Source organism: Wyeomyia smithii, chromosome 3, assembly GCF_029784165.1.
Source record: "Wyeomyia smithii strain HCP4-BCI-WySm-NY-G18 chromosome 3, ASM2978416v1, whole genome shotgun sequence".
Taxonomy (NCBI): Eukaryota; Metazoa; Arthropoda; class Insecta; order Diptera; family Culicidae; genus Wyeomyia; species Wyeomyia smithii.
Window position 1 is genome coordinate 80,332,803 of NC_073696.1, and position 72,089 is coordinate 80,404,891.

A 72,089-nucleotide genomic window follows, 5' to 3' on the forward strand; every position below is an offset into this window, starting at 1 on the left:
TACTTTTCGGCAAGTTTTGAACATTGGATCCTACGCTCGAAGACTCCACGTGCTTGCCGGTCGGCCTTATTCATCGACCATTGCTTGTGATCATAAAACACTACCGGGAGAATCAGCGTCTTGCATATCGCAAATTTCGCGCAGAAATGTATGCTGCGGGATCTTAGCTGACTACAAGAAGCGTAGAAGCTCCTATTGGCGGCTGCTATCCGTCTCTTTACTTCGCGTCTAAGATCGTTGTCACACATCACTAGAGTATCAAGGTACCGTTACCGTGCCTAATTCTGCGCAGTTCCTAATTCTGCGCAATTTTTGGTATACTTAGGTTTTATTGTATTTTTTGTAACTATGAGCATAATATTTTATTTTTCTTAAATAGAATTATTGATTCTGTGTCAGTGGTCACAATAATATCAAGAATACATGCGAATAAAAGAAAAAAAAAATCTGAATTGTCAATACAATCAACGTCGCAAACACCTTTGTTCGTAGTAACGAAAAGACAACGGCAGGAAATAGTTTTATTCATTTCCTCTTGAAACGAGTGCAACGATTTAAACAAACATCGTAGTTGGTAATAAAAGTTAGTTTTAGTCATGATTTAGGTAAAATGAAATATTAGCTTACGCTAAGTAGCGCATAGTACTGAAAAAGTGCAAAAAAAATAATGCGCAGATTTACGCACCAAATTTGTTTTTTGTGTTCCTAACTATGCGCAGTTTTACAGAGATGAATTCTGGCAAAATTGAGCGGAAGCACATGCAATATGATAAGAACAAAATGCTTGCGAATGTGGACAAGGTAAGAAGAGGCTTTTCCATACGACGAGCCGCAAGAAAATATGGGATTCTCGAAAGCACACTTCGTGCAAAGTTTTCAGCTGGTGTTTAGTTGAACTCTGCGACGCGTTCCGGGAGGCCAAAAGCGCTCACAACGCAAGAGGAAGGCCGGATTGTCGATTGGATTATTCAGATAGCGAGAGCTGGATTTCGGGTGAATTCTCAGAGGTTAAAGACATCTGTGGCACATTACATTACACATTGGGCGACCTAGTTTCGTTTCGTCTGCCGGCAGAAATCGTCAATAGTACTCCGGATGGTTGGTCTATTGAGAAAAATGTATCGGTGGCATGAGATTTTTTATGAATATTTAAAAAATGTTTTCCACCCATGGCTACTGCGATACAAGGTAGCTCTTCCCATTTTACTTTTCATAGATGGCCATAAATCGCACGTTTCTCTTCAGACCACTGAGTTTTGCAAGGTGAAAAGTAGCCCGTGAAACGAAAAAGCAGTTAGTACAAGAGAAGCTCCAAAAACAAACATTAACGAAGGCTTCAAATGATGGAAAAACTTCTACAGAAAATGTTTAAATTACTTTCCTTTTAAATAAACAATTTTGTTAAAACAATCAATGTTATTTTTTGGCTGCGCAAAATTAGGAACAAAACTGCGCAGAATTAGGAACATGCTCAAGCAAGTGCGCAGAATTAGGCACCAAACATAAATGCAAAATTTTCTTCTCAAACTGTTGTTTTTGGCTGTACATGTGTCTAACTTTTTTTTTCTGGGACCTATTATTTGTTACATATGGGACCTATTATTTGTTTGAATGCATGTAAAAAATCTGCGAACTAGGGTTGAACTTTTGAAATTGTCTTAACTGCGCAGAATATGGCACCTTCACGGTATACAAATTTGTCGACTACTTCATAGATGTCCCCATCTATCACAATGTCATTACCAAGAAATGCATCAAATCCACGCTCTCTACCAGCCACCATGTAATTTTTTTGGTAGAGTTGGTGGTAAGCCCAACTCTTCTGATTTTCTTTTAAACTGTACCACTACTCTGCAGTATCTACCAACGATATAAACAAATCAAGCAATACACCAAAATCATTAACTACACGAAATAGAGACATACTTTCAATTGTGTATGTAATCTTGATTACTGCCCAAAAAATGAAATTGCGACCAATCTCTCGGCGCTGTTAATACTACTGGTCGACAAAATAAAAAAATCACAGGAGGGTTGTGTGCAAAGCCACGACCGCAGGTTGAAGTAGAATACTTTTACAAGAAAGATAATGGCCGATGGTAGACATGAGTATGAAGGTCGAAATTCTGCTATTATGTCGAACTTTAACCGTCTTCTTCAAGACGTTACATCATTGTTAATGAAGTGTTGTGAATTTTCTAAAACAGACTCAGCATCGTGAGCAGAACGTGCCGAACTTTTCTGTTTGAAATCGGATTTGTTTCGTATATATCGCTTGTTAAGCACAGTATCAAGAAAACGTAATAAACATCACACTGCAGTGCATTTGCAGCAGCATCAAACCTCAGTTGCAGTTTATTAAAACCATTCATTATGCATTTCCAAAAACATTTTGTAGCCTTAAAAAGGCCGATTGCTGCAATTGCAATTTTCATTCAATTATTGCATAAATGCTTCATGGTCAGATATATCCGCTGCAACTGCTACCCTATCCGTAGCCATGCCACAGTTGTGGCCGCTATACGCTGCCATTGGTAACGCTGCCTCTGCATCAGAGCTGGCCCAGCTGCTATCGATGCCGACACTCCCGCTGCAACAGCTACGCTAACCGTAGTCATGCCACAGTTGTGGCCGCTATACGCTGCTATGGTATCCGCTGTCCCTGCATCAGAGCTGGCCCAGCTGCTATCGATGCTGAGATCCGCTGCAACTAGTGCGCTATCCATTGCTACGCCACAGCTGTGACCGCTAGGGATGGGCGATACTAGCATCGATACCAACAGTATCGATACTAGGGGTCGCAGTATCGAGTATTTTGGCATCGATACTCACCGCGAGGGATGAGCACTGGTATCGATACTTTCTAAATGATGATTTAAAAAAATTACTTGTCTGATACCGATACTATCGAAACATCGATAACCGATACCCCTTCAGCCGATACTTCGATACCTGGTATCAAAGTTCATTGAAGTATCGCGATACCAAAGTATCAATGCTTTCGTCAGTATCGCCCATCCCTAGTGGCCGTTATTCGCTATCGCTTGTATCCACTGCACTGCTACTGCTGCTGCTAAGGGATGACTGCTGTTGTCGCTGTCTAGAACTATTCTGAGCGGCATCGGCTGAAACAGGCTCTTATATAGGCAAAATAGCATATTTTCAATTGCAAGGTATATGATTCTGTCGACCGTGCTTGGGAAGCAATCATATAACGACCAATCAGAGATCGAATTTTTCGTTTTGACAAGGTTTGACTATTCTCAATAGTACAATAGTTTGAATAATAAATTATCTTCATTTGGGAAGAATCTTAGCAGATTTTCCAATCTATTGCTGCAAGAACGAAGGCAATCCATCGAATACTGATCGATTTATTAGCATTTGAAATTGAACATATGTTTCATTTTTTTCGGTTTTAGGTTTTCATTTCACATCCCTATGTAGCCGAACTTCCTGAGAGAAGTATTCTACTTCAAAAAGTGCATATCAAAAGCTCAAACCGTGAAAAAATGAAAGATTATAGCTATTCAACCATTTCTATGAACTTTGGTAGAACTTGCTCGCCGGGTTCGTCGCTTGAATGTTTGTTTACGAGGAAACTCATTTAAGTTTCTGAAAAAACGGTAATGGCTGGGGACATCAAAATTCACAGGAATGGTTGAATTGCCATAATCTTTCATTTTTTTTCTGGTTTGAGCTGTTGGAGTGTACCTGTGTTGACCAATCCTCAAAAATAACTTAGCGATTTTTACACTTCTTGAGCGTAAAACAGTTTACATTACAAAACACTACGAAACGAAGCGTTCCAAAGTTACTCCCCTGGTCCCCTGGGGAACGCCGGATGTACTCGTAAATGGTTAGTATGTATAGTATACAAATTTGACATTCAATCTTCTGTCAGTTCTGTCAATTTATTATAGTCTGTCCATTTTTTTTAATTGTTATTGTGATTAAACAATATTGATGAGTAGAGATCTTAGATAGATGCTCTTTGTTAGAAACAGCAGTTGCAGTTGGTTTCTAATCGGTGACTCATACAATTGAACAAGAGCCTCTTAATAGTGTGAATGTGAGCAGTTGACATCTTGACAGAATGTGCGAGTAATAGTAAACACGTTCTGCCATTGAATAGCTCGACCTAATTCAGAAGCCAAAAACAATTTCTAGGTATAGCCTTGGTACATTAAATCGCTAATGTGAAACCCGCGATATGTAAACTTTGAACAACTGTCAAATGTACCTACGTACACTGTAATTAAATGCCACGATTACTTCAAGTGTTTTTGCACTTGACTCGATTCGTCACGTCACACTGCAAATTGAAGTGATTTAGTGTTGATTTCACAATGATTAACACTTTCTAATGAAATGATCTTGCGTTGAAACCTGTTCAATGGAAATCACCATCATATTATAATGAATATCTCTTGAATTTGCACCACTGTTCAAATCAATTGAATTACAGCTGCGATTCCAATTGACAAACGTCAAAAACATAAAACGAAACAAAAATAGTCGCGGTGGCGAAAGGCGCATGCAGCACATTTTCCCCGGAGATTAAAAATTTGTTAGGAAGTAAGTTCTATTGAATCTTTGATATTTATAAAATAATAATAAAACAACTCTTTTACAGATCCTTAATTCGAATACACCGACACAGCGACAGTGGTCATTTTGTAATCAAATTGAAAACCTAGAATAAAATAAAATTGAAAAATCTAAAATAAACAGAAACCTTTTAAATTTATTGTGATTAGCAGATAATATCCAAATGACCAACATTTTGTATCTCAAACATAAGAATATCAAAAAAGATGAACATAACAACAGAAAATCAAGTGATTTGCTGTTGATTTCACCGTTCTTTGCATTAACATGTTTCGAAGGATTTTCTTTTCACTTTGAAATGTTCGGCAAGTAGTGCGAATTCAACAGCAAATCACTTCACTTCGACGTGAAATTTTTTTACAGTGTAAGAAAAATGCCAATGAATTTTATTCACTCACTTACTTATTATCAAGAAGCTAACCGCAATCGAGGGATTACCCAATTTCCGGGACGCTTCGATATAAATCCCAACCGGTCGAGCGTATCAGCAGCACGAAAGCGTTCCCCGCGGAACGAACATCGCGCAAACATCAATCTTCCTGTTGCTTCTGCAAAATGTGTTTGCACACTAGTGGTAGGACTCGCGATGAACACGTCAAATTGCTACGGGTACCCCGCGCGATAAAATCAACCGAACAACCCGCAAAACAAATAGCTGTAACAGAAGTAGCGGCGGCATGGTTGCTAGGAGATTTTAGGGATCGCTTCTATCATAGATAGACAATTTAAATTAATCGATGATCTGTATCATGATTGTTTTAATGACATAACTTAATTTTATAATTACCCAAATCAAAATTGATATGCGATTTTGTGGCAACACTGCTAGTTTTTATCTATCCAGTGGTGTGTTCCTAATAAACCCGGCACCGAGCATGCATTACTATCTGAGTCCAGTCGACAATTTGTTTGTCCCATTCTAGGTCCGACTTTCATTTGTTGGTGAATCGACAGGTCGAAAATACCGGTCCGTACCTTCGACATAATACGACACATGCTACGTAATCTTTAGCCTCTGGTTAAAATCCAATTCTGATGATGAAGTAGCGATGAGGGAGTGCTCAAGTGCTTCATTTCAGTGGTCTGGTCTGAAGTTACGAGTCGATCAACAGAGAAGGAGAGTTGAGAGAATCGATCAACCAGGTAGCCGCTCTCAGCTCACTTGCAGCCTGTTCTCCCTCTCTTCTGTTCTATGCGACACACGCAACAGCCGGTTGCAATCGGCAGCGATGAATGACGAAGGAGAGAGCGCTTCCGAATCGCTTCCAGGCCAAGGCGCCGCTTAAGCCAATCCAGCTAAGTTAGTTTAGTTTAAACTGCACACGTGAGTGGAAGTGTTTGTGGTTGATGCAGGCTTATTTCGAATTCACAGTGGATGAAGATGCAATGCTGACGGTAGAGTGCAACCGAGCGCGTCACTGAATACGAACCGTCAGCGTTATCCAATAGTGCAGTGGAGGAATTTTTCGCTAGAAGACGACAGTTGAGAAGAAAGTGCTGATAATACACTGTGTTTTGATTTGAGTTCGAAAAGTTATTGGAAACAGAGTGGACGAGCGGCGGCAACCTTATCAGTTGAAGTCGCGTTCCAGGGCTTGGGGATTTGAATGTAAAACTCCGCTTGTGCTGGCTATTTTTGGATTTCATGTACGTGCAATTAATGGCGAGTTTATGAGACGGAATGTGAGTGGTATAATTTAAGTCATGCACAAGTATCCGATAAGTGAGACCAACCGAGTCAAACAGTGATCGCTTATGGTATGTAAATTGTGCAGAACTATAGCGAAACAAATCAGATAAAAACGAAAAGTTTGGCTATCTAAAGGCGAGCGAGATTAATGTGCTGGATATAATCGGCTGGCTGTGGTGAAGTGAGCAAGCGAAAAAGTTGCAATCGAGGTACGTTTTTTTGTCAAAGTGTAATCACAGCGTGAATTGCATGCTTCAGATTGAGCAAAAGCCAATCACAGCTGCAACCGAGCGGAGAGGGAAACGTGCTTTTTGTGTGTTGTTTTGTTTCGCTTGGGTGTCCGAAACTGAAACGCGTTGAATGCAGCCGTCATAAAAATGATTTAATGAACAAATTGTTTCGCTGATTACTCCCGGAGCAACGTGCAGCAGCAGCAGCCTAGCGAAGCATCGCCGAATTAAGATAACCCCTCTCGGATTAAGTACACAAACAATCAGCGGACAGTGAGCCGTGACCGGGTGACTTTATCGTTCGCCCCCTTGAAGTTCTTCGCGTGAAGCTTGAAGTGTTAATTGATACAGCCTACGAAGGTGAGTAATCGGATTGGAATCGTATGACTAGATTGGTTTAACGAGCTGGCTGCGTTGTAACTGTCGTGGTAAGGTTAACTCATGCGCGAAAGATGACTCGTTAAGATTATTGGTGGATTACTTGTAACGAAAAAAAAAAACGGTACAATAAATCTGAACAGGTAGAGAAATACCTTCTAGGAATTTCACAGCAGAGGGAAGAATTTTGATTTCTACTCGCAGCTATAGCATGGTTCTCGATCCCGGTTGGAAATTTATTCGTCTGTGTAATTTATGGAAACATAATTTATTCCAACTAGTATCCAGGGTCCAAAGCATTGTTTTCATCTTCGCTTAGGTCTCTCCATTCGCTGTCGCTGCTATCCAAACTCTGGCCCTAAGCCCCCTATTCGTTGTATCCGCGCGAGAAACGCAACTACTGTTCATAATCTCCGGATGTTACGCTCTATCTCCTTCACGTTACGTCCAATGCCGCTGCTACGTGCCACAATCGTACGTACACGCTTACTTAGCTCGGAAATTCTTGATTAAGAACTTGTTCTAAATCCGCTACCCGCAGGGTTGCCATTGATTCTGTAGAGGGCCGTCGCTTGCGGGTATAGCATCTTTCGCGTGCGAAACGAGTGAAAAAGAATAGTGCTACTGCTGCTGCTGGTGCCGGTTTATTAAACCGTGGAGAATGAGGCACCGTACGGAGACGATCGATCGCCGCTTGCTTCGACGAAGGGCTTAATCATCGGCCTTCTGGTGGACGACGGGATCTGTTATTTTGCCGCTGGCAGGCCAACGCTGACGGGAGTAAATAAAGAAAAAGAGGTTTAAGACTTAATTGAGCGGTATGCAGTGCGTCCGTCACAAGGCCGGAGTCTGCGTTTTTGGGAGGGGAATGACGTTTCACAGTGGGTTGATCTCGTGCAAATGCTGAGGCATTTTGTTAAATAGCAGAAAATGTTTTACTTGTTTCTGTTTGAATACATGAGGCGCCATGAAGATCACAGCTCTGGTTGTGGAAAAGTTCTTACCCAGAAAAATGATTAAGCCATGAACTTACTCAGCATAAATAAAAAAATGACATAAACTCATTTTTGACACTTCAAAAGTATAGTCAGCGATTACCCACTGTGCGACAGTACGCTTCGTTCGGATGGATGAATGCTGTAGAAAGCGAAGCAGCTTCTGGAATAATTTCGCATTTTCGGACAGATGTAGAATTTGGGATGAAGCCAAAAAGGAACCGAAAATTTTTAAGGTCAACGGACAATTAACTTGTGAGCCGGATAAAGTTTTGTTTATTGGTCAATGACTACTATGTTTAATCTCTTGCTGAAAGCTACCAGCACAATTACGACAACGATTATCTTCTTATTATCATACACATTTCTGTTGAGAAATAGCCTAATTACCGGCAGTAATGGCTGTTTAAATCGAAAGTCATTCTCCTAAAAGCGCCCACCCAGCCGAATGCGAATCCGACAGAAAACATGTTCCTCCTATTCAAAGCAAGACTAGCACTAGCTACAATATTTGGAACTCACTTTCGCTGGCAGACATTACCAATTAATAAGAAATTACCGCAATTTGAAGCCAATTAGCCTGTACAACGACCAGCCAAGTGAACGTCACATCTCACGAGCTTTCGGTCTAAATTTCGAGACAAACCTTCTTGCTCTCAAAGGCAAATAAACCCGAGACGGGATTCGAACGAAAACAGTGTAGATACAATCTTTATCCAAAAGTAGATTTACTCCCAACACTGGTCAGCATTGAGTTTGAACTTCGATCTCGGCGTCGACTGCCACGGCCGAAGAAGCAACCAACAAAGGAATTTTTTAATAATTACCTTCGTTTTCCTCCATTTTTTCGAATAATTGATCTCCGGAGAGTTTTGATCTTGGAGGCGAAGGAACCAAAATCGCCAGCTCTGACGCAGCAGCTTCGGGCTTCGGCTCCGGCTTAGGATCGGATCAGAATTCCAATCGCGGAGGAGGTGAGCTAGATTTTCGAAAGCTAAGAACCCATAGAACCCGGCAATCGGAGCTAATAATTACACGCGCGCCTCGACCTTTCGCCATCGCTGCCGGAGCAGACCGATTTGGGTATTTGGTTTTCCGCGTTTCTTCGTTGCTGGGCATCCAAAAGGCCGGACGTTTCGGGGGCGTCCTTGTGTGGAGCAACGCACCAGAGGTTAGCTACGATAAGTGGCTTCAGCGTGGAGCGCAGTTTGCGCACCAAATTGCGATTTAATGGTTTGTGGGTCTAGTGCGTGGTGTGCTGGGCAATAATTGGAGCACAAAAGTTTGGTTTGACTATGAAAATGGTAGAGTGGTGATTTTTTGGAATACAATTTCCTTCAATAAACCACTATTTTACAAACAGAATTACGAAACTTGCGTCCCAAGATAAATCAAACTCCAAGATGTCATAACGACTGGTCTCAATTGCTGCGGCGGTAGTCGGGAGAGTGTTATTTTGGCCTACGGCTAAAGCCTCTCGGCCAGGGGTGGTTGAAACCGGGAGCCCCCGTCTAAAGTGAATAAATGTAAATTATAAATTGAAACTTCCTGTCGCTTTGCCGCTCGCTATTCGAAGTATTCGTCTCCGTTCGTCTGTTCGTTTCGTCGCTAGTGCATAATAGGACAATAGTTCGGGCGAAAGGGTCATTAGACGTGGATCGCTTCGTGTCGCTGTCGCTATGATATCTGGCCACCCGAGATGCGATGCGATGATTTTCGGTGTTGGTACGGCGATCGGTGCTATTTCTAGCAACACCACCGAAATACCACCCGGGAATCGTACGATGGCAAATCCATGGACGCAGATAGATGCAGACAGAGGAGGAAACGAATTATCGATGATGACCACGAAGAAGACGGAGAGGGATAAGCTCAAGATAAAAATGATGGTAATTATCCTATGGATCGGACTTTGCCGAATGATACGGCCTGGGCCTCGCTAGAGATGTGTAGCGGTCAGGTAGTCATTTGCCAAAAGGAATGCGGAATGACCAAGCGATTCTCAGGTTAACTTCTGATTTAATGGATCTTACAACGACGGTGTGGTGATTAGGTAGAACAATTTCTTGATTGTTTTACGATCCGCGAAGGTTTCTGTGAGTCAAAATAAATGCTAGGTTAATCGTATGACTGATTAAAAAAAACATTCGAAACATGTTACCACGTAATTCGTATTTTTTAGTGGCGTGTTGATGACTGGGTTCAGATTGATAAAAAATAGGAAGATAATCCTCGTCAAAAAAATGAACAACGCTACAATTCCGGGTGACCAAATGAAACGAATCATTATTCTTACATTTGCTACAACACCCGGTACGATTGAGGTTTGCCGCGATAAAGCAAATTTCAACCGCAAAGCCCATCCGATTCCGAACACGAGTTCGGTACATGGGCGCCCAGTGAATGGGTCTCACATTAGAAAGGTTTCACATCCATCCGCAATCTCCAGTTCGTGGAGTGTCCCATTGCGACATTATTTATGACCATTCGGTTCGCAGGTCCCAAATCGATTGTGTACCTGATCCAGACGGCAATTGAACTGGTGGCCACATCCATTGCTGACGGCTTTGCTTGGATTTTGACTGTACGGATTAAAACTTCCATCAGTAACTGAGTTATAGCGTAACATATAAAACCATTTTCGTAGAAGAACAAACATCAACAAGCATTTTCATTGAAAGTACATATTCAACAGTATCTTTGTTGATATGCAAACATAAAAAAAACTCAAACGCTACGTGATTCATTATTTTCCTCAAGCGAGCCAAGTACAATCGAGCGCTCTTCCGGTTATCGTTTGACCTAAAAAAGCACACTCAACACTGTGTCTTCTCCTTGTGGCGTCACTGCTGGGGCAAAAGTATTCCTAAGGGCATAACAGAATCATTTTAACTGCCCTATCAATTCAGACGATCCGGCTCGAAACGAATGTTTTATAATCCTCTACGCTAAGCGGATTACGCCCGCAGCAAACTCTACATCCGGGCGCTCCTCTTACACTCACTCACACACACACACACACACACACACACACACACACACACTTATCGACATAGAACAATAACATTTTTCCTTCCGTGGTGTTCGTCGTGTGCGGCAGCATCCTGTCACCGTTCTTCATCAATTATCTCGATCATCATTATTGCCACCTTCATCGTTATTCGAACGGAACCGCTTCTTCTCCCGTCCGAGAGCACATCCATCAGGATCAGCAGACCGACTGGGTGGTTGGATCATTTTTCACTTCCTCTGGAATTGAAAATTAAACGGTGGAAAATTCATGTCGGCTCTGTCGGATCATTGGACCAAACAAATGCGGCAGAAATGCTTTATGAATGCCAATTTGTTTTCGCGGAAGTACGTTCTGCTGCTACCATTCAGCTACTGGCTTTAAGTTTGAGTAAATAACTTTAAGAACAAACTTCAACCATATTTCCAGCAAGTCTTCAGCAAAATTTCAACTTTATTTTATCCAACATAAATATGGCTTAAGTTTTGTTACTGAAGACGGTCCCGAACGGAACTGGTTTGTGCACCAAGAGACATGTACACACCACCACATCCCTTCAGTGCACCGCAACCAGTTCGATTATTGTTCACTTTATCATGCCCCTGTTGAACCGCACTCCTTTCCGGTCACACCTCGGTTTTCCAAATCCAGGCAGCAGCGAGCGGCAGCTCCGTTTCAGCAGAACCAGAAGCGTTCGAAGTTGACAATGGTTTATTTCCCGATTCAATCATAATTTTACACCCTCCTCCGAAAGGATTATGTTTCCTTTTGCTGCTCGGTTTTGGTGCAGCTCCTCGGTTTGGGTGGAGTGATGATGCAACCCACGGGCTCGGTGAAGAGCAGCAAGCCGACAACAAATCATGATTTCAATTTCCGTTTATTCTTTCTTCCATGCCCGTTTTCCTAGAACAAAATACTGCCTCTCTCTGTCACATGACAAGCCCATCATCATAGAGCCAATATTTGACAAAACGAAAGGTATCTATCAGCAGTTGACAGGACGCAGGACTTGGATCCGTATCCGTTTCCTCCATACCATGGCAGTCATGCATAAAACAAACTTCGGATCCGAGATTATCCGCTTCCATCCACGCTAGGCAGGCCAAGAATGAGGGGGGATCAAACCTGTCAAAAACAATATGAGTCGTTAGCTTCCTCGGTCGCTCGGCGACAAATAAACTCTATCAAAATTTGGCACTAGTTCAAACCTCTCTGCAGGAAGAAAGAGTTAATGCTCTTGAACTAAACGGATAGCGAAAGCTGAAAGTGACAAATTGATCGTCTTTATTCGACTTAGGTCCTGAACCAACTCAACAACTGTCAAACTACCAGTCAATCTCATGGCGAATAAAGAGCGTACAGCTCAGATTTTAAGCTCTGTTTTGCATGCCATCAGAGGAGCACCGTTGTTTAGGAAGGGGAGGGGTACCTGTAAGCTTCTAAGGGGATATCCCGAAGGGTGCTTATTTCCTTTCGGCTGTAAACCGATAAGTTCAGTTACGTGCTACGTTAGATGACAACCGGAAATGGAATTTTCCCGGTTGACGTCGTCAAATGCGACAATGATGCCGTTGCGATTCATTCGAAATGGCGCGCGTCCCATGGCAACCGCTGACGGTTCTCTTGGTGGGGTGATTGTTTTAACAGTGCTTTTTCAGCAGAAAAAAAACCTGAAAAAAACAAAGCTTTTGTTTTGGCCGTTTCTGATGAGCGGGCGGTTTTTGCTTTTCGCTGGTCACCGATACGCGGACGGACGATGGTGTGTGTTTTTATTTTTGCGACTCGTTTCGGGCTTATTTTGTTCCACCGGGTGCCAAATTGGTGCTGACGGGTGTGTTGTGCGCGCCTGACGTTAATTGTTTGAGGGGTTTTCGTTAATTCATTCCAGTGGAATGGTCAGTGCAAGCTGGCGTAGGATATAACATTACGTGAAGCTTCGATGACACTAGGCGAGTTGACAAAAATCTAAAGTAGTTTCGGAAGTCTGCCACATGAAACTGACCGTTCTTCTATGGCTGCCAAACCATTTTTTTGTTAAAAGGGTCGAGCTCTTCCAAATAATGTCAACAGCAGACTCTATTTCTATATAATTGGCAGTCCTTTGCCATCGACAAAAAAAAAACGAAACAAACAAAATTAACCGTGAGGGCTAAGTGGAAAAGCAGTTAGAATCATAATTCCTTGTCCCTGTTCGCTCATTCGTACATTGTTGAACTTTTCAAATGGCTACTTTTTCCATATTCCGTTAAAATCGATGACCGAAAAACGAGCCCTGAAAGGAAAGGGGGTCCCAATTGATGTGCATTATGGAAACTTTCGGAATAGAATCGTAGAAAATAAGTATTTTTAAGCCCCCAACACCAGCACGCGATTCTTAAACTCAAGGTGGCGTCTTTTAGTTCTTGGGAGGCTGTGTGAGACTATGGAGAAAGCTGTAAAATCCTCGAACATTGTTATTTTCTGGAATCTGGATGGTGTACAGAGTCCAAATATCGATAGTCGATGCTACTTTTAAATCCATTATGGTGACTTCCGAAACTAGGAAAGCTGTTTAAATTTAGGAAAATGTTTAAATAGCCCAAAATGTTGGTGTTTTAGATCCATTTGAGGTCGTGCCTCGAACCGAAAATCAGAATACAAAATTTCAAGATGGCGTCTTTCTGTATCAGAGAAATGAAAACCGATGGTATACGGATATTCCCGGAATCGTAATGACGTTTATCGACCAAATATTGATGTTCGTCGCTATTTTTGAATTCAAGATGGCGGAGAAAAACACCACATACTCTCCAATATTGGTGTTTTCAAATGCGTTTTACGCCAAGATACCGAAAGTTGATTTCTGACACCATTTTCGTATTCAATTGACGACTTCTGATTTCTACGAAGCTGCAGATTTTTCTCGTTGCTTTCAAAGTAATAACTGAAAATTCTCCTTTCTGTAACCCACTTGTTATTTAATAACCTAAAAGACTCATCTCCAATCAAATAAGTTACTGTTGTATATTTTACACAGATTTGTTTCATTTCTAATTCATTCGGTGTACAGGTATTAGTTTGTTCGTCGTGCGCATACGAAATAGAAACAAAATGTGACAATAGCTACCAGGTATATTTCGTTCCCTCCCTCATACAGTATGCTAATGTTGCTAATTCCAAGGCCTTCATTTGCTTCGTAACTATAATCACGATTCGTAAACTGTGTTAGGGTAAAACACGAAAACAATTATTTTCTCGTAAGCGGATTCAAGCCATGTAGAAAACACAGACTCATTGCTTGATGTAAATCAAACGGTTTGGAAGTTCTGCAGATATTATATTTTATTCCTTCGCAAGATTCTCCGTAAACTTTATCCTGTTAACCACGAAAAATACTCATTTGAACCTGTTTGAAGCTCTAGTCGCAATATACAGTCCTTCCACTATTACGGATCAGTCAACGAGAAGCCTGAATGCAACAAAAAATAGATAAAAATCGGAGAAATGTTCAACCACCAATATTTTAACATCAGTTTCTTGATTATTATGTATACTTTCGATCATCTATGGGCTTCACCTCCAAATCAGTTGATATGAAGTTGAATCAAATGACATATAAAATACTATTTACATAGCAAAGGATACAATTAGGCATGGACATTCAAGATGGCGGAAGACAATAATCATCACAGCAGTTGGTTTATTGATGTACCAGAAATGATATACGATATTTTACTAAATTTCGATGCATTTTCACGCAAAAGTAACGAAAATAGTCAATTGTGCCCAATATCAATAGAAATGTCCCAATTTTGGTCACCGAACAAGATGTTTAATGTTGTAATTGTATATGAAAATTACTTGAATCGCCTAGATAAGGGCTCAGTTGTGTTATGAAAAATTACAATAAATAATGAAAATTGTTCGATTTCTTGAGAAAATGAATAATTTCGTAAAAGTGACCCATAATTGTGCCTGACCCGTATTTGAACAGCGACTATAATACTTTTTAATTTCCAATCGGTAAACAATAAATTGTTACCCTACCTTACCTAGAAGTTAGAGCCGGGTAGGATCGTACTGTATCAAGAAGTCGTCTCCAATCCCCTCGGTTCTGGGCTGTATGGCGACATGCTTCCAGGCGTCTTATTAATCGGACACGTTGTACTAACGACATGTTTGTGAAATCTTTTGGAAAAGACCCAGTGCAGTGATCTAACAAGTGTTTCTTTACCATGTTTGTAGAGCTCACCCGGCAGCCCGGTTTTGTCGGTAACTTTGTTGTTCTTCAGTCTTCCAATCTCACGCTGAATTTCGTGGAGTTCGGGAACTGATACCCGGTCATCTACTACTTGCACTCCCAGGTCCGTTCCAGTTCCACTTCTGTTTGTTGTATTGCCATCCAGATGTTCATCAACGTGCTGTTTCCATCTTTCGATCACCCCGCTTTCGTTCATGATGAGATTACCTTCTACATCCTTGCAGAGGTCGGCTCGCAGCACATAGCCTTTACGGGAATGGTTAATCTTTTCGTAGAACTTTCACGTATCATGTGAATAGCTCTCCTAGCTCTTCGAGGTCACGATTCACCTGCTGGCGCTTTCCACGTCTCAGGGTCGTGGTTGTGTCGTTCCTTGCCCGTCTGTACTTGACCAGGTTCCCTCTCGTCCTTACCCTCAGGTAATTTACTCAGGTCCGGCTTTTCTCTGTCGCTGCCTCGCATTCCCCATCATATCAGTCGTTTCTACCATTCTGCGCCTTTGTTCCTAGTGTCGTCGTCGAGGAATCCCTGATGGCCGTGCGGATCATTATCCAACCATCCTCGAGAGAAGCTGCGCCGAACTCCTCTACCGTGGGTAGTGCCGCTTGAAGCTGTTACGCGTAGACTTCGGCAGCTTGCGGGTTCCGTAGCTGCTTGATGTTGAGTCGCTGGGATTGGCTCTGTCGTGACTGACAGACAGTCGACAGTTTTGAGCGTATACAAACCGCCACTAAGTTGTGGTTCGAGTCGATGTCCGCACCTCGGCAGGTGCGTATGTTGGTGGAATCCGAGAAAACCCGCCCTTCGATGGTCAATTTGGTTTGTTGTCTGTCGGTCAGGTGATTTCTAAGTGGGTTTGGAGATGTTTTTGCGGGGGGAGAATGTACTTCGAACTACTTATCCTCAGGAAGCTGAAAGGTTTACGCATCTTAGACCGTTGTTATCCATCTGAGTGTGTAGACTTTCTGTGCATAGAAGGCTTCCTTTTCAACATCGGGTCTTACTTCATGCGGGCAGTGCACATTGATGATGGACTTATTGTAGAACCAGCCTTTAATTCTCAATACACACATCCTGTCACTGATCGGCTGTCACTTGATCATAAGACTTTGCATTCTGCCCAACACAATAAAGCCGGTACCCGGCTCATTTTTTGTTCCGCCGCTCCGGTAGTGGTCCTGCGGTCACACATCCTCCGTGCATTTCCCCGTTTCCGGCAAAGCTCCTGCAGTGCTACGATGCCGAAGTGACGGGGTTCCAGCTGATCCAGTAGGATCCTGTCGCCATCCGGGTTGTTTCCGATCTACAGTTGCATGTCCCGAGCTTCCAATCGTTGTCCTTTATTTGTCACCTAGGTCGTTGCCAATTGTTTCGATCCGTAGTTCGTAGTTAAGTTTATTATGCCATGTTACCTAATAGGGTGGCGATGGCTAGTCCTGTGACGGAGCTGCCGCCTTGGGTGTAGCTAACGAGATACCGCATTTCTTACCTCAGCCATCTGCTGTGCAGTTGTGGTGCATTATTTAAACACAGATCAAGGTTTCTTGGCAGTAGCTGTTTACAGCCCAAAGAGATTTGGTCTTTGAATCCTGGCAAGGTGATTGGCATCATAAAACATATAGTTCGACTGGAAGCGTTTCGGTGCAGGTACCTGATCTCTCAACAATATTTTGCAAGGGGACACGTATAGCAATTGACTGGGATATATTACAAAAGTTCACATCAATGGACAACGTAATTTCAATTCCCCAACAAAAAAAAGTATTATACATAAAATGTTTTTAGCATTTCATTGATGAAAAAAGATTGTACGAGATTTCGAAACATTGCTTGGTAGCAGTGCTGATAAAAACCATTTTCTCTTGCGAAATTCGTTAAAAATTAAGGCCAATTTTCAATTTTCACTATCAATGAACGTAGCCGCCATTCAGACACACTAAATTTTCATCCTTGTAACGAGCTGTCATAAAAAAGCAAAGCCTTGGTGCTACATTCCGTATCGGAGCTTGACCTTCTGTTTGTTATACACAGACTGTTTAGTGTAAGGACAATTGCGGGGCTAGCGCCACGATCCTACTGACACTAACAGTCTCTCCCGAGCCGAGGCTCAAACCTACGACGACTGGCTTGTTAGGCCAGCATCGTACCTCGAGACCATCTGGGAGACAACGAGCTGTCATACTCTGATGAAATATTTCACACGCATAATGAAACGTTTCCTTGTTATAGTAGCACAAACGTTTATGTTTGCTGTTTTTCACTTTCATGCAAAAAAAAAATTAAGAAAACTTAAGCATGTATTACACTCTTCGACCAATTGTCAAATATTTGACCTTCTGACATAATGGTCAAATTTATTTGACATCATGGTTGTTGTTTGCCCTATGTAAAAATTGGGGAGTGACAAACAATTATCTTTGACCAAATCTGTCAAAAAGTGACAAATATTTGACAAAAGTGTATTAGAGCCTTAAAAAATGGAATGAAAGTTTGCATTGATGTATGATGTAAGCTACAATTTTACCAGTTTGCAAAACAAGAATGGATTTAAATATGCTGAAATTTGTATTTTCGTTCATACAAAAGTACGATGCAGTTGTCATTAATTTTCTGAATTCAAAGCAAAGGAAAGCATTGGTCCTACATTCCGATTCGGAACTTGATCTTCTGTTTTATTTATACACAAACTTCGCAGCCGACTACTTAGTGTACAGGACAATAGCGCTACGATCCTACTGACACTAACAGTCTCTTCCGAGCCGAGAATTAAACCTACGACGACTGGCTTGTTAGGTCAGCATCGTACCTCGAGATCATCTGGGAGATTCAATTTGCCACATTCCTGTGGCATAAAATTTAGAATAGAAATGTTTCACGGCTTCACGTGAAACCAAACCAAACAGTCAACCGTATTCATTCAAGTATGTAATGGGTCATCAAGCCAAATAATTTCGATTAGAATATACCAGCTGACGAACGAATTTCTTGTGGATGCTCAAATTATCACCCATGTCGGAAATTTATTTGACTGGTTATCTTCCCACCAGCTAACCCCGATCGTAACATCTCGCTCTGCAGTCCCGAGCCAGTGCGTGTGTACTCAACACCAGACGTTTGTTATTGACCGTTCAAATTTACAGCTCCGAATGATGATTGATGATAACACAGCGATAACCGTGATTTTATAACGCTCTTCCTTCCTACCACACACACACGCACCGGCTGACGACAGTCAGAAGCGTCAGCGCGCAAAAGGGCGCACATTAATGGCTAACAAAACATCACGGAGATGACGGCTTGATTATCATCATCATCATCGTCAATGGGATCCATTCATAAACGAGCTAGCGGCGAAGTTTGATTTCCCATCGACAGCTAATCGGTAAATCGCACAACTCCACGGAACGCTACTGATCCGATCCCGGCCCGGGTATGCTTTATTACGCAAGCAAATTCTGGCTAACCCTGCCCATGAGAACCTAATCTGGGCCGGTGGCTCATCCTTAGACACGGTACGCACCATTATCAGAGCCGGCACAGTTGCGCAATTAAACGCACCGATAGGCAGCTCAGAACTATGGTAACCCAGCGAACCGAAACCAGGCGAGAGGTTTAATCTCAGCGCGACCGGAGGATTATAGCTCGGAACGTCATCATTACCAGCGGCATCTCCCCGAAACAGCAATCCCGTTGTCCACCACGCAGCTATGCTGGTCTGCGCGCGCGAATGGAATGATTGTGATGTTGGAAAAATAAATTTCATTTGCGATAATATTTACATTCTTGCTCTCCGGTGTGGGGAACGAAGCGCAACAGAACGCGGCGTGGGGAACGCCACGCAAGGAAGGAAGAAGCTTGGTGATTATGATCTGATCGAAATTTCAGTCACGGAACGGTTTCATCAGCTGCTGCCGCGTGACGGATTGTTATAAATGGACAGTCTTGGGTACGGAGTAGCGGGCGGGGAGAGAGAAAGGCTTGCTCGGTGCCGGATTGAGCTGTTAGGGTTTAGAATGGTTGGTGTATTATCGACTCGGTGATGGTGGTGAAAATAATAATGAGATGATGATGAAGGCACTGGTCAATAGTGAGTGCCGTGCGTGGTTCTGTTTTGACAGGTAGGTGTAAGCAACAGGAAATTGGCGGCCACACAATTGTTTTTCAGCTTCTTCTTCCCACCGATTTGGTTGTATTGTCATAGAATTTGGATTCTCGAACTATTATAAAATAAATATTCACCAGCCCCGGTTGCCTTCGGCAAAACAAAAGGGCCTAATGTTGAGTAACAACCTTCGCTTTGTACGATTGCACAACAAATCTGTGGCTTCCGGAGACGACGGTATGCCGACATATTTCTATGCCGGAAGAGGTATTCAAATAGATGCTTTCTTGTGCGAGTTGTAATCCGACAGAAGTAAGCCACTTACCTGCTAGAGCTTCCTTCTACTTGAGCGAAAATGACGTACTCCAGTTCTCGGTTGAGTGCACCCACAGCATGTGCACATGCATTTGTACCGACACACACACAAACACACTCATCTAAACGAGTGCAGGGTACAGAAGTACGCAAAAAGAGAACGACACACCAAACATGTTGCGAAACGGAGGAAACCGAAAACCTCTGAGAAATACGAATGGCTGACATGTTGGCTGAAGGCGAAAACCTGCCGGAATAGCCTTGCTGAAATTCAATAAAAGTGTGAGAATTTTTTACTTACCCTCTTCGCACTTGCGCTGGCACTTCGGCAGGATCCTTTTTCCCATGGCTTTCCCGGGCCAGGACGGGAAGCGAAATTGAAAACAAAAAGAAACTAAACTGCATTTTGTATGCCATATGTTCACGGATGCCCTCGAAAAGGACGACGTGTTCTCCTTTTCGGCACCCACGCCAGGCACTTGGGCATTGTGTGGTAAAATTTCAGCTCGATGTTTGCACATACCCGGATGCTGCAATCGGATAGATTTGAGGATATTCTACCCGAGAACGGCGAACTATCGCTCGGTATTATTTATAGCAGGGTTCGCCGCTTGCCGCGAATCTCCTCAGCAAAAGTTGCGAATAAAGCCCGGTTGTTGTAAAGTAAAGTTGTGTAGTACCGTTTTCCAATGGTCGAATAATGCAATAAACAGGTACCTACTATTCAGTGGGAATTTCTCCTATAGATGCACCCACCCGGATGTCAGTTATTCGCCATAAAGCTCCCAGAACCGGCAGCACTTTTTGCTGTCGCCAGAGCTCTTGCCGGTGAATTATTACTGTTTCACTGAGACTCATCCAAGCGTGATTCCCTGCGCTCTTCCCCCTTGTGTGCTGGTGCTAGCGGGGCCAAGCTAGACGGCGTGGTTTGGTTTAGACTCGTAAAATTTCGTAACCAGCGGCCCCCATAACTTTCGGTGCTGCCACGGCGAACAAAAGCGGATGACTGGGGCTAGAAAGAGTCGTATCATCTCAGTGAAGCGTAATGTTTTCCAACTCAGTCAATACGCGCCCGTAAAGAGCAATGGCGGGAAAGTATTTCGAAATTCGACGCTCGTAAAAATGACTGCATACTACTGTGTGTTATTGTCTTGCTGTGAGTGCAGTTAGTTTGTTGTTGTTGCAGTCGCCCCCCTTTCTCCTTAGCCATGCTCCTATAACCCTTCAAAAATCAAACAGGAACGATGATTGATTTGATTTATTATCGCTTCGAGGGCAGATCCCTTCACGTGACGTTCCTGTGCACGTCAGCAAAGCCGAACCCAAATGTGTATGACATGAATATATGCAAATCTAAATTGATTGTAAAATATGTGCTCGATCGTCCTGTGTCGGCCCGGGAGTGTCGGGAAATCAGAAAATTTATTTCTATTTTAGTTTTTATTCTCGCGTTTGACGCGTCAGCACTGAACAGCCGTAGAACAGGCAGTACAGAGCTAATCGGTAGAGTTTTCAACCAGCAGTCAAGCGAGGTAGTATGGGAGGAGGGGAAAAAATGAATGTCATATTTATGCGCATACATGAGCTGTACAGCTAGAAGCTAACGCATTAGAGTATGAATAATTAATACCTCGTGCTCGCGAGTGCAAATGTGCCCTGCCGCGGTAGCTAAACTTGTCGATTCGACATAGCGCAATTGGCGTGCCGTCGTCGTGGCACTGAAGATGTCACCGATGAATTCGCAATAAACACACTGCGTCTGGCATAATGCAAATGACATCTTCTGCTGGGGATTTGCACCGGGAATTGGCGTATTGGTTCTTGCGGTTCAGAGAACGATTAAAACAAAGGCGTACATTGTTATGTCTCCTTTAGTATTATGATTTATTCCAGTAACTGCCATGGGAATTCGTAATTATCTTTCTGATCACATTGATTGAAGTGAGAAATTCTGTTTGAACTCGACGTCGTACTAACAATGACATCCTTTTTAGTGCCAACTCGCAAACAGCCATCTTGGTGCAGTTTTCATTTTCAGAAAGTTCAGAATCGCTGACTTCTTTCATTTTAGTTGTTGTTGATATTATTCAGTGCTGGTAAAAATCATTTTCACTGACGAATTTCCTCGAAAGTTACAACTAATCTTCTTCAATTTTCATTTCCAATGAACGCAGTACAGTTTCAGATAGGTACTCTGGATTTTTATCCGTGTAAGTAGCTGTCATACTCTGATGAAATATTCCACGTGCACAGTGCTGCCAACTTTCACTATCACGAAAGGATTTTCGGTTGAAATTGAAGTCTTTGTATTTCAATTTTCAACGAACGAGCCGAAAATCAAAAATAGTATTTCAGCTCCAACTTGAGACAGTGAAAATACTGTTTTTTTTTTTCATTTTCATTTGTAGTGCCGAAAATTTGAAGCGCTGCACGCGCATCTCACACAATGAAATTTGCTGACAATCCAGTCGAATGATCTTCATCTTTCTTTTGCTGAAGCGAAAATGAAAATCAAACAGTAAACTTTATCAAAATAAAACGAAAATTGATCCTAGAGCGGACATTCCGGAGCCGGTTCCGTTCGGGGTAGTATTTTTCTCATCCATCACTAGTCGCATAATGCCACTGTGTTGTATACAAATTGAATTTACCGAATTACAGGTCACGTAACAAAACTTAGGGGAATAAATTTTCAGAAAATTCGTAGCGGTGAAAATCAAACGAACACGTCTTCACTGCGATTGACGGATGGCTTGACTTTCTGTTTTTATGAATGATGAAAAAGCCAAAAGAGAGAATACACATTGCATGGTAGTGAAATATTTCCTTGTCAGGGTAACCAGGGATACCAGATGTGCAGATTTCTTTGCAAAACGCAGTTTTTCAGAATCCGTTCCCAGATGTTTATTGATTCGCAGGAATTTGCAGTTCTCCATTACTTCTGCAGATTTTTGTCAAAGTATAGTTGAGCAGACTGTCTGAAAATGTTTACGAGTTATTGCCTGCGCGAGCGAAATTTTGAGGAATCACGGATTTTTTTTCAAATATCAAGCAGATTTTTCGAGCAGTTGCAGATATTTTTCGAAAAATTCTGACGTCTCTCTCATGATAACAACAAGTGTATGATGGCATTAGAGTGCCTATATAATCTATACATATAAAAATGAAGTTCTGTCTGTCTGTCTGATCCATATAGACTCGAAAATAACTGAACCGGTCGACGTGAAAATTTGAATGTAGAGGTTTTCGGGGTCGGGGAAGGTTGTTATGATAGTTTGATACCCCTCCCTCCTCGAGAAGAGAGGGTTCCCAAACAAAAGAAACACGAATTTCGGTATTACCCGAGAATTAATCAATTAAGTGGAACCAAATTTGGCATGTGGAGGTTCCTTCTTCTGGAAGGGATCGCTTTCATACAAATGAAGCACAAATTTCTACACAACTCAAGAACTAATGAAGCAAATGGAACCAAATTTGGAAAATGAGAATTTTTAAGTACAAGATACGTATCAATGATGGTTTGACACCCCTGTCGACTCAGGAAGGGAGGTGATTCTACACAAATGAAACACATATTTCAACCGGTTTCTTCGGAATACAGCTTAACATGATCGGGATGATGCAACGCAGCCAAAAATCGACCCCGGACACCATTTTATAATTCTAGTCTCCGAAAAGCAGTCCAAAATGGCCCAATTTGGTATTTCCAGAACCTGAATGATACCCAGAGGTCAGAAATTAACTTCACATGCCATTTTGAAATCCAAGATGACGACTTCCAGTTTTCGTAAACAGCCTGATATGACCGAAAAACCAGTATTTCCGGAATTAGAATGATACCTAGAGGCCAAAATTCCAAAAAAGCCTTCAGTTGCCGAGAAAACGTCGATAGTCGGTTAAAATTTTCTTTTCGAGATAAAAATAGATCTCGATGTTTTATGCATTTTTGAGTAATTTGGTATCGAAAAAAAAGTTTCGATTTTACCAATTTAGTGTACCCCCTCCTTGGTAGATTCTTGAGGGTCTAAAAATCACACATTGAGCGCTTTGAGACACTCCTAAATCATGTCTGATTGGGCTGAAATTTTGCACAGATTTTTTTTTTTTGGGCCAATAAACAACACTGTTAAAATTGGAATAAAACTTATCTGTCAGTGTCATTCCAATTGAGCAAACATCCTATTAAACTCGTGCGTAGAAATAGAAAGGATATGAGTGTTAGCAGTGTTGCCATCTGTAGAGAGTGATGGGGAAGTAATTGGGATAACATTGAATTAATAACAACATTGGAAATGCGGCCAATTTAAATGTTAGTCTTGATCTCATATTTCGATTCGACATTCAATTTAGCCGACATAGGCGTGCTTTTGAATCATTTGTCGAAAAATAACCGACTGAATGCTTCATTTGGATTCGTTGAGAGCAAATCCGAGAGATAATTGAGATGGCCTGCTTCGTGTGCAATCATGTGTGTGTGTCATGAGTTTGTATAGTCTAAAAGAGCATGTGTTAGTGTGAGTATGACGTGTTTCGAATGGCTAAAACGAAAGACTGTACGTGTGCGAACTTGTAGAGCGAGAGAGTTTAATGTTTGGTGAGAGAGTATGCAAGAAAAACGGTTCGCCTTGCAGGCACCAACAAGTTAAGTTCATTCTTTCGGCTAACGTTGTAGAGTGAAGCGGCAGTTGCATGATGCAAGATCCATCGGAAATCGGAGGAGAACACGACAGGGGGGAGGTGTCAAACCTTTATAGATATATTTACTACCCTTAAAACATCCACCTGCCAAATCTGGTTCCATTTATTTGAATATTTCTCGAGATGTGCAGAAATTTGTGTTTCATTTGTAAGGAACCCCCCTCTTCCAGGAGAGAGAAGGGTGTCAAATCAATATGGACATATTTGTTTCTCCTAAAAACATCCATATATACAGGCACTCTTGATGGCACTTTCTTGCAAAAGCACAGAAAAGTATCAATCTCTTGCTTCTAAGCAGCTTAAACATGAATTGAACTTTCACCTATTCTTTCAAAAACTGTGTATGAGTATCGTTTATGGACGTATTTAAATGCGTGAAGGATCGTTAGTTTTTATCTATTATTGGAAGGCTTAAAAACCTACATACAAATATTCGCCCTAGGGGCTAGACAACTTTATTTTCAATAGATATATTTCGGTAATATTTTGCGATATTTGTGGATATATTTTGATATTTATCGTTTATCTGTTGTCACATTTATATCACTCCGACAGACTCCGACAAAAAATGCAACGATAAATACTTTGTAATATCGAATATTTGAAATATTTCGCAATATATCAAAGAGTGTCTTGCCCCTAGTACATATTCGCCACTAAACGCCATCAATAGCTTTTCTTTGCATTTTCCGTAATTTTTTTTTCCTAATTACCAGTCTTAATATTTTTCCAATGATATGATAGCCAATAACATGATATACAGTGGATTAATTTTTCTTCTCAGTGCATTCACAATTCAAACAATGAAAGAAAAAAAGTACTGTTACACTTCCTCACTCATTGATCGGCCCCTGCAGCACTTCCGGTGCGTTCTACCGAGGCGGGAAGTTTCAATGAAATAAAACTCTTTTTTTATATATTCCAAACACGCACCCGGGGCCCATTGGGAGTGAGATTTCCGTTCTGGTGGTCCTCCCCGGCACCACCTCCGTACTGCTGTGCGCCCTATCCACATCCTATGCACACATGCGATGGAATGTGTTGTAAACATAAACAAAACACTACCGAATGGGAAACAAGGGGAAACAGACATTTTCATAAATTCAATCAAACTCATCCAGTGATTTGATTATGTCCGACAGGGCGCACTGCCGAGGGAATTGCTGGCTGCTTCCGAGCATATATGTCGATGGGTGTCTCCATCGAACTCAAACTGCTTCCGGTTGCACGGGTTGAAGGGCTTATACTCCGAGCGTATTTTCGGCACTGTTTTGTGGAAAATCGCTTGTAAACAAACCGCTTTGATCGCGGCCTAAATTCCGGCTGGGCTGGGTAAAGATTCCGCGCGGATGTAGCCTGTCGAGCGGAGAACCGTAGAACGGGAAGAAGCGATCATATTCTCGCTACATTGACTGCCGAAAGCCCCTAATGTAATAAACAAACGCCATAAATATCAATGAAAGTTAAACGCAACAACATTATTGTCGGCCCGGGTTTTAATTGCGGACGAACGTTGATAACCCTTTCCGGCCGGCTGTCGGTACGGGAGAGGAGCTTCCAGAGAGTTCGGAATGACCAATTTAAAATGGTTCGCATTTTATTGCCTTCGGCAAAGCGGACCGCTTCCTCTGTCCATCCCGCAGATTGAGATCTGCAGTCAGGACGGTTACTAGTTTGTCATTCGTAGAGACACGACACAAAACCGCAATGATGATGAGCAGAAAAGTTCTGGAGAAAATGACAGGATGAGAGAAAAGGGGAACAGTTAAATCGAAAAGAAAAATGCATAACAGGCCCTGTTGTGCTTGCTGAAGCTGGAGACTTCTGGCAGCCGGCGTGTGCCACAAATCCAATGGCACGAGTGCCATGAACCGGTTATAAGAGAAGTTAAAACGTTTCAGCGCGTTTGTTGCCTCGCTCAGCATCCGCCGGTTTCTTAACTAACACGACTTTGCAAGGCCGGCGGTGCCTCAGTAGGAGTTCCCGCCGCTTGCCATAATTGGACGTTTCTGGGTTCTTTGTCACCCGAGTTTACATAGTTGCACGTCAGTCGCTCACAGATTAGCAGATGTGAAACGAAACGTGAGGTGTGACATTGGTTGGGGCTGGTCTTGTTTTATTTATATTTCTCTGCTACTGTAAAGTAAAGTTTGAATGCTGGGCATTGTTTTCATTCAATGAAGCGCTATAGTTTCCGTTGGGTTGCAATAAATAAAAGCAAATCAAAAAAAACTTGAGTGATTTATGATTAATAATGTCAACAAATTTAAACTTATTAGCAATAAGCAGCAAGTTTTCCGGAGTCGAAGGTTTATTTTTTTGTCCTCCGCTCTGTGGCCAATTCTCAATCCAGCTCCGCTGGGTCGTTGTTTAATGTTATCTGGTTTATGCATACGCAGTAATCTGCATCGTTGTCGCAAAGCATGGTCAGTTGGCAGAAAACGGGAGTGAAGGGACTACTTTTGCACATACCCACAAACAGGATGTCAACCCGTTCGCACCAGTGGCACAGATTTCTGATATTGGGACCTCCGGACGGACCCGTCAGTGTGCCATCCGGAGCGGTTTCACATTCTAGGGCATTTCCGGTGACCAAATTTGCGCACACTATCACCAGAAAAAAAAGTTCCTCCTGGCAGCCGTTGCTACGAGGAAACATAAATCCCACATTCATTTCTCATAACAATTATAAACTACAGTTTAGCAGTGGCACAAAAGGGAACGAGCAAGCGGTCCCAATTGTGCCGGACTGAGAGTCAAAAAGGAATGTTTCGGTTTTTTTTCCGTCTCATTTATGGCGTCGTAAATTGATATTTTCTTTGTCGGATTACGGGGGGACAGAAGGGAGAAAAAAAACCAACGCCAAAACATTTACCGTCACATTAGAGCCGGGAAAACTGGCGAAATATTTTTTTTTCCCATCGCCTGTATTGTCCGGTGACAGCTATCTGTTGGTCTGTATGCTTTGAAAAGAACTCCAAATCCAAAGTGCAATGGCGGGTGTCCCGTCGAGCTCGTTCGTGTTGTAACAATGCGACGAAAATGACAGGAAAAATAAACAAATAATAGCTATGCTGAATGCAACAATCGGTCCGTGGATTGGTGAGTTTTTTAATCAAACGATTTGTTGATGACAAAACATATGAAATGAATTCGCCACCACAATGCTGTTTTGGTGTATGATGTAACGAGTTTGGTCTATTGGTCTATTCGTTGCTAGTAGATGTAAAATAATTCAAATTTCGAGTAAGGTTGCAATCTTGATAGTGACAACACATTAACATTGCTAGGGAGGTTATGTTATTGACAACCGCAGTGACAGAACAGAAAAAAACGTCGATAAAAACGCTAATCAAAACAAACTGTCAGTTGTTTGTTGGCTTTCTCATGTTACGTGATTTTTTTTAGGTATGACGTTTATGGCTCAAGAGTCAAGTATTATAGACCTTTTTACGTACGAATGTGTTAGTGCCACTAGTTGGGGAAAATATTTACAAATAGCCGTTTTGTTTGCAATGCCATGTTTTTAGCAGCTGGACAAATATTCAGTTGAACACTCATTATATGTTTCAAACTTGTTTCTGAATATTTTTTTTCATTCGTGATCAGAAATCGGAAGAAGCTGCTGAACATAATCGACCAAAAATGGTAAAAAGTACCTGATAAAAGTCGAAGCAACGAGATGCAATGATTTTGAGTTTGGAAGAAACAAAAACAACTTCACACGGATTTACACGTTAACTAGTGTGCGTTGGTGAAAAGTCACTTATCTCTATATCCGCCATCTGCTATGTTACGTTATGATCTTTTGATTGTCGTTTTGTCACTGCGATTAAAAACAACTTTCATGAAATGTTAGAATGTGTTGCATCCAATATCCGCTATTATAGTTTTGTTTAACGAAAACTTTCAACTGTTTGACGTTCAATCAAGAACTTGTCTTGTCGATATGCAGACTAACTTTGCGAAGAATTTGGTTCGTAAAATGATATGGGAAGCTGATTGAAAGTAAAACCTGGCTTATGTCAAGTCACAGTCGGAATCGATTTACTTTGCAAGTAGCATTTTTATTGCGCGTCGCAATACGTAAAAGCCGAAAAAAATCCTGAAGCAAAATCCATAAATCGTACTACTTCTCAGGACTAACTAGTAAACAAACAGCAATAAAATCTGGAGCAGTTCGTGAATTCTGCGAGCTCAGAAGCACAATTTCCAGTTAATTTTATTGCACAATAATCATTTTTCTTGTTAAAAAAAAAACCGCTGTTATTCAAATAAATGATCGTAACATGCATGTGTGTGTGTGTGTGTGTGTGTGTGTGTGTGTGTGTGTGTGTGTGTGTGTGTGTATGTGTGTGTGCGTGTGTGTGTGTGTGTGTGTGTGTGTGTGTGTGTGTGGGGGTGGGTGTTTATCCGCACCGCTTGACGCATCTTCTTCCACCCACCCAACACTACTTTTTGCACAATCAATGTCTTTCCGGGTAACAAAAAAATGATGAGGAATAACTTAGTCCGATACGACTCGACTCGTAAAGTGTTTTATAGTCAACACGGGGCGGCGCTTCCGTCATCTTTGTCAAACGTAAACAATTTGTGTATGTCTCTGGCCATCGCTCTGCCACCACTCACTGTTACTAGCATGCGGATTTTCCCAGCCTGCTGCGGCGTGGCGTGCGGTAAAACAATAGCCAAACGACCCTGGAGAGACAAAAGTTGCACTTCTCAGCCACAGGTTTGATCTGACGGCGTCGGTGGCTCTGAATTATTTATATCCACCGTCTCTCGCTGCCCCCAAATAACCCTGTGCACTTGTTGGTAAGCTTTGCCGACAATCTGTTCGCTGTAGGATGCTTCTTTTTTCGCACATAAATTAACGGTTAACAACGAAACTACGTACAACAGAAAAATTTCCAAAAAACTTCCAAACAAGTAATGAAAAAATAATGTGCACATCTGGTCGGGGTGGTCAACTTTCGCAAGCATATAGGGTGGCATGGGCGACTCGCAGGCAGGAAGTTGATGAAATCTAAGATATTGTGTGTGATTTGCGCAGCAAAAGCACACAAACACACACACAGAGACAAAAGAAGAAGCCACTCAACCGCACCTTCCACGCGACGTAATACGCGACATAAAAATTAATTAAAATACCTTGCCATCTCAAGCTTCGGTGAGTTGCTTTCTTCTGAGGGATCGACTGGCGGAGATAATACAACAGCAGCGGAACTGTTGTATTATCTCCGCCAGTCGATCCGACTCGAAACAATCCGCTCACGTCGGTTGTCAGTCAGCGATCCGTCGAGCTGAACATGTTCTGTTCTTTTATGGCTGCTGCATTCCTGTTCCGTAACACCTCCGCACTTTTCCGGCAGAGATTTCAGTTGCGGAGACGACCTTTGGAGGAATGTTGACCCAACTTTGACGGCGTGCCCTAATGGAATCCCTTCTTCCCGGGTCTGTTTTTTCTCTCTCGCACCGAATGTCATTAATGACGCCAGACTCGGCTGTCGGCGGGCCCCTAATTGATGTCAGCCTTCATTAGTTGGATGATCCAATCGGACCGTAGGCCGGAATATGCAGTCAGTTGAATGAAACCGACCCGAAGATGGACGAAATAAAAAACGAATAAAAATCATCGTTACAACTCCGAATAGCTTCCTCTCTGCACCCTAGATTAGACCACATTCTTTCGATTTTTTTTGTCTATCTTCTCTCCGGTCTGTTTTTGGGTTCCACAATGTTTTGACAGTGGCCATGTAGTTTGTTGCGTCGCGTTCGTTGCTCGACTGGAGCGAAAGAATTTTGCGCAACCGAGAGCGGAAGGCAACGCGGGTTGCTAGCAGCGGATGTAGCGCATCCGACCGCACGCGGTAAATCACCTCTAGGGACAGCGGTTCCCATGACCGACCCCTGCCTGCCTGGCTGGAATTTTGATTTACATAGGCTTTGCCGCGTTCGATTTGTGGCCACTTTGATCAACTTTACAAGCTGACCCAGTTTGTTCAAGAGTTTGTTCAAGGTGGGAACCGGCTGGTTTTTAATAGTGTTCTGATGAGATGAAAGCCGTACGTAATTGGGTGGAAATTCGAACCCGACTGTGTTGGAATGTCATGTCACTAGTTTTTAGGAACTCCAATTCCGTTATGGCGACCGCGGAAATAGCTTCTTGTAGCGCTTGAGACTGTGTATAAATTTTTCGTGAGAGAACGAGCGAGAACAATTCTCGCCAAACATGTGAAAAGGGCCCATGTGCCATATGTAAACAAGCCAAATTTTCTCGTTTTTTGATCAATACAAGCGAAATCTGCTCTTACCAATAAGATTTATTGATAAAAGAATTCACTCTTTATCAAAAAATCTGATTTGTACGAGTAGAGTAAGCTTGTATTCATTGAAAAACGTGAAATTGTGGCTTGTTTACATATGGCACATGGGCCCTTTTCACATGTTTAGCGAGAATTGGGAAATTCCAGATGTTTACAAATGTGCCGCGGTTTGAAGTGCAGAGCATCTTTAGAATTTTCTTCTCATGAGAAAAAAAGACAGACATTATTTCTGCTTTGAGTGAAAAGGGTCCGCTGACGGATTGAATTGTGGGCAAATCGATTGTAAATAACAAATATTTATTCCTACCTCACTGAAGTCGAACTTAAACTCATTTTATCTTCTGGATGCTATCGCGACAGGAGCCACGGAACTCTCCAAAACGGGACTAAACAGTTACTTCAGCACAGAACAGAATTCAAAAGTAAATCACCGGATCGCTCTTCTCCACACAGAAGAAACTCATTCATCATCCTGTATCTGGTTGATAACCGAACCATGGAAAGTTACCGACTAAAGGTGGGATGCTTGTACTCAAATCCTCGGAAAAGGTGGGAAGCGAAACATTCATTCACTCGGATTCTGCGATCTGATTTTTGATGGGCTCGCAGAGCGGCCCGGCGGCTGCGGCGTCGCCTTTTCCTTTTAATTGAATTAATTCATCACAGCCGGCTGTGCTGAAAGGAAAAACACATACCAAAAATAGAAATCCCTGCCTTTAGCTCATTATAGTATTGTTTGAGTCGTTTTTTTTCGCGATGCGAAAGGCGAGGAACTTTCGGTTACAATAATTACTCACCCATCCGTTGCTAGGTTGTTTTAGTCAGCTCTGCTGCTGATGATATAAATGATTCTCACCGGGCCGGCCGTTCAGAAGAATGATTTTAGTGTCTAAGTTGTAACGACGACGGCGAATGACCTCTCCAGTGAAGTGTGCTTCAAACGTCCAAGCGAAGCCGGTTTCAATTGGGAAGCTTTTAATTTCATTTTAAAGCCTGGGCCTGAATGACATTGTCAACTAATTGAGGTTATGTATAGTTGCCGCCGCCATAAAGTACCGCGAGTTATGAACGCAACGGCTGCATGGCTGACCGTGGGCACTTGGAAATCAGGGCACAGTCATCGGTGAATAACCGGAGCCGCATAGCGGAAAAACGATCAGGTTCCTGTAATTGGTCAATTAACCTGTGCGACGAGACGAACTGCGTTGGGCTGTGTGCACTGTTGAGCCGCCTGGATGCCAGTGTTATGACAGCAAGCACCAGTAGCGCAACTCATACTCCGCACAGTTTGCTTCAAGCGTGTACAAACGATAAATTATCTATCATTAGCAGATGCCATCATTCCCGGTTGCTCCGCTACGCATGAAGCCTATCCATCAAAGGAGCCCTCTCACAGGGTCGGCTTCGAATTTTTCTTCGTTTTGTGTACTTGATAAACCTTGACAAACATGCACCATTGCTAATCATCCGACTAAACATTCCGTTTCCCTTTTTCTCCGCCCTATTTGCAGATGTTGAAACACGTGCAGATCTCGCCGATGCGCAGCCGATCCGATTCGCTGTCGATGCGTTCGTCGACCTCTTGTGCGTCGTCCCTGTGCGGAAGTCCTGAACCACCCGGTGAGCAACTACGCAGCCATTCGCGGGCGTCCAGCTATTCCAGCCTGAACGAAACCATTCCACAGGTGAGTGTTTTTACCTTTTCCCTGTCCGTAGGGGGCTGACAAATGACAGAGTTTCTGACTAGCAAAACTGTTGGCACAATAATGGGTTAATTTCGGATTGCTCTTTGTGGGGGGAAACAGACAACCTTGATGAGACGATAATTATCATCGGTTCTTCAATAAATGACAGCAGCGAAGGCTGAAGGCTGACATAGCCAAACGACATTTTAATGCAATGCAATTTGTTGCAAGAGAAGTAATTCTACAAAGAGCCTCCCTACTGCAACCACAATCACCTGATTTAACCAGCAAATGACTAACAACCCTCCAGTAACATCCAACGCAAACTACTACAGCAGCAAATCACCCGTCACCATTGTAACACAAATAAACGAGAACTATCTTTCATAATTATCCATTGTTTCTACAATCAAGAATCTTCCACCACCACCACCGCCGACGAAGCAAAGTAGCATTCCGAAGTACCACTACCAGTGGGGGGCTGCTGCTGGTGTGCAGTGCCAGCAAAAACGAAAAATTTAATTATGCACCAGCCTCCATTTCAGTGAACAGGGAGGCTAGAGGCTGAAAACAATAGACTATAAAGCCCCTACCACGAGTCTCAGTCAGACAAACTTGGTGTGAGTTAGTACTGTGATCACGGGTGAGGAGCGGAGCGGATGGCGATTTTTCTATGCCACACACTACTGTCGCATGCCAGAGTACACACGTAACAGTTATGAGTAACGTTTGCTTGTGCGTTCAGTCAGTGCATTTAGCAGCAGCTATCTCTTGCGCTCATTTGTATTAAACCATACGGAGATCAATATGGCGCCGACGCCGCCACCAGGGCTGAGGGCAGTCTTTTTGTTTTCGCACAATATTTTACTAATTAAAAAAAGGCCCCATTCTCGGCTGTTAATATCACGGTCTCGGTTGAGCGCAGAGTTGCATTCTGCAGTGCACACTTTTTGCTGCAACGTTCGCACACAGCTCGCAGATCGTAATTGCGAAATATTACTAATTAAATCTCACTGGAAGTTAGCGCTTCTCTGACCCAAGTTGCCGCTGCCTTGAGTTTGCCATCTTTTCTCTCCCTTACTCTGGTTGCCCCAGCCCTGGAACTGCGTTCCGCAGAAGCTCGGAGATTTTCCCAGGCGACCTCAATGCGAATAGGTGTGCGTTGCGGAATTGGCCCAAATACCACAAGAGAATGGGAGTAGTGTTTTTTTGTTGTTGTTTCATTTGTTTGTTTCCAGTATGGAAATCGAAAGTTTTCAGCTGACGACGATGGGCTGTGGTTAGATGAATTTAGCAATTTTGCTACAGTGTCTACAGTGTTTCTACACAGCCATAAATTTGTTCCTAGGATTGAATCTAACCCCTCTAGTAAGTCTTCCAATGTTCACCATCATCCGGCCATATGTGCTCACTGGCGGGGACGAAAACCTAAACCTTGCGCACGTGTTCACAAGTTTTCTAAATGTTGTTGAATCCCTTCTTCGGCATGCGTTTTACTGTCGGAGTTCTCGAATTACCGCGCATTTATGGTGAAAATGAATAGTTTAACATTGTCCCGAAGCGGTCTATGGACTGCTCTAGGACGCACACGACGAGAAATGCCTGGTGGGGTTCTTCGTGAGCTACAGAACACTTGCTGGAATCAATTTTCTTTGCGCTTGGCTATGACCACCCTGATTCGCTGGCGCACGTATGCAGTTGCTCAACGGAGCTGAAACCCATCAGAGACCGGAAGGACGTCACTTTTTTGTACGATCATATTTATTCATTTCGAAAAACTTTACGAACCGTGTATTGTGGAATGGTTTTGGTTCTATGCTTTAAAATCTGATTACAATCCTAGCCCGTGTTTAACCGGTTCGTTGGTGTGGTTTCCGCACGGGGGCGCAGATGAAGCGGTGAAGTGCTCTGTCAGCCGGAATAATTGTAAACAATCATGATTTGGCAGATGCCGCACGTGCTTTGTGCGTGATTGTAGAGACGGCCCAAATATCCATCACACCGCATCGTACCGGGAGCGGAGCAGATTCGCGTGCCAGTCCGAAACAAAAGAAGACACTCGTGGTTTTTTTTATGTGCCCCGTGTATGCGACACATCGCGGAATAGACATGCAAACCACGAAACACTGCCGGAGGATGCTCGACGCCGATGACCGACGGTCGGTGTGGTCGGCGAAAGGACAGAGACATGGGCTGAAAAGTGTGTCCAATTCCGGACATTGGCATTGTGGCGGTAGCAAGCGTCTAATTTGTTTTGAGCGCCATGTCACTGTCCGATGACCACTGTTACCGGATGTTGCCATCGCTAGCTAGAAGGGACTGGACAATGTACGTTTGATCGAAGCCAGACTCTGATCCATGCTTTTTGTTAAATACTTTTTAATTTGATATGCCGTTCGAAAATTTTGCGTCATTGTTGTGGTAAATGTTCAAATGACAACTAAAAAACAAGTGACTGAAAAGTACCTTCTTCACTTTTATTAAATTTCAGTATCTAATAAATGATACTGGTAAGCCGTAATGATTACTAGTCGTCACAAAATCTTTGAGGGGATCATTCCTAAGTCGCGTGGTCACATTTTCTTCAATTATTACAACTCATCCTGCCCCTCCCCTGTTGTTTTCGTGATCTTCCTCTCCCGAAAGCTGCACAAACATGGCACCAAAAAATGATTTTAGAGCCTTCGTGTCCTCAAAAATGTTGTTCCATTAGTTGTACTCCATTTTATAGAAGTTGCAATTTGGTGATTGTAAAAGTTAGAAACGAATTTAACAAACTTCGGCACGTTTTATAATCTGCTTATTTAAACAGTTTTTCGTGGAGGTTTCTATAAATTGCTCCTTAAAGTTTTTTTGGATTGATTTTCTACAATTTTTCAATGTTCGATATTGCTGCGAATTATGAGGACTACATCATCGGCATTGATCACAATCCCATAGCTAAGCTGGGTTGGCTTGCTTACTAGTACATGGACCACCAGCGACCAAAGAAGGGACTCCCCCTTGTGGACATCCTTTTGTCGTTGAGACCGTAATTGAAGCATCTTCCAATGAAGCTGTAATTTCTATGCTCGAGTGCATATTCTGAATCCAGCTGCTTGTAATCACTCTTCACTTCAGGAGAGCTCTATTGATCGAAGTATAGAATGTATTGCCAAAGCGCCTTTGTTATCAAGAAAAGCGCTTAGTGTCGTCTCTTGATACCTCAGCGACTTTTCGATAACAGTTTCTGCGTAATTTAAAAAGTTGGTAAACACGGTGATCTGCATGTAGTGGCGAGTTCTTGAAGAACTCATTGCAATTTTCCCGTTAACCTCAGCAGTGTGAGGCTTATAAGCCTGAAGACATTATGATCCCATCTGATTTTTGTATAAAAATGGGTAGAATGCCATCTGGTCCTGGAGACTTCATAGGTTCAAAGGCGCCTAATGCCAAATTTATAGAAGCTTTTGTGAACAACCTTCGAGAGATCAGAATCGATTCGTTAAACACTGTACGCCTTGTCCTCGGATTCTGTTTTTCCGACGTAGGTTGTTGGGTTATACATGTGGACCCAGGAAAGTGCGTGATCATGAGAACCTGCAATGATTCCCTTGGTGTGACGGTGAGACTACACTCCTCTTTTTCAACTGCCCTAAACCGCTACGATGACGAGTCTTCTGTTGCTACGTTTTTGCATCAACGATGCAAGAAAGCAGTTCGCTGAAACCCTGAGGAGGACCGATGACGCGGAAAAGCGTGCGCAAGTGGCAGAGGAAGCGTTATGAATTCCGATCTCGCGTTTAAGCGCAAAAGCGTTTCCGCTTCCAAATGCGTGCAAACGGACGTGTTAACCTTCGCAGAGGTTTGCTCCGCAAAGAGAACAAGGTCTACTGGGGACACGGCTCCCGCTAGCACCAAAACACGGTTGATGGAGCTATGCCCAGAAGCTGGCTCGTCAACTGGGCCAACTCGGCCTACGGGAGAGAAGAGTGTAGCTACGGCTAACGATTCATGGACTACCATAAAAACGATCAATTATCAATGGAATGGAATCCAATGGAATTGGCGGTCCGAACGCCGTCGGTTGTTGTACAACACTTGGGCTGTCGAGTGGGGAAGTTGCTGTACGAATCCGAGTGACCGGATCCTGCTGGGAGCTTTGGTAAAGCTCAACTTGGATCTGGCTAACATCAGCGATAAGTGCAATTACAGCAGAAACGGTGGGGAGTCCATTATCGATGTAACGTTCTGTAGCCCGGGACTAATCACGAACTGGAGAGTAGACGACGGTCACACTAATAGAGGCGCTATACTGTAGATCACAATGCGAGGCGGCTAGCGATAGGTAGGGCCAATACTCCAACCATCCGTGGCTGGAAAACATCGCACTTTGATGCTGTTGTATTTAGGGAAGCAAATATCAGAGAACATGAAGGTTCAGAGTCCCAACCGAGTGCCGATCAACTAACTGCTATACAACCTGCTACGCCACGGTGTTTAGGATTAGGTATCCTAGAAACGGAAGGTGGCCGGTATATTGGTGGACTGACGCGATAGCAGACCATAGCAGAGCGTGCCCTCGTGCGAGGTGAAGATTGCAGTGGTCGTGTACCGACATGCAAAGAGATGAACATCGTACCGCATTCGCGACTGCGAAAGCTACCCTCAAGAGTGCAATTAAAGCAAGCAAACAAGCCAGCTTTGACAGACAGTGCGCTAATGCCAAGACGAATCCGTGAGGTGACGCCTACAGGATCGTGATGGCCAAGACTAGAGAGGGATCAGTCACCAGTAATGTTAGCGTGGATCATTGAGGGACTATTTCCACGCCACGATCCAAGTCCCTGGCCGGTTGTTAAACTATCACAAACTGTGAGTGACGGGAGCCGTGCAGAAGACGCGGAGGCGTTGAGGGTTATGAACGAGGAACTCTTTGACATCGTAAACGTTGATGGTGAGCAAACCGCCGGGGCTATACGGAATCCCGAACCTGGCCATTGAAACAACCATAAAGGTTGCCCCCCGGGTTGTTCAGAGCGGTCATGCAGAAATGCTCAGATGATTGCTTCTTTCCGGATAAGTATAAGTGACAGAGACTGTTGAACAAGCGCCTGGCCTTAAGACAGGGCACATTGCGACACACAAACCTCTTCTTCGGGGAACAGCTACATACCTATATGGTATCAGTGATCTTGCACTCAAGATTACGTGCAGCAATGTCCAGTTCGTCAGGTGTGCAGGGAGAACGGGAGTTGACTAAGTGTTCCCTAAGTGAGAATCAGCTAGTCGTCCTGGGGTTCCTGAATTATTAGCTTTTTGGAGGATTCGCTTCGATGTCAAAAATGTGATGTGTTGGTGATCTGACAAGCATGGGTCGTCAGATACATGCCATTTTTTATTTTCTCGGCAATGTTTGTGCTGCAGAAAGTGCGGTCAAGGTCCTCGTCTATTATGGCGTTAGTGAAGATGGGGCTGCTCTCTACAATGTATATATTGACCTCGTTGGAAGTAAGAGTATGTAATTCAAGAAGGCACTCACCCCTGTCGTTGGAATACGAGCTCCCCCAAATCGTGTGGTGAGCATTTGCATCGCATCCGAAGGTGAACGGTTTTTTGTCTGCTTTGCAGTACCGCACGAGTGCGCAGATATGCAGCTAATACGGTAACAACGTCACGTTGAATAAATTCTATAGTTAGAGTGTATTTGATTACTCTGCTTATCCCTCTAGTACCCGAATTAATTTTTAGACGGACTTCGAAAAAATCACTATTAGCCTCATAAACATTTTTTAAGTTCTTATTGAAGCTTTTTAGAGGCTCGACTGAAGACCGCCTAGAGGCGGCACTGGGCACTAGAGGGTTAAACTGTATAATTTAGGCTGAGCGTAGAATAAGTTAACTTACCTTTTGAATCCGTTAGACCCAGAACCCTTGTGTTCTGGTCCCTGGACCCTGGACCAGAGCAACGGTTTGTTGCTCTTTGATGAATCTTCTACTAAATACGCTAGAGGCTCCCTTAGCGTGGTGAAGATTCACCTGGATGCAGCGAAAGATTGTATGATCCAGTATCTAACAGACGGTTGCCATCAGCAGAACTGTTGGTTCGGGTTGCCTTTGCTCTGATACCTGGTAACAAACACATGTCCAGTACCGACAGGTAGTTACTGGTACTGGTAGTTACCCAGGTTTGCGAGCTGAAGATGGTTGAGACAGTGTGCTCCTTGGAGTTTTGTGCGGAACCTTTCTTTTTTTGCGGGTTTGCAAATGGGGTTGTATAAGGTATCATTACAAGGTTGCATTGAACAGGTGTCCGACGAAGCTGGACGGTCCGTCTGTACTTCCCTGTTCTTTGTAAAATTGCGTTGAGTAGGTGGTGATGGTCGAACTAATCGTTCTGCTTGTAGCTTCTTTCTAGTCGCAACAGAAATTTCCCGGCTTTTTGGATAGAAGTTTGGTGGCGTAGTCGTTAAGGGTGATGGCGATGTTAATAGCCTCAACCATTTTCCTGTAGGTAATTTCCACCGAGTGTCTCAGGATCGAGGGACCATCGACATTGCGGACCCGAGATTGTTTGTTAGCCGGACGATCGGGGTTAGTGTTTGGTGACGGGACGTCATCCGCAGCTTGACTTTGTAGATCTGGCCGACAGGAGGATCGGAGAGAGAGCATTCTGGCTTTATCCTTTGAGTGGCCTTCTTTCAGGTAGGCTGCGTACTTACGCTTTTGTGCGTTGGAGAGATGCTTCGCTCTCTCCTTACGGGCAGCAGAAAGACTAGAAGGTACGTCTACATCTGTCTCCTTTGGAGAATCAGCATACATCTACTCCATCTCCTGATCAAAAAGTGTCCGTTCGACTAGTTCGTCCGTCTTCTGTTGAGTATTTTTGTTCAAGTTGTTTAAGTTGTTTGTATTGTCCATGTGAATACCACGAGAAGCTAGGAAAACATAGGTTCGCTGCGTCAGTTCTTCCAACTTTCGTTGGGGAATTTGTTGAGCCTCCCCTGCAGGGGTCGCGTGACACTCTTGATTTAGGGGTTTATCCATTCTTTGTACGTAGTAGTCATGGATATTAGCTATTACAATCACCCTCCTTTACAGGGGCTTTGGACCCTCTGCTTTGTTCCTCAATTGTTCAAGTCTTTTCGTACACTACACGGTGACAAAAAGTCCGGTCACACTTTTTTGGGGTCGCCTGTAGCCTACACGTTGCATCTTTCTGGTGCCATCTATATGTCAAATGAAAGGGTTAACTTTGCTGCCCAAAGTGGCAGAGTTTCGTTTCTGTGCAGTTTGTTTACATTGAGTTGTGAGCCATGGCAGGGTTAAGAGCAGCTGTTATCGCTGAATATGTGAAAGGGTACAAACCCGGACACATATTCAAACACCTAAAACCGCTCGGAATCAACCAGAAATTCGTGTACCGGTCCATAAATCGGTACCGGACCATAAATCGGAGGCACCGAGGACAAGGCACGATCTGGACGACCAAGGCCTTTGGGAACTTCAAGGCTGAAAAAGATTATACGAGACCGGATTCGCCGGAATCCCGCCCAATCTACACGGAAGCTGGCCAGGAACCTTAAAATGAACCGAAAATCAATCCGCCTGCTTCTGCGCAAGGATTTAAAACTTACACCGTACAAAAAAACAGGTGGTTCATGGGGTTACCAAAGCTACAAAGGACAAGAGGTACCAACGGTCGCGGGAGTTGCTCGGTTGGCGCGCATATGACGAGATTATTTTTTCGGACGAGAAGCTGTTCGTTTTGGAGCAAACAGTCAATCGCCAAAATGATCGAGTTTGGAGTGTGAGCCTCCAGCAAGCTCCTGCGAACAAGCTGAACGTTTCCCGGTTCCAAAATAAGGCGTCAGTGATGGTTTGGGGAGCCATTTAATTGAGAGGTAAACTGCCTCTTATTTTTATCGAAAAAGGGGTCAAAATCAACGCAGCGTACTACGTGGACACGGTTTTGAATAAAAATGTTCTGCCTCAAGCTGAACTATTGTTTGAAGACGATTACTACTGCTTCCAGCAAGATGGCGCCCCATCCCACACCGCAAAGGTTGTTCAGGCGTGGTGTGAGGAAAACTTAACCGATTTCATTTCGAAGAATGAATGGCCTCCGTCGTCTCCGGATCTGAATCCACTGAATTATTTTGTCTGGGGATACATGATGTCGAAGCTGAACGACTATAAAAGAACAAATTTGGAGCAATTCAAGCGAGTTATCACGAAAATCTGGGACGAGATGCCGATGGAGGACGTGCGCGCCGCTTGCGACGACTTTCCGAGACGTCTGAAGCTGGTTCGATCAGAGAAAGGTGGTGTAATTCCGAGATATCGTCTGTGAAGTATCTTTATGAGGTACTGAATAAAGCTATGAAAGCCAGATTCAGATTTTCTTTTCATTCTTTGAAATATTGAGATTTTCCTGTGTGACCGAACTTTTTTGTCACCCTGTAAAGCATTGCAGGCGAGGTTGAGAGGGGAAAAAATTAATTGGTAGATCAAAATGGTTACCTTTTTTATTGTGGAATAGCACTTAAAGTGGAGCCACTAGAGTTAATATAAGTCGCGCCACTATCACAAACGTGTCAGCGGATAACGTTTTACGATGTCGCATTCTCCCCCGAAGGCGTTTGAGGTGAAACGTACAATTTTGATACCAATAAACACACACACAAAAACAATCCTCCAGCACCGGAAACGGTAAGTTACATGGTGCCACTTCGACCATTGAAAAACAGAGCGAAAGCTGTTGTTCCGCTCAGCAAATTCAAATGTGTATCCACACAAACATTCCAGTGGCGTTAGAGTGTCAATTACCCTGATTGGAACCTTTCGCTACTCCGGTGGGTTTTCTCGAGTGTCAGCAAAAGCCGGAGGATTTGATAGCAGTTGAGGAACCAGCTCGGCAGAAGAAAGTAGTATTCGATGGCGGCACACGGCTTTTATGTTGTCGCGTCGTCCGAAATTTTGTGACCTGTCGGCACCTACTCGTATAATTAGTATTGCAGGGTACGAACGCTGAGCCGCTGCGAGATTATAGGGCAGCACGAAAAGGGACAATAATCGAGATTTATTGGTTGAAAGTAACGGTTTACCACCTGAGCAAGATTTATCTGTATACAATCCAAAACAAAAGCAAAAATAAACCGCGAGCGGATCCAACATGAATATGACAAATTGACGCAATCCTAATCGGATTGAATTTCTGTACCACCGGCGCCCAGGGAAAGCCCGAGAAATCTAACCACACCAGTGTTATCTAATCGTTACGAACTAATCAATTGCAAATTCACTTTCATTCACGAACAATTAATTTCTCAGCCTCAATTGCTGGGGCCCATCCCTCCGCGTCGAATACGCCCAGCCATATCAGCATCACTACAGTCTGATTAGCTAAAACATAGATAGGCGTTCGCCTTCTCTCCAAGCACATACTAGCGCGCAGATTCAATGGCCAGCCAGGGGTGAAAGCGCGAGAAAATCGTTCGCGATCGTGATTTAATTTTATTCGTCAGCTCACATCGCCCAGTCATGGTTTTAATACCGCGCACTCAGCAGCCCTAGCAGCCACCACGACCCTGCGGTGGGGGAGTAGCTTTAAGGTAGGTTCTCTTACAAAGAGCAATCGGCGGTTTAGTGCGTTCAGCGAACAAAAAAAAAACTCCAATTCAAAGCTGATGAAACATTGTGCGGTGGCGTGAGAACCACCCGCAGTAAATTCGCGCGTGTATCTCGCAACACCAAATGTTGCCGTTCGGCGGGTGAAAAATTGACTGTAACCGGTCTGCATTTGGGAAACTGAGCTGGGAAAATGTTTGAAGGTTTCGCTGGCTGCGGCATCAAAGAGACGTATAAAGTGCGCCGCGGAGTCAGAAGGGAATGATTACGAGTGCTGCTGCTGTGGCTGTTGCTGCCAGGCTTTGGGGAGAGTTTTCCAACCCGATGAGGTGGGCCGTACCTAACGCACGAATGACAACAATTTTAATTGAAATTTATGCTCGTTATCTTTGTTGTTAGGATGACCAGAAAGCCTGGCGGAAATTTTTATTTCGTTCGCCTTGCTCGAAGGAGATTCCATTTCCTTTTTAGGAGACATAAATTCTATTTCTGTCTGTATCGTTAAACCTTGTTTAAAGCCTCAAAGTGAGGATTTAGAATGAAAATAGAAAAGTCATCAGCGTTCGATTTCTTTTTTTGTTCGAAAGTAACAGCAACCTCTCCCGCGGCCAATCACTTCCGTCATCTGGTCATCGGGCTCATCAGCGCCTTCCCGGAAATTGTTTTGCCCTTCTGTAAAATGGCAAACGGCTGCCAATCCATGCCCGTTATGTTTGTTAATCCTCTTCCCTCCCCCGTTACTCTCTTTATTGCAAGCGACAGTTTCCGTCGCGAAGAACATCTGTCGATTGGTTGGTTCGTACATTTATTGCATCACAAGCATCTTAGCACGAAAGCAACCACGCCGATGGCAATGGAAACTAGGAAAAATAAATCAACACTTCCAGTAGATCCCGTCGCTGGTAGGAAGTGAGACATCCTTTTTGCGTTTCTCCAGCGTGGCATCTGTCGAGTCATTTATTCGCAATCTACGGACGGGAAGAGGAGATCGTTCTGTACGCGTGATGTAAGAACAAATGCGTTTGCGGTTAGATCATCTACAGACGGAGCTAACAGCAGTAGCAGCGGTCAGTAAATAAACTATTGAAAAATTCGTCTCATTAGGAGGTGAAAAATATTTGCTCACGTTTCACAACTGCCTGCGGTCACCGCTCAGTTCCAAGCGTACGATTTGACACGATGGCTTGAATTAAGTTCCTCAAGAGGGTCTGCTAGCCATCCGACCGCAGACAGCTGAACTGGTCAGCATTGTTTATGTTGCCAGTGAATGCAACCCGGAATAAAAACGAAACATTGGCTCGGTTTCCGATAAACAACCACTTCGGAAAAGGTTTTTCGAAGTCATTCTCGCTCTTGTGTGGTATATTTATTGCGAGTCAAACTCTAATCCACACCCAGCCGGAACGTAAGCCAGCTTTCCGACTCGACGGCGGTCAGCCAGTTCCGCAGCAGCTGCGTGTTGCTTTGTGCGCTGGTCGACCTCTCCTTAGTTGCGGAGCAGTATGCAAATGGTTGGTTCTTGATAGGGAGCGCTGGAAAAGTATTGGGTTTCCGTGTGCTTTCCTGAGCGAACGAAGTTCTTTTGTAGCGGCACCGGCAAGGGATAGATCAAATTTCCGCACCAAAGTTATGGCGTTCACAGGAAAACATTCCGAATCGTTTTGAGTAAACAATATTTCTCGATTGATTAGACAAAGAAGTTTTCACCCTGTTGAGACAATTTTTGTATAGAACCGCCAGAAACAGAATAAGTAATTTTTTATTTTGTTTTATTCCAGACTACTATTAAAATTTATACGGCCTGTCTGCGCCAGGACATTGAATACAAAACGCTAGGAATCTCGTACGACGCAACCAGCAAAAGTGTCGTCCAGCAACTGCTAAGACGGTAAGTTCCTGTTATCTATAGTACAGTAATAACAACTAACGATTTGCGTTCTTCATTCTTTATACAGATGCAAGTTGCGACACCGGGATCCTCGGTTGTTTTATCTTACGATGGAAGTTACAATTCGGCGTCCGGGTGCCAAATCGGTTCTGGAACTGGACGATGAAGCTCGGCCTGCGTTGCTGCAGGCTTGCCATCCGAAGGGAGACTCCAGGTATGTCATTCTGTGTAATATGTACATTTATATTTTTGTGCTATCTAAGTAAAAACGAAAAAAAGCTAGAATTTTTCTGTACGGAAACGAGTGGAATCACTCAGACCCTTACTTGGAGTATCCTCGGAGGTTCTCTTATGTCATAACTTCAGTCTGGTTTTGCCTACAGACGGTGTTATAAACTGATACGAAAAGAGTGAGGTCGAAAACTCCAAGTGAACCGTCAAATCGAGGCTCCAAGTGTGCAAAGTAAACAAACTCATGCGTGTTACTTTTCGCAAGAATGTGTATTGCAATCAGTATAAATTCTGTGAATCATGTGCAATTATGGTTTCAACGAAAAATGTGTTCGTCATGCTCATATTATGAGTGATGCATTGAAAATTATATAACTGTATGAACAAGCATTGAAGCTCAATAATAAATCCTTACAAAGTTTCAAAGTTTCATTACACTTTCTAGTGCGTATGAAAAGTCATGCGAAAATAAATGTGGTTGCCAGAGTAGTTTAAAATAGAATATTAGCAAAGGGTTGCCATATTTACTGCTTTTCTGCTTGCTTTGCGTATCTCTTTATAACACAGTCTCTACTTCTGCCCTTTGGAAAACAGAACTTCGACTTGTTTCTCAAAATAAACAATGGGCAAGTCAGTTTCATATTTAGCGGGAAAGCTTATCAAAGTTATACGATAAAGTTATTTTTGGGGGCAAATAATAACGATTGAGACTCGAAAATTTGGAACTAAAAGGAATATTCCATCAATAACATGGTTGTGTTTGAGAATAATTTGACAGCTTACGATTTATTATACCTTACCTTTAAGATACTTTGAAGGAGAAATGGAGCATCGCACGCTAACATCAGGCATCTGAATTGACAAACACTGGTTCTTTTGTTTACCTTCGTGCGATGCGGTTTCGTTCTCGTTTTTTTGTGTGAGGTGCCACTCCACTAAGAACAAATATGTATTAAGCGACCTTTTTAGACTGGACTCGAAAAAATTAGACGCACGAAAATGATCACCTAAAATTCAGTTTGAATCGAATACTTCTCAAATTTCCATGGATTAAAAAACTCTTTGGCAAAATTTGTTTATTAATTTTTTTCGCCAAAACTGAATGCTCGTACATTTCTCTTGGCACTACTCATAAGGTTTTGGGCGAGGCTTTGCCCATCTCCTATACACAATTTCTTCCAGTTTTCTTCGAAACTTCGTCAGTTTTGAATGTTTTTCCGCTTTTATCCAGCTTCTGCTTCATTATCGCACAAAACTGTTCTGTCGGACGAAGTTTTAGTGAATTTGGCGGGTTCGCGTCCTTCGGGACCACATGAGGGCTTTCGCTTCGTACAATTCATTACAGGCTTGGTGTAGTGGCACGAAGCAAGATCTAGCCAGAACTGTGTGGGACGACGGTTAGAGCGGAGGAAGGGCAATAAGCACTTCTGCAAGCATTCCTCTCCATAAATCTGCCCGTTTATGGTACCGGTTATGATGAACGGCTTGCTGTACTGTCCGCACAGGTACTTCTTTGCGAATTTGTCTGTCTTTCTTCTCCGGGGACCCCAATGTGGGACGTACCGACCAAAAACTCGTGGCCCGTTTTGAAGTATGTCTCGTCGACCATGACGAGAAAGCCTGACTTGACCAGCCACTCACGGTACAGCTTCCGCGAACTCCATTTGGCCACCGTGTTTTGCTTGGGCGTCGTACACAAATTACGTAACGCTAAAAATCTAGATTTTAGACCCCCTCCCTCCCCTATGTAACGATAGGTAACGTTCGGCATGACTCCCCCCCTAAAATTACGTAACGCTGACCTCCCTCCAAAATTTTCAATTTCGAGCAAACATCACAGTTACGTAACTGTCGCTACTACCCCCCATCCCCCCTACGTAACAATATGTAACGCAGACTCAACCCCCCTCCCTCCCTTTCATGCGTTACGTAATTTGTGTACGACGCCTTGTCAGTCTGGTTGGGTGCCTTCCTGATCTTGAAAACACGTAGCTTCATTGTCATCCTTCCCGTAGTGGTCTCGGGATCACAACCTTCTCTAGAACCTCGGTCTTATAGTGTGCGGGGTTGATTTTCACGTTTTTCTCGATAAACACCCGTGGGAGCCCTCCACGCCTGGAAACGGCCCCCAAGCAATCGACGATGCGGTACTCTGGAACCATGTCCGAAGGGGGGGTTAGGGGAGGGGAAGTGGAATGCTTGTCAACGTCGGCGCCCACAGTAGATCAGTTCGGACGTTGTGCGGCTGTTGCAAGACAAAAAGTATCTCATCAGAAAACACGAACTCCTGAACTACGTGCCGCGAAACTATAAATTGGTTGTGTATAGCCTTTTCTTTGTTGTAGCCTCTGTAATCCCGTGAAACTTGCGTTGCTTGTACTCTTTGTATTCCAGGCCCTTCGTCATGATGGTTTGGGCAGTCCCGATCGACACATCTAGGGCAGCAGCGGTCTTCCAGATTGAGTGGTTCATATGCCGACGAATCCGATCCCTCGCCACCTTGATGGCTGCAGGCTTTCTCTCCGAACGCGGTTGCCCGGGTCTTGTACGGTCCTTGACCGAGCCCGTCTCCTGGTACAGATAAATGGCGGTATTGATAAAATCCGCGTCACCCCAAGGGATTTCGACCGCCGGAATATGTCGCTAAGTCGCTAACCTCTCGCAAACAACTTCACTACCAAGTCGCAGCTAAAGGCGACACCAATACCGACACACAGAACGCACATGATGCGCACCTACACAATGACGAGAAGATGTGTTCGGACTTATTGAAGATGCCAAGCACATACACATTTTACTCACTTAGAGAGTCATTTTTGGGCATTCAACAACGATTAATCTTAATGTTTTGATAGAATTTATAAATCTTTTCTATCTCATTTATAGAGAATTTTCCATATGTAACATGGCTGTCTGAACTGCCAGAAATGAGATCAGGTTGCTCTGTGCAATAATCTTTGGTACAGGGTGCGGCAATCGAAGTGCTACATTGGAACAAACGAATGAATTTATCAAAACGAAATACTTTTATTTCAAATTCGTTCTTTTTAAATGAAAAAACATTACTTTATAGAAATAGGGTTCGTTAGTGGTACCGTAAGTCGGGGTGGTACTCTTGTTATATTTTATTCCAGGCTAACGCCAGATGTCGCTTTAGAATTTCTACAGTACCATGGTTTTTACTTTAGAGCAGACTTCGACCCCAAAAAAGATTAAGATCCGGTAAACTCGCGGGAAATCCTGGCTCGAAATGAATTCTAGGAAATGTTGTGCAACCCAGAGTTTTCTTTACTTTGCGAGCCGGTATCGGGTCTAGTTGAATAATCCCTGGCACAACAGGTCAATTTTCGACGACGTCGTCTTCTAGTCATCACGACTGATTCCATCCCAAATCAGGATGTCAACATTGGTTTGTAATCGTTCTGGCAACCAATCTTTCTAGTTCTGGTTATTCACGATCTGTTGTACGGTAAAGAAACTCTCGTCAGTAAACACGATATTTTCCAACCTTCTTTCCGCGACCCTTTACACGCCTTCCCTTTTTCTCACCATTCTTGTTTCTGCATCACCGGAAAGACTTAAACCTGCTGGATCTTATAGGGGTTGATCTGAAGTTTATTGCTCAGGAATCTATGAAGACTCCGATCAGATACGCTGGGATTTAGTGGCACTACGTCGAGAATTTCACTTAAAGTGCCTCTTGACCCTTATTTCTACCGTTATCTTTTTCTACCGTTTTTCAGCTCAGAAGAACCACAGCACTACGTTTCTGGTCGATATCCAACACTCGGTTACAAAAGTAACACATACATTCACTGACAGCTATAACACAGCGTAAATACAGCCGTCTATTGCAGGATGTTGATTACTGTCCAAGGTGGCGACGAGATATGTTATCTTTTTCGTATATTAATTGTTATCACTTCCAACAGCACAAACTCTATAAACGATAGAACGGAAAAAAAATCCCTGAACTGTCAAAAAAGTTTGGTTATTTTCTGTGTTCAATGGCCTATTGTTGCTCCCAGCTTTTTTATTCTTTCTGCAAACCCAATAGTACAAATTAAATGAAGTAAAGTGCAGTTAGCTTACACATTTTCCATTGCAATCACAATTCTACATAGAAAAATATAGCTTCCTGATTAGGAAACTCTACTATTATTTGATCAAACTGTAATTGTTACAAGGATAGCACAAAAACAATTTCTCTCGTGTTGTTTAATATACTTTCATCGTAAAACTCAATATTAATTGCATTTTCGTCTCTCTTTCTTTCCGTAGATTTTGCCTGCAGCAAAAACCTGGTGGTCTGATTCGGGTGCACACATCGGCCCTGCAGCCCAACTCGCAGTACAAGTCGCTGCTAATCTCGGAGGAAACCACCTCTGATGAGCTACTGGCCCTGCTACTGTCCTGCTACAGCTCGCACGAACCGGTCGAACAGTTCAGCCTGTACGAAGTATGCCCCGGCCAGGAATACCAACGCAAACTCCACCCGGATGATCTACCGCTGAAAACGCAACTCCAACGCCAGCAGAAGAACGAAATAATGCATTTCTTAGTACGACGCAACCCCAACTATCCCCGGCGACGACAAATGCTAGCGCCGATCTCGGAATCGAAACAGTTCATCATCAATCCCGGACTGACTCAACACCGATTGTCATTACATTCGTCGACCTTTCCGCTGAGTGCCGTCACGACACCCACAAACACCCTCATCTCGGACATCGTCGATGGGGTTTCTTCACTGAACAACCTGAAGGAGTCCTGTTTCTCTTCCTCCTCCTCATCATCGTCATCCTGCTCATCAACCTCCTCCTCGTCATCATCATCGTCCGTCTCCAGCTGTTCATCGTCCTCCTCCAGTCGAAGTGACAGCGAAAAAGAGGACAACAACAACGACGAACGAAGTATCTGCCAGCAGTGCGAACCAACCGGTGCAAAACTGTGCGGTCATTTCGAGCCAAGAGACGAATCCGGCGGACAACCTCCAGCGATAAAGGCGAAAAATCTGGATCGCTTCCCGCTGGCACCACCACCCCGTCCCTCCAAAGCCTCTCTGCTGCCATCGCTGCTGGCCGCACCCAATGTACCCGCTTACAACCCGGTTTACAACATCCGGGAAATTCGAACAGTGTGTCATTCCTTCTCCTCCCTCGGTATCGATAAAAAGCTAGTCGATATCGAGCGGTTAAGCGAAACGAACAACCACAACTCATACAACTGCAATATCCCGAGAACCAATATCGTTAAGGAAACCGTTAATACAAATCCTCTAAAGGGAGTGGGAAATTTCATTTACATTTGAGGCAACAGGTGTGCAAACCGTAGAGGATTCACGAAAGTCAAACGAAAACTTTCTCCTGAAAGTTCAACAGTACGACATCGAGAACGAATACAACACCGATCAATGTACGTGCACTATTTTCGCACGAATGAAATAGAGAATGTAAAAAAAATCTATATCGATGAGCGAAACCCAACGCAGGGCAAAAATAAAAACGAAACGCACACCTGTCGGAATATATATTGTTTCATCCTAGTCAAAGTTATTAATGTTATTATATCGATTTTATTTGATGTTTTTGATGCTGCTGCAATCGTATTTTTTGTATGTATTTTGCTTCACCTACCCTGCGTAACTAAGCTAGCACAGAGAAGTTATACCGAAGAGGGTAATCAAGGAAAACGTAATTCAAGCCAAATCTACGAAACTCATTAAACATACGATGTAACTCTTCCTCAAAACGACATGTGTATTTCATAGGGCAGTAATTACACGAGACAGCCGTGTAGCCGTATTGTGTACAGTATATATTAAGCTAATCATACATTGTTTGTTTTATTTTTTGGAACGAAGTGCTGCATGCCAAAGAAATGACTAAGAGTTAAGACCGCTAATCAAAAAGTTCTATTATAAGTAAGTTTATTCAATGACAAAAACACACTCAAGCATAGGAACCAAATATATAGGTACACACTAAAAATAGTCCATTTTAAAAATAAAAATCAATAAAGCCAAACTATTTGTAAACATTTGATTTAATTGCATTTTCATTAGAGAAATTATTACCAACACCGTATCTTAGTGCTCTGTAACGACAATTGAAAACATTCAGGATGGGACGTTTTCTATTATAGCGTGCAAAGGGAACTCGTAGTGTGAACCCTACTTACATCGTACTACGTCCATTCACTTGTACTAGCGTATACAGTAACCATTAAGGTCAAGTTCGAAGCGTCGTCCTCAGCTGCAGGCGGTTCAAGTTTCTAATAAAGAAGCCAAAAGCCAGCAAAAACTTATTGAGTGAAAATGAAAACGTGCTGGGAATTGATTTCGGAGCAGCGTATCCGAAAAAGTCCGTCCGTTGCCACCGGGTCGTGCCGAGTGGTATTGCTTCCCGGAAGTTCGTCCTTGTTTGCGTCGTTGCTTTGATGGATCGTGGATGACCGATAATTTAGGCCGCTACACGGTTCGGAAACATTTCTTTCTCGGGGGCTTTCTTTGATGTAATGGGTGGAATAACTGGAAGGTTTTTTTTTCTTTATCATGTCAAACACGCAGCCTTTGCTAATCTTTGTTTTGTTTTTCTAACCGAGAGCCATAGGGTAACAACCCTGAAGCATTGCTCTCCTCATTGATTTACAACCTAGTTAAAAGTGAGTTAAGCATCATAATAGAAAACGATTTGTTCATATTCAAACTATATAGTTTACTTTCTTTGCTATTTTTGGTTTAATTTTTCATACATTCACTGAAATTTCGATGTTAAGCAACAATTTTTAGAGAGTTGAAAGTGAAGTCCAGTGCTGCATCCTGATTCCGATTCAAATTAATCAAAGGGTTTTTCAAACATAATTAGAAAAGATAATCTAAAAAGCTTGAATGGTTAGAGGATTCACTTTATTTAAACGAATTAGGAAAATGATGTCGGGGGCAATGTAAACGCATAATGGCAACAATTTTCTCTTCCGATTTCTCGCTCTGTCTTTTTCTAGCTTTTCATATGTTGGCTTTAAAAACTTTATCTCTATCCTTTTTTGTTACCTGTTCATTTTGCTACCATGGGGTCGTTGTTTTTCTTTGTACGGGAAACAAGGTGTCTAATATCAGCACTTTATCCTGGCGAAGGAATGTTGGAAAAATATACTGTTTCAGACTACGCAACAGAAGGTTGCATCAAATATCCGTCTGTGAGAATGAAATTTTCTAATGCCTGTTTCTGGGGAAAAGATTGCAGCACGATTGAGTTGGAATTTTTCATAGGGACTTTTCTCCAGAAGACAACACTTTTGAGACCTACACCTAAGGGACCATACTTAAATGACGTAGCATTTATGGGGGGAGGGGGGATATCATCATTTTGTGACAAACTGTGACAAGGGGGGAGGGGGGGTTGTAGTAAAATCGACGTAGCATTTTTTATAAAGACTGATTTTTTTTGCAGGAAAAATGTATTCTAAAAATACACTTAAACATTGCACAAAGTATTGCAGCGAGATCTGTCGAATTGTTTTATCTGTGGCATTTTGAAATCTTCTAAAAGCTCTGCTACATAAACAATCACTTGGATTTCCAAACACACAATCTGTTTTGAATACAAAAATCGTTGCTTTTTTGTGGCTTTTAATAGTGAAAATTACAAGATACTCGATTCATTTCCGAATAGGTTCTGTGTTTTCTGCAGACATAGATCATACTAAGTTGTTTAAACACCTTTACTCCTTGTACCAAAACACAAGCCCTTCGAAGCAGAAGATGCAGTCACGAGTCTATAAGTTGTAAATACACTAAGGTCGCTTTTTAGGGGGTCTTTTACGCGGGTTTTTTACGCGGCTTTTTTTACGCAGATTCCGGAATTTACGCGTTTTTTTTACGTGGATTCCGGAATTTACGCGGTTTTTTTTACGCGGATTCCGGAATTTACGCGGTATTTTTTTTGCCCGGATTTCGGTTTCCCTTCACTCGGAATGCAAAATTAACGATGGTTTTTTTACGCGGATTGCGGAATTTACGCGGTTTTTTTTTACGCGGCACGTATCCCCCGCGTAAAAGCGACTTTAGTGTAAATTGAATTTGACACGGTTTTTTTTTTTCAAGTATTTTTTGTATGTATGTTACTACAGTCAGGGTTTTATTACGTACCTCGTTAAAAACCCGTTAATTCGAAAATCCACGTAAAAAAACGCGCTAATTCAAAAACCCGCGTAAAAAACCGCGTTATTCAAAAGTCCGCGTAAAGTGAATCAGCAAGAAGGGCTTAGAAAAAACCCGAGACGCTCTAGAACCAGTATTTAAAATTGTCCTCTTTGACGGTCATTCCGGATCTCTCGGAGGGCGGTGGGTATTTTTTGGACTAAGTCTTCTACTAGATAAACACTTACACGTTTCTGGTTCCAAACCCACGTTAATTCGAAAATTCGCGAAAAAGTTTTTGAATTAGCGCGGTATCGCGTAAAAAAAACCGCGTGAATTCAAAAATCCGCGTAAAAACCGCGTTAATTAAAAAATCCGCGTAAAAAAAAACCTCGTAAAAAAATCCGCTTAAAAAATCTGACTGCACGTATTTCTGTGCGTTTTTTTCAGAAGGGGGGGTGGGGTTATTCGAATGCTACGTTTTTTTTCAGGGGGGGTTTAGGTTTTGTGACCAAATGCTACGAGGGGGGAGGAGGGGCTTAAAAATCATGAAAAAAATGCTACGTCATTTAAGTATGTTCCTTAAACGAAATGTGAAAAATTGATTTCCATTGGCATGAACAATTATTTGAATGTTGTTTTCGAATTGACCATTGACTGAACTACGCAACGATTAATTTAAACAGGATGTTTGTTCAAAATGCGGTTAAAAAGTCTTGAAAAAAAACTTCAGCAAGTTCTTAGACAAACGTGTAAGTTTCACGTGGATTCTCCATGATTCCTCACATTGGAATAATGGGCGTCCTCGATACAAAATTCTGGAGAAGGAATTTTCAAGATTACTCTGTCTATAAACTATATGTCTATGAACTATACATCATGAATGAGAATCGTGTAATGAGAATCCACTGGATTAGATATTCGTTATTATATTGGTTACGTTCTTCATTTTTTCTAAATGGAGATAAATACATTGCGATATGTACTCCTCCTATGCTCGTGCGTGATAAAATCTTGCGCATTCATCACGAGAACAAGGATCTCTCGCTTCGTTCCATCGCTAAAACGTTGGGAATCGCGAATTCCACGGTGTCGCGAGTGATTAAGCGGTTCAAGGAACGGTTGACCACCGATCGGAAGCCCAGAAGTGAAGGAAAAAGTATTCCGTACAACACCAAAAATCAAAACCGCGTAGTTGGGGCCTCCAACCGAAACCCGAACGCCTCCGTTCGGGATGTGGCTAAAAAGCTGCACCTAAGCCGAAGTTTTGTCCAGAAGGCCAAAACTAAGGCTGGGCTTCGAACGTTCAAGGTACAAAAGGCCACTAATCGCGACGAGAAGCAGAACAAGTCCGCCAAAACCCGTGCCAGGAAGTTGTGCCTCAACATGCTGACGAAAGTTGAATGCTGCATCATGGACGACGAAACATATGTGAAGGCCGACTTCAAACAGATCCCCGGCAACCTGTTTTTCACGGCCAAGGATAAGTTCAGCGTTCCGGAGCATGTTCGCACTCAGAAGATGTTCAAATTCGCGAAGAAATTCCTGGTTTGGCAAGCCATCTGCACGTGCGGGAAGCGGAGTGCACCTTTCGTGACCCACGACACGATGAACGGACAGGTGTACATGAAAGAGTGCCTCCAGAAGCGGCTGCTTCCTCTCCTGATGGCCAACAACGTCCTAACAATCTTCTGGCCGGATTTGGCCTCATGCCACTACTCCAAGGACGTGCTGAAGTGGTATGCGGACAATAAGGTCAATTTCGTGCCGAAAATGTTCAACCCTCCCAACACTCCGGAGCTCCACCCCATCGAAAAGAACTGGGCGATTATGAAGCAGCACCTTCTTAAACAACCTAAGTTAGTGAAGACAGTCGAGGAACTGAAGAAAGTATGGGTTTACATGCAAAAAAAAAGGTTGATTCACAGGTTGTGCACAATCTTATGGCCGGGGTTAAGGCCAAGGTGCGGGCATTTGCGTATGGACTGTAAATAAAATACGAGTAAAATGGTAAAATGAAGTTTAATAGTTATTTTTCAATCCCTGAAAATTTGATGGCAATCGGATAAAAACTCAAATTTCGCGAATCAATTTTGTGTGTGGCAATTTCATCGTGGACACCCTTTATATAAAGTTGATAATAACATAATATGTCTCATAATTCTCTCTAACATTAAGGTTTTATGATATAATAGTAAAATCGCAATGTGGTTTACCACAACATTTAACATTTCTTATAAAACATTGGCGGCTCCCTCGTCAGGCATTCTGGCTACATATCCAGCCCACAGAAAGGAAGCGCCTCCATCCAGGACCCTAACTGGGGACACCGTGTACTCTCTGCCAGATATAGCTCCACCTGGTCTACCCATCTTGCCCACTGCGCCCCTGGTCGTCTTCTTCCTACTGGATTCGAGGCAAACACCATCTTCGCGAGATAGTTGTCCGGCATGCTTCCAACATGCCTTGCCCACCGTATCCGTCCCGCTTTAGCCACCTTCTGAATACTGGGTTCACCGTAGAGTTGCGCGAGCTCATGGTTTATTTTTCGCCTATATGTTCCGTTCTCCTGCACGCCGCCAAAGATCGTCCTTAGTACTCGTCGTTCGAAAACTCAGAGCAATCGCAGGTTCGAGGAGGACCATTGTCCATGTTTCATGCCCGTAGAAAACAACCGGTCTAATGAGCGTTTTGTACAGATTACACTGCGTACGGGGGCTCAGTCTGTTCGACTTCCGCTGATAATACGCCTCCGGATCGGGATTCAAATGGACCCGACAATCCACCCGAAATCCGCACACAGCACTGTGTCCCATCCAACGTAGCCTTTTACAGGCTAATCAGCTTCCCCGGAAAGACGTTTTCGTCCATGACCTTCGATAGCTCTGTTCGATCGATAGTACCATACGCGGCTTTGAAGTCGATGAATAGGTGGTGCGTGGGGGTTCTGTATTCACGGCATTTCTGGAGGATCTGCCGTATGGCAAAGATTTGGTCCGTCGTAGACCGTCCTTCCACGAAGTCGGCCTGAAAACTTCCACAAATCTGTTGGCTAACGGTGAAAGTTGGTGAAAAATGATTCGGAAAAGCACTTTGTAGGCGGCATCCAGAACGGTCATCGCACGATTGTTCCCACAGTCCAATTTGTCGCCTTTCTTATAGATAGGGTAGATAACTCCATCCTTCCACTCCTCCGGTAGCTGTTCTGTATCCCTAATTTATGCAATCAGCCGATGCAAACAGGTAGCCAGTTTTTCCGAGTCCATCTTTATAAACTCCGCTCCGAGGCCATCCTTCCCAGTCGATTTATTGTTTTTCAGCTGCTTGATGGCAACGTTAACTTCGCCTATCGTTGGGGCTGGCACGTCTTCTACATTTGTCGTGGGATCGCTTTCTCCGCCGCCATGGTCTCCTGCCTGGGCGCCATTCAGGTGTTCGTCGAAGTGCTGCTTCCACTTTTAAGTCACCTCACGATCGTCCGTCAGAATACTACCACCTTTATCCCGGCCCATTGCCATGGCCACCACCCAATCATCCGTTTTCGCATCTCGCCCAACACTATAAAAGCTGTCCCCAGCTCATGTGTGTTTCCGCAGCTCTGGTAGATGGCATGATCGTTCTGGAACGTAGCGCTACGACGTCGAACCTGCGGGGTTTCAATACTTCGGAGAGCACTCGAGTGCTCCTTTAGAAATTGAGAGATCGGCAGTTCCACGTCCCGAGTTTCCTATCGTTAGTCCGTTTTCGTCGCATGGGTCTGTGCCGTTTGTTCCAGTCCGAATTTTTTTGTTCCTCGTTCCTCGAGGACCCTAACTTACGACCTGTTGATTAACGGATCGGTGCCAACGGTTTTTCTTCCTCATGCGATGGAAGGTGTGATCCCAGAGATTTTTGCCTCAGAAAATCTCCCGGTGTCGGCTAAGATTGAATCTTGGGTTGGTTGTGAGAGGATCACGCCACTCCACAACCATCGACACCTATTTCGACGTAGAGATTCGAACCCAGTCCACCAGCGTGGTTTTTGAAGATGTTACCAATTACGTTAGGCCCCCTGCCTTGTAAATCAGTATGTTTGTATACCTGGTCCAACTCAAGATTCATGCGTCTGCGCCACACTCCATCCTCTAATTTTTGGCAAGTATCGATTACAGAGCTTTATCCTCAAAAACTACGAGCACTCGTCAATCACCTCGCGAGCAGCGTCAATGCTTCAGGTCCGTAAAGGGCAACCGGCAGAATCAGCGTCCTACACAGTGCTAGTTTTTGTGCGAGCTTGCAAACTATGGGATTATAGCTGATTAAGTAGTCCGTAGAAGGCTCTATTTGCAGCTGCAACTCGTCGTTTCACTTCACAGTTCATATTGGTGTCACATGTCACAAACGTACAGTAGGGTCTAATTTTACACGGGGGATGGGGATAGGAGCTACATACCGTCAATACTTAAAAACAACTTGAAAGTTCATGACAAGCTGCTTGCTCCTCTTCACGGAAACTTTAAAGTTCACATAAGGTTCATACGTGAACTTCAAGACCTCTTGAATTAAAGTACGGTTAGCATTTAATCCGCATTTTTATTCAGCACGAAAGTTCAGGAGAGGATACTTGCTCCTCTTTGTTGAAAGCTTGTAGTTTACATAAGGTTTATAAGTGAACTTCAAAGCCCTCGAAATTGAGGTTAGGTTAGCATTTTATCGGGTCCTTTAATAATTCCACTTTAAAGTTCATGTTTAGGTCCTACTGATTTTTCGCTCGGTTTTAACGAAAGTGAAGTTTTCAGATGTGAAGTTGGAATTCGTGCTTCAGAATTAGTGACAAAAAATTAGTTTTCTTAAAACATGAAAAGTGTCAGCGGAAAAAAACTTGTATCTAAGTAAAACAGGAAAACAAAGTTATAACTACGATAGGTGATATTAAGGTGCTTAGAGGCTTTAGCTTTTTAAATATTTTCATTTGTTACCTTACAGAAAACCAATCTCATACTCAGATACCTAGAAAAGTGCAGGTCAAAAGTAAAGTTGAAGCAGATCTTAACCGTGAATTTGCGCTATTAGAAGATATGCACTTTTTTTGGCGTGATGCTCTCATTCCTGAACATTTGTCCAAATCTTTTTACGTTCGTCCACAGTATGTTTCCGGTTTTGAAGGTCCTAATCGATTTCTCAGGCACCATCGAAAGTTGTTAATGACCCAAGGCGTTGGACGTTTCGACTACGGCAATCGACATATCTGTTGACCAAAAGAGTGTTATTCGATTTCAAATATTTATCATATTTTGTAAATACTGCTTACCACAATAATTTTCGAACGGTATATTACACAACCCTTTTCAAAGTCCGAACGGTCCACGTACACAACCCTTTTCAAAGTCCGAAAGAAATTACACGACAGCCTTTTCTGCTGAATTAAGCTGATTCTATTCAGCTAAATGATCGTTAGTTTGACTATCCATGATCGTTAGTTTGACAGATTAGGCCATGAAATCTGGTTTTATCCGAGTGTGGTTGAAGAATTTGCCCTTAATCCCCAACACGCGTACACAATCACCTTTGAGCCTTCACCGGATGACTCGTGTTTTCTGATTTACAACCTACGAAACCGACGCCGCATTTCGCTGCTTTGCCACCTCTGTAGTAGATGTGGTACTTGAAAGAATTGTGTGCAAGAGGATTCTACCGGAATTTCACCGGAATTTGGCCACCGAACCTCCTCAACAGCTATGATTTTGAACTCCCTGCCGCTGTAGTTCACGAGCAAGTAAACCAGCTCTCGTCGGTTCTTTGAGAAATCGGACGCTTCAAGTACCAATTTCCAATCGATTACCGTTTTCTGTTTCCTGGCCTACGAGGTCTTTGCCGATTGTTCAGTTCCGTATTTCTAATTTCGTAGTTCGTGGTTAGGAGAGGTCCGGTATGCTAACTTATCAGGCTCACGATACTTACATCCCGCTGATGGGGCTGCCATCTTAGGTGTAGCTTGCGAGATCACAGCATTTCATGATTCAGCCGCCCGCTCCGGGTCAGACGCTGTTGTACGCCGCCCCTAGCGTGGGAACACAGCCGCTTACGATTCCCCTTCCCAGTCAGCATACGACCAAAGTTACCACGAAGATGGGTTTCTTACAGCTCCCAGACTTGAATTTCTACAAGGCTTTTACCTGAGAAGTTGGCCGCAGCAACTTTAGGTTCGTTTTTGCTGATAAATTCACCAGAAAGCTTTTGATTTGGCAAGGGAATTGGAGCTGTGAATAGAAACCCAAGGTTCTCATTACAAACACGACAATTGACTCGAAAATGTATAGGGAAAAATTCTTGCAGAAATTTGGCATGAGGCGATCGTGGAACAAAATGGCCGCTGAGGTTGACCAACAGACTTTGATTGAGGGTATTCCAAGAAAATAACGAAAATTTATCGAAACTGTAACAAAATCTTTTATTCGATATTTTCTTCCGATGGGAACAATGAATTGCCTGCATTTTGATATGAAAATTATTTTTTTGTACCTTTAACCAACCACAAGATACTACCGATTTTGTTATTGCGGATTCTAAATGAATTTGCCTCTTAATAATCTCAATAAATTTACAACCGATTTGAACAAAATTGGAATGAAATGTAAAATTTATTCTTAGAACTTCGACTAAGGAATTTTATAATGGGTAATTGGTTCGAAACACCTCCAGCTTGTCTCGAGGTACGATGCTGGCCCAAAAAGCCAGCCGTTGTAGGTTCGAGTCTCGGCTCGGTAGAGACTGTTAGTGTCAGTAGGATCGTAGCGCTAGCCCCGCAATTGTCCTGTACGCTCAACAGTTGGCTGCGAAGTCGGTGTATAATAAACAGAAGGTCGAGTTCTGAATCGGAATGTGGCACCAAGGCTTTGCTTTGCTTTGATTTTCAATTGGTTCGAAAGTAAACGTGGATTGTAGGAATATAAATGCATCTGAAGTAGGTAATCAACATTGGACGATCCATTCGAAAATAATTCAAGTCTAAGTAATTGAAATGCGTTTGAGAATAAAGAAAGTTTGAAGTTAAACATCGCAGAGATACAAGGATTTGTTTTTTTGTTGTAGAATTGAAATGTTAGCATTGGCATTTTAATTCAATAAATCATAACAATGAATTGCCTGCATTTTGATATGAAAATTATTTTTTTGTACCTTTAACCAACCACAAGATACTACCGATTTTGTTATTGCGGATTCTAAATGAATTTGCCTCTTAATAATCTCAATAAATTTACAACCGATTTGAACAAAATTGGAATGAAATGTAAAATTTATTCTTAGAACTTCGACTAAGGAATTTTATAATGGGTAATTGGTTCGAAACACCTCCAGCTTGTCTCGAGGTACGATGCTGGCCCAAAAAGCCAGCCGTTGTAGGTTCGAGTCTCGGCTCGGTAGAGACTGTTAGTGTCAGTAGGATCGTAGCGCTAGCCCCGCAATTGTCCTGTACGCTCAACAGTTGGCTGCGAAGTCGGTGTATAATAAACAGAAGGTCGAGTTCTGAATCGGAATGTGGCACCAAGGCTTTGCTTTGCTTTGATTTTCAATTGGTTCGAAAGTAAACGTGGATTGTAGGAATATAAATGCATCTGAAGTAGGTAATCAACATTGGACGATCCATTCGAAAATAATTCAAGTCTAAGTAATTGAAATGCGTTTGAGAATAAAGAAAGTTTGAAGTTAAACATCGCAGAGATACAAGGATTTGTTTTTTTGTTGTAGAATTGAAATGTTAGCATTGGCATTTTAATTCAATAAATCATAATAATAAAAATCCTACGATCATATCACCCTGCTAAGAGATTAATTCCTGTTTTTAGATTATTAGGTGAATAAATAAATAGGGTACCGGCTCTCTTTTCGTCAGGTTTTACCAATTATCGTCCGGGGGATAATGATGTTCTAGAGCGTTAGTTTCTCGCATGATGCATCTTCATAATGCAGAGTACCTCTTTGCAAAATATTAGTTCTCTATGACTTCATTAACAACCCGGACGATAATAGGTAAAACCTGACAATAATAGAGCCGATACCCTATATGTGACTTAGTAACACAGAAGTAAAATTATGCATTTAGATTGTAAATTCTGATTTTGTGAGACTATGAAATTGTGGCAGATTTTTTGAATATTTCTTTGTATATACAAGAAAAATCAATTAAAACGATTAGCTCACTTTATAGTAAGATAGGAGTAAGATTAGGTTAAGGTTTTATTTCAAATTAACTGCGAAAGCAATTACAATCTTTGAATGAAATAAAATTTCAAAGAATATATGTAATAGTGTTGATATGACACCGTTTGTGGCAGAACACACAAAATAAATTTTGAATAAATATTAGTAAACAAATAATTCATCACAAAACATCCCCCCATATAAAAAAAAGTTAAATTTATAACGGTGCCAGGTATGCCAATATTTTATTTCATATCATTTGTCCACCTCCACCGGCGGTTCAAACTTAACATTACCATCGTCGTGCTTTCTGATTTGCTCCTGGGGAAATATCATTCGAAATGATTTTGCCAACCACTCCAGCGCAGCAAAGGGAAATTGGCGGTCTGTATCTCCACCCAGGCGATTCAACAGAGTTCTTAGTGCGCTGTGGTAGTGCTTCAGCAGTTCCTCCCAGTGTTTCTTGCGAAATTCGATACTAGTGCAAATGAAAAAGAAATAGCCAAGATCCAATAGCGGGGTTGCGTACCGAATCGATTGCCAATCGGTGAGGATGACATTAACAGCTGCTTTTTCCTATCGAAAGAAAATAATTATAGCAAGCATATTACCTACTTTATCACACCATTATCACCTACCTTATTATGAGTGAAAATGAAGTTATTGATCCAGCAATCGCCATGACTGATAACACTGAAAGCCTCAACCCTGGCCACACTAGCGCAACTGGTCAGTTCGTTGAAAATGGTCTCTCGCAGCTGCTGAATTTCCACCTGATCAGCAGCAAATCTGGTCTTCATAGTTGTCAAAGCCCTATCGAACGTTTCCTTCATCAGCGTCCCAAAATCAATGCTGCCCTCCAGAGTACACTTCAGCTTTTCGAATGTCTCCGGCTTCTGAGCTTTCATAGCCAACGACACGGCATGCAGGCGACCCAGCTGTCGCAACAACAGCTTCGCATGGTCCACATTGATCGGTTCAAACTTATCCCAATCCCAGCGTTCGTAATTCTCGTCATACTCCAAAACAATAACAGCCTCAGGCTCCGCTTTATCGGTATCGCAATGCGCGAGATAACACTTCGGTGCACTGAAAAATCCCTCGTCCGACTGCTCGTTCACATCCTTCGCCCTTTGAAACTCATACATCGCCGGTAAAATTTCCTCATAGAAATGCACCTCGCGTTTGAACAGTGCCAACGATCGTGGGTCATCGTTCGGGGGCACCTTACACCACAGCACCAACTCCCGGTCGTCCCCATTGATAATGACTTTGAACACAAAACTCACAAACCCGTCACATTCCAGGCGCGTTTCCTCGTCGAAATCCACCGAAAACAAGTCCTCGGTAAAACCCTGCTGCACGGCAAGCCTTCGTATGGCACCGTACAGGTAATCGTTAAACATTGGAGTAATTTTTCGTGACATTTCCGTAGATTTTTCCGATAAACAAACAAACGGCGCTGAATTGCGCACCCCGTCACCGACTGAATGAATGAATTCTGCTTGGCTGACTGAACTGTGTCTGTGGTTTAGTACTGAAAGAGCCGGTTTGAATAGTAGAGAGCATGTGAGAGCCGGTGCAACGTGGGTAACAGAATCGTCAAAAAATGTCTGTTAACGTTGATTGGAATCAGCTAGCTGGCGATTCATCGTCATTCTCCAGATGACCATTAAGGGGAGCAGCAAACTTGGAGCATTTTATGTTTAGAGTGACCCACAGTGCGTTCGCTTGATTCGGTTGTGCTAGTGGCGTATCTTATCACTACCATGGATGTAGCAAACCACACAGTACTAGTGCTTGTATACATGCGTAGACTTAGGAGCAGTCCATTCGGATGAATTTCACCACCTTGCTTTACAGATATTCAATCGCTGTACGCTATTCGAGATGTGTTTAATCAATCGGTCAGCGATAGCGTGCTTATTTCACATTCTCGAGAAATGCACAATTTTAGTTTGCCTAATATGCCTTTTCTATTGGTTTGGAAGCATATTTTATAACGATCCACTTTCGAGATATTATGAATTTTCGATATATCTCGAACTAGATCTTGACGACTATGTTCATGAGAATATGATAATCCGATGGTTGTAGCAAATGGTTTCTTCACCATCACTTTTCCTGATGACAGTTGGATTCTCTTGACAGGATATAGCTAGATAAAACTTCTTAATTATTTACACAATATTCTGGCTACCAGAGAGGGAATTATAGCATATTAATAACTCATTTCGGAGAACATTTGGGTGTTACTAGAGTAAAAAATACTTTCAAAAGTTCTCGTGGTCGAAGTTATCCAAAGTTACGTGTTTTTTTTTTTAATTTTTTCGGCAGGGTAAAAATTTATGAATTTGAAAAAAAATCAACACCAGTGAAAAATATACAATTACTGAATTTGTCCTGATCAAAACTTTCTCCATACCTATTTCTATTATAATTATTGAAAAAAATATACTGTTTTATAGAGAATCTGTGTTCGAAAATTAACAAATTTGTTAGATTTAAAATGTTCTATTTGATGTTCACGGATGCACAGCAAACTTGGTGAGTTTTCAAGCACTATGAAATTAAATTATCCTAACGGAAATTACAAAAATTTTCAATTTCGAATAAATAAACGAACTATGGGACTGTAAGAGGCATCAACCAGCTCATATATTAGTATAATAAACTATTTTCGAATTGAATATAGAATAATATTATAACTTTTAAAACTCGAATCGCAAATCATCGTGATTTGTATGGTTTGGCGAATAGTTCAAAAGTTATTAATTATATTTTCTAGCCATCCAAATCTTTCTAGCATCTGCATCAAGTTTTACTATCGAACAAATTTTAAAAAAATTGAAAATGTTTGATAATTTTAAATTTTTTATCTTTTCCTACTTGTTAAAGAACCTGTGTATGTGTATCAAGTACCTTTTCTTAAAATTACTTTTGTAAAAAATGCTTAATGCTTAGCAGTAAATTTGAGGAAATCGAGTAAAGAATTGCGTTTTGTTCGTAGAGATAAATAGTCTATCCAAAGGCAGTTTGCTAGAGAGCTTTTGACTAAACGAAGTGCCGGTCAATGAGCCTACTGCTGACATTGCCGTTACTGCACAAAGGCAATTTCTCACTCAAGGAAGTGCCGCTGCACCTACCGCTTTCGCTGCTGAAAGGTGCCCCACATCAAATTGCGTCACGGGAAAAACGCTGTAGAAAACTACCAAGTCGGTCGATACTTTTCAACAATAAAAGATATTTTAAGCTGTTGGCATATTTATTTTATGGCACGAAGCTAGATCCGGGCAGACGATCGTAGCTCCCTTCAGTTGCTTCAACAGAGGAAGTAGACGCTTTTGTAGGCTGTAGGCTTATTATTCTCGCTTATTTTCCGTCGGTCTAGTTCCGCCACTGTTGTGGCCAATCACCGACGCCCAGGGAGGCGACTCCACACCCAGGACCCTAACTCACGAACCGTTTATTAACGGACCGGCGCCAACGGCTTTACTTCCTCATGCGATGGAAGGCGTGATCCCAGAGATTTTTCGCCTCAGAAAATCTCCCGGTGTCGGCTAGGATTGAATCTAGACCAGTTGGGTTGGTTGTGAGTGGATCACGCCACCTCACAACCATCGACACCTATGTCGGCGGTGGGATTCGAACCCAGGCGTCGAGCGTGGTTGGCGGAGACGTTACCAACCACACTAGGCCCCCGCGAGATAGATCGCCTCGTTTACCGTACCGGTAGTCACGGCCGGCACAATCCTTTTGTCACAAAGGCATAACGCTTGCCAAACCAACTATATCTTGGCAAACTTTGAAATTTTCTGCTTCCTTAAGGTTTGTTTAGACTATCTGATATTGTCATCTGATTCGAGCTGATTGCTCGAAAATATATCGAATGCAATGTTGGTTTACGTTTACACCTATTCGATATTGTGATTCGACATGCCGTTCGATATGTCGAATGGAATAGGAACGTTTTTATTTTTCGTTCGACTCCAAGAACATTGTAACCTTTAATTTTTATCTGTTTTTTGTTTTGGTTTTCCATAACAAACATCATTTTCGTTTTTTTGTGTGCTGGCAAATATTGAAATAGAGAGAAGAACTTGTGCAAATAGTGTGAACACCGCCATACAAACAGGTTCAACAAAGTATGTCGAATGGTAAATCGAGAAGACTTTCGATTTGTGCAGTGGTCAAAATCAGACCGACATGTCTAATAGTCTAAACGTACCTCTACTTCCTCCGGAACATAAGACTTGTGCAGGGCAGTGAAGAGCAGTAGCCCTGGAAACTTCCCGAAGTCCGGCTTGACGTAAGTCTCATCATCCACGATAAGACAATGACTTCTCCAGCATCTGGGTGTTCAGTTTCCGTACTCACTTCTCACCGTACTCTACCGTTCATTACGATTTGGAGCCTTCTGCACTTTGTACGTATGCAGTCCCTCTGGTGTTTGGCTCTCTGAACGAAAGATTTGGACAGATTCAAATTTTTGGTCACATCCCTGACTGAGGCATTCGTATATCGCGTAAACGCTTTTACAACACGCTTGTGATTCTGATAACTAATAGAACATCCATTTTAACCGCATTTCTTCTTCCGTTCGATGCGCAGGGCTTCGAAGTAACACTGAATCACACGATTTAACGTTAACTGCCAGATTCCGAGTTGTTTTCCGAAGTCCCCAAGGAAAGCATTGACGATTTTCCAGGTGCTTGCGCAAAATGAATTAGTGGCATTGCTCCCGGGTAACGGCATTTTTTACAATTTTCGAAAAACTGTCAGTGATGAAAATTTAGAGTAAACAATGCACTCCAAACTACTTCCATCCACATTTTTAAGACAAAATATGTCATTGCGGGTAATTTTCTACAGCGTTTTTTCCGTGAAGTATTATTATGTCTATTGAGAGAGAGCTGCGTAGCCGTAAGGTAACAGAATTCGCTTTGCCAAGCAGATGGTCATGAGTTTAAATCTTAGTAGAATAAGGCCATTCGATGTTGAAAAAATGACAGGAGGGCTGTGTGCAAAGCCACGACCGCAAGGTTAAAGTAGAATACTTTTACAAGAAAGATAACCCGGCTGCTTGCGTGTCAGTCATTTTGAAATCGGATTTGTTTCGTATATACCGCTTGTTAAGAACAGTATCAACAAATCAAAATAAACATCACACTACTGTGCGTTTGCAGCAGCATGAAACCTCAGTTGCAGTTATTAATAACCATTTATTATGCTCTTTCAAACACATTTTGTAGCATTGAAAAAGGCCGATTTCTGCAATTGCAATTTTCATTCAATTATTGCATAACCCTTTCCGACCGAGCCCACACAATTGTGTAGGTAAAAAATGACTGATAAGAAAACCTAAATCGAAGCAAGTTATATATAAAAACACTTGCTTGCTCTTTTTTTAAATTTTTCGTAGCAGCTGCGATGTTGACACTTTCGGTGTGAAAAATAAAACAACGAATTGGACGTTCAAAAAGCGAGAGAGAAGGTTTTGTTTAAGTCACCTTCTACCTACGCAATTATATAGGCCCGGTCGGAAAGGGATAAATGCTTCATGGTCAGATAGCGTGTGATATCCGCTCTGACATAATAAATTTTTCGAACGTTGTGGAATGATATAACTGGAAAAATACTCATGTACGAAAAATACACCTTATTCATTCTGGACCCGCCTTTATTTTCAGTTCCTACAGATTTTTTCAGTTTCGTAACACGGATGTACAAAAACGATTCCTTGTGGACATTCTGTCAAGCCGGACCGATAGAGGTCTCATTAAGGCAACAAAATAATATGTATTGTGTCGTGTTGTGCGGCTTGGAAGAAAAAAATGCTCCCGTCTCCGTGTCGCATGGAAGCAAATTGTTGCGTGTTTGATATTGCCGAACCCCCTCCCCGCAAGAGGGGGAGGTTCATGTGATGCCAAAACAAAAACTGAGCTCAAAACATTGATTCTAGGAAACCGGTTTTGGCATGGTTTTAGTATATTTCACACAGCATAATAATATCGAGTATGTATGAGCATTAAAGGTAATGCGCTAATATCTGAAAGTGGTTGTCAATCCCCTCCCCGCAAAAGGGGGAGGATCATGTGATGCCAAATTGTTATTGTATGTTTGAGTATCGCTCACACTCTTGATCTTACATTATACAGATTTCAAATAAGTTAATTTAACGTCGAGATTAACCTAATTTAGTATTTTAGGGGAATTGGGGCAAAATCGACATGTTGCTGACATTTTACGACATTTTACAAACCAAGACTTTTTTACTCACTTACAGATATTAGCGCATTACCATTAATGCTCATACATATTCGATATTATTTTGCTCTGTGAAATATACTAAAACCATGCCAAAAACCGTTTTGAGCTCGGTTTTTGTCTGACTTAAGATCTGTTTTTATTTTAAGTTGGGTAAAATGGCGTCGAAAAAACATTGAAAATTTCCGATTTCTAAAAAATTCAAAATGGCTCCATTATTGCCCCTTAAGTTGAAATATGTTCACACTCAGGGAAATTTGTTTTCGCATCAAACTTCATCCAAAAATCACACATAGAAGCCGAGGTAAAAAAATTGTTGCATTGTGTTATCTTCATTTGGAAAGAATCTTAGAAGATTTTCCAATCTATTGCTGCAAGAACAAAAGAAATCCATCGAATACTAACCGATTTATTAGCATTTGAAATTGGACATATTTTTCACTTTTTTCGGTTTTAGATTTTCATTTCACATCCCTATGTAACCGAGCTTCCTGAGAGAAGTATTCTACTTCAAAAGGACTTAAGCATGGATTTATTCTCAGGATTCCCAACCACTTACCCTTCCTTTATGCTGGACTTTATATTACTCTGGTGTGACTCTTAACAAAAGAATAAGTCCCTTTTATTAATAAAACTGGCCAGTAGGACGCACAATGAAACTTCTCCAGGGAATTTATAAACGGCGATATTTGTCAGTAACGAGACTCGATATAGTGAAGCAGTATGCGTGTGATAGGAATGTTTTTTATTTTATTTTTTATTTTTTTTAAATCCCCCCCGATTTGTTAGTAGCTTAAGTATTTATGATGAATATTAGTAGGTAATGAGTATGTGTGTCCAATAACAAATGGTGACTTCTCAACACTGTTTGAAATTTGTAATTATAATTGTTGGGATTTGTTTGCTTTCGCAATTAGGACTTATCGTAATCGTAATAATTTTGTTTGACATAGCTTCTAATGTTTCAACACCAGTAAGTCTATGTAATTCGAGTGTACCAAACCAAGGAGGAGTGAAAGGAATGGTGAAATCATATTACACACAAGCACGAATAAATAAATAGCATGCCCTTTCTTAGTAGCAGGGACTTGCTAATAATAAAAGTGCGGGATGGTGATGGTCGACGACAAAGAATTTGGAAGAGTACCTAGTAGGCCGCGTTCAGCAGAGTGATCTCCTTCTCCACCTCCAGGAGATCAGGGGTTAGAATCCTGTTGTTTTCTGCTCGTGTACCGAAATAAATTGCCAAACCGGTCTCTGCATCACCGTTCAGATGATCATCGAAGTGCTGCTTCCACCTTTCGATCCCCTCACACTCGTCCGTAAGAAAGTTGTCGTCGAAGCTCCAATTCATGTTGGTCTGCGGCGCGTAGCCTTTACGGAAGCTGTTAAGTTTCTCGTAGAATTTTCGAGTGTCGTTAGCTTAGTTCAGCTCTTCTCGGTCCTTTTTTTGGCTGTTCTGTGCTCGTCGGTATCATTCCACGTTCGCTCTCGTACGGTGTTGCACTATTCTCGCCCATGTTGTATCTCCTCAACTAACTGTTTGCATGATTCGGAGCCCTTGTACCTAGTAGCGCTGGATGCTCCTCTAGCCATCTTCAAGAGTAGCTGCACCAAACTGCTCTTCCGTGGGTAGCATAGTATTCCTGGGCTACTCTGGTGCCCGTTTTTCCATACCTTTTGCCCTGTCCAACAAAGTTCCTGCACCGCTACGACTTCGAAGTTGCGTGGATATAGTTCATTGTGAATTATCCTGTTGCGTCTCGGAAAGTAGAGCAATTTGCAGTTCCATGTCCCAAGTTTCTAATCGTAGTCTTTATTTCGTTGTCTAGGTCCATACCTATTGTTCCGATTCGAGTTATCTCTTACGTCAATTGTAACCTGTTTTGCAACATGTTGTTTTTCGGGTCACCTTGTAGGGACTTCCCTAATCCCCTGTCCCACCAGGAGAACCTCGTGTCCGCTCTGCTAAGAGTCCTAAACCGCTGACACCAGGACGGTGATCAACAGCTCCTAACCTGGTGATCAGACGCGGTTTTGAGCCGCACAATCTTGGTGAACAGACGCTATCGGGTTGGCGAAGCATTTCTTCCACCGCCGAGGCATGATTTACGGGCTAATGATCGCGTTGTGTCCTCATATGGTTCGTGTAGGCGTGAGATAGGAACATACCCCAGAAGGCCGGACCTAAGTTTGATGCTCCTTCCAGGTTGTCAACTCACCTTTTGAAATCTAACGTGAAATTTGATAAAAGTTAATACTTATTTTAAAACAATCCTGTCACTTAAAAATAAAGTCGGTTTTCTGTGCCGTTATTTAGATTGTATAAACTCTGACTTTTATATTTTGTGCGCGATTCTCTGAAAGTCTATTCGTGATTGAAGACGTCGAATAATTGTTTTAAAATGATGACAAAAATATTGTACATATTCGAAGCAGAATCAAGGGAGTACACGATTTGGTTTTCACAGATATTGCGATATTTTAAACAGTTTTCAGTACGCATAAACTTGACATTGCTCTGTCTGATAATTATCCCATTTTTTGCATTCGGTTGAATTTGCTCGTTTCAAATTTTTTCTGTGTTCACTTATTGTTGACCTCTTTCATTCACTATTCATTGAATAAACTAATGACATGAATAACTATTAATTTTCCTTAGCGATTGCTGTACCTTTCCTAGCTAGAACGCAAAAAAGCAAAGTGTAAAACATATTTTTGTGAATGCAAACAAAGAACGATGAAAATCGAAATCTACTGGAATTTTCTAGGAACGCGTACAATGCGAAAACCCGTGTCCGTTTTATCAGTTTATGTTACGGCGAACTATTCGATAGTGATTGGCTATGCTTAAGCAGACCAACCGTACGGATTTTTTCCGGACGGTTCGGATTTTCAGAGGTGGTGTCCGGATTAAATATCTGTCCGAATTTTGTCCGGAGTTTTTGAACTGCTCGGATTTTTCTCAGATTTTTAACTTTAAACATACTAGAATTAACTATAGCTTTTTGATCAAGTTTAAATGCACCTCAGTTTTATTATGAGTATTTAACAGCAGAGATTCGATCTTCCGTTAAAATGTTGCAGTTTCCATTGGTTCCTCTCAAGTTTAAATGTTGACATTCGTTCAGTTTACGAACACCAAAAAAGCAAGGGTCAGCAGGTTTAGTTTTGAGTCATCACTTGCGTTTTCAGAAGAAGAAAAAAACGTTTTTGTTCCTGAGGCATTTAGAAAATTGCAATTTTTATGTAAAATGGGCAGAGCCCGAAGAAAATGTTCATTTAACGACCATCTGAAGACAGAATTTCCTTTTCTGAAAAAAGGAAGCACATATAGTGATATTGAGTGTACAATTTGTAGTGCGCTATCAACATAGCCTCGGATGGAAAGTCAGCTATCAAAAAACACATTCTATTCACATTCTAAGTATACATTCCGGCAAGATGAAAAACCGATTACATTTTAGAAACAGGTTTTAATCTCTAATTTTTGACATAAGTTTGGGTTTTATTAACTGACTATCCAATAAGGTTGAGTATTGACGAAATGGTCCGGATTTTTTTCATTCAGGAGTTGCTCAGCTTAGCTTTGCTATGTACTTTTTTTGTTCTGTGGTCCTTTAACATAACAAAATATAGTGCAGACCTTTGATGCTCTTGCCTGCTCGCAAATCGATTCTCGAAATATTGAAATGTTGATGAGTTTCAGTTTCGTTCAGGGATTTCGTTTGAATGTTAAACGTAGAATACATTTCATTTATATTACTCAAGTTTCAAAATCTTCCTAGATATATTCAAGTTAGTACATAATTTACAATCTCCGATTGTTTGCTAGTCATGAAAAGACACTGACAATCGCTGGAAAAGAATGAGATTGATAACTTTTAGAAAGTGTTTAAATCATAAGTTGATATTTAGTGTTTTTCGATAATTAATTCTGATTCTAATTGTAACGCATGATGCTGATGGCAACTGACATAAATCCTAGTAAGTTATCGTGTGACGTTCACAACATGCATATAAAACAACAATTTAAATTATGATTTTCGCTCATATTATAATTTTAGTTTACCTAAGTTATAAGAAGCCGGACCCTTTGCAGATGCATTTGTAACCATTCAATATACATTTTTCGGTTATTGATTATCATTTAAGTTCGGCAAATTCAACAAATTTGAAGCATGATTGTTTGCTTTTTACAGCGAACTACAATTGGAGTTTCTTCTTGTTTAATTTGTAGCTTCCTCACTATTCACCAGCAGCTTAGGGATGACAACCGGCGAAACAAATCCAAAGCTAGGAGTTTAAAAATAAATCTTTCTCCTTCCCGCCGGCCATCGAGCAGCTGATGCGGCTTTTTTCATCCTCACTATTCCCAACGACTTCCGGTACAGATCAGCACGGCCCAATGCAGGTGAATCAAACCATGCAGTACAGCTTCCTTGCTGTGATGAATAGCACGTTTTTTATGTTCCTGTTCGTTTTCCCCTTAGCTACTTATGGTGCTCTTCATTAGAGCTAAAAAATGCCCCCGGGTTTTTTGTGAAAAGTAATCGTTTTCTCGCTTCTCTTAAACGGGCTTTTATTTTTTTGCTCTGTATGAACCAAGCTCAAAGTTTGTTCCACATGATTTGTGGGGAAATCTTTTGTTTTTATGCTCTACAAAAGTGACACGCAAAAGGCTTCGGTTTACTATGCACCGAGTAATGTAGAGGCAATATGAAGCTCGCTAACCTGACAGACGGCTGTGGCGAGTACTGGAAGACACGTGCTACACAATCTGGTCGACTTCCTGCCCATTACGATCGGGTTTTTGTACGACCATGCCGTGCGTGAGTATGTTCAACGGGCAACAACAGGGATACAGTAGGGGCTATACCATAGCGGGAAAGGATAAACGGTGTTTGTGTTTGGTTTTCTTCTTGTACCGGTGGATAAGGCTTCCCAGAAGAATGCTAATCTGAATCCCCATAAAATATATTTTGAACCGATCCGGTGTCACTGATTGATTCAAGTCACATTTACGTACAATGTAATCACCTTTACGTGACGCTGAAATTAGATATGAAAGAGTATGCGATCGTGATAGGAAAACATCAAAATCTTGTTCAGCTTGAATCATTGCCAATTTACTAGGAAAATTGTTATGATAGAATATGGCTTTTCATATAGGACTTTATCATTTCACAAATACAGAATATTCCGGCTACATTCGGCTGCCAATTGTCAAGTGTTTCCTCTGTCATTTTCGTTCCATCGACTCGCATATCGTCATCAGAATTGAATTCATTCGTTGAGTTATTTTTGGTACCATCATTCTCGGGATTTTTCCTTTTCCATTTCGCTAGCGGTATAGTGTTGGGCTCGTAACCCGTCAATACCTTTTACCAGCACCCTGTTCTCGTTTTTTATGATGGTTCAACCTACATACGTACCGATATGGATGAATATGAAAGCACACACAGGATTTTCTTTCCGTCGAACTTCGGTCTG

General features: G+C 42.4%; 2 protein-coding genes across 2 annotated transcripts; one reads left to right on the forward strand and one right to left on the reverse strand.

The window, feature by feature from the left end:
- The first annotated feature begins 5,898 nt into the window (after nt 1-5,898).
- Nucleotides 5,899-50,331, forward strand: LOC129731447 (uncharacterized). Its single transcript, XM_055691452.1, has 5 exons — nt 5,899-6,891; nt 32,107-32,280; nt 43,668-43,777; nt 43,845-43,991; nt 48,290-50,331. Exons 2-5 carry the CDS (start codon nt 32,107-32,109, stop codon nt 49,317-49,319), a joined length of 1,461 nt encoding a protein of 486 aa, XP_055547427.1. The 5' UTR covers nt 5,899-6,891; the 3' UTR covers nt 49,320-50,331.
- Nucleotides 50,332-60,449: 10,118 nt separating this feature from the next.
- On the reverse strand, nt 60,450-61,842 carry LOC129729783 (uncharacterized). The gene is made up of 2 exons (XM_055688602.1): nt 60,968-61,842; nt 60,450-60,905 (listed from the first exon to the last, which is right to left on the reverse strand). The coding sequence occupies exons 1-2, from the start codon at nt 61,754-61,756 to the stop codon at nt 60,585-60,587; spliced, it is 1,110 nt and encodes a 369-aa protein (XP_055544577.1). The 5' UTR covers nt 61,757-61,842; the 3' UTR covers nt 60,450-60,584.
- Nucleotides 61,843-72,089: the final 10,247 nt, after the last annotated feature.

What these genes read in the sequence shown, in the direction of transcription:
- LOC129731447 (XM_055691452.1), top strand. Translation starts at nt 32,107, where the DNA reads ATGTTGAAACACGTGCAGATCTCGCCGATGCGCAGCCGATCCGATTCG. An exon ending in TGAACGAAACCATTCCACAG is followed by an intron (nt 32,281 to 43,667) that starts GTGAGTGTTTTT and finishes GTTTTATTCCAG; the next exon opens with ACTACTATTAAAATTTATAC. An exon ending in GTCCAGCAACTGCTAAGACG is followed by an intron (nt 43,778 to 43,844) that starts GTAAGTTCCTGT and finishes TTCTTTATACAG; the next exon opens with ATGCAAGTTGCGACACCGGG.
- LOC129729783 (XM_055688602.1), bottom strand. Translation starts at nt 61,756, where the DNA reads ATGTCACGAAAAATTACTCCAATGTTTAACGATTACCTGTACGGTGCC. An exon ending in TCATTTTCACTCATAATAAG is followed by an intron (nt 60,906 to 60,967) that starts GTAGGTGATAAT and finishes TTCTTTCGATAG; the next exon opens with GAAAAAGCAGCTGTTAATGT.